This window comes from Mus caroli, unplaced genomic scaffold (genome assembly GCF_978045245.1).
Source record: "Mus caroli unplaced genomic scaffold, Mus_caroli_1 scaffold_12, whole genome shotgun sequence".
NCBI classification, from domain to species: domain Eukaryota; kingdom Metazoa; phylum Chordata; class Mammalia; order Rodentia; family Muridae; genus Mus; species Mus caroli.
The window spans coordinates 46,701,842-46,773,930 of NW_028227267.1; the positions used below are offsets into that span (position 1 = coordinate 46,701,842).

A 72,089-nucleotide genomic window follows, 5' to 3' on the forward strand; every position below is an offset into this window, starting at 1 on the left:
TGTGATCTGCCGTGTTTCCTTCCATAACAAGCATGTGGCTTGGCAGGAACAATAAGAAAAACCCCAAGTCTGGTGATGGTGGCCCACACCTTTAATCTCAGCACTGGGGTGGTAGAGGCAGGCAGATCTCTGAGTTTGAGGCCAGTCTGGTCTACAAAGCATGTTCCAGGACAGCCAGGGCTACCCAGAGAAAGCCTGTCTCCAAAACGAAAAGGAAACCCCAAACCATGAAGTGCTTTCAGCAGTACTTTCTCCTAGATTCTTTCCTTTAAAAAAATATGGATTCTCTTTAAAAAACAAAGTGGAACATGAACCAAGATCATAAGATGGCAGGTTGAGGGAAGAAAGGAGGAAAGAGGAGGAGGAAGACCAGGCATCAGGTGTTGCATCAGGCTGGACTGTTGAGAGGATACACAGAGAATACACAAAGTAGCAAGAGTGTACCTAGGAAAAGGGTGTTTATCACATTGCACCCCTGCTGCAGGTAGTTTGCTACATGTCTAGGCTACAAAGCACTGCCAACCCAGAGAAACAGAGGAGGTTGATTCCTGTGAGCGCTACTGGGATAAGAATGGGTAAACTGAGTCTGCACAAGAGTTGGAACTATTCCAGTGCAGAAATATGAAAGACAGTCACTGTTGTGTATGTGACTAAGGTTCAGCACCTCTGGCCATGGCAGATTTACACCTGCACTCCCTAACAATACCACTCTCGATTGTTTTCTCACAATTATACCTTGCCTGGCTTTGAGGGGAGTTTCAGAGTTAAATACACAGTGAGACAGTTTCAAGGGGGTGGACAGGAGGCACTGGTGGTTGAGGTGTTCAGCTGGAAGTTACTCCCTGGGTGTTTTAGAGAAACCATAATGAGAGACTGCATTGGGTGAGTTGGTAAAGATAAATGTGGAATTTCTACAAATTAGAAACAAGTAACCCCTTTCCTGGCCACATAGGCCTGAGAGCTTTCAAAGTCTAAATATCAAGTGCCTTTTTAGGATCAAAACCTGCCGTGTAGTGTTCATGGTACACAGGCCTGACTTACACAGAGATCCTTCAGGGAAGATGTATTTCGGTGAGACTGGACCAAGGTCACCCATCACCGATTTCTTCCAGTTGTTACCTTGTACCATCAACTAAGGTGTCTTAGTCAGGGTTTCTATTCCTGCACAAACATCATGACCAAGAAGCAGTTGGGGAGGAAAGGATTTATTCAGATTACACTTCCATACTGCTGTTCATCACCAAGGAAGTCAGGACTGGAACTCAAGCAGGTCAGAAAGCAGGAGCTGATGCAGAGGCCATGGAGGGATGTTCTTTACTGCCTTGCTTCCCCTGGCTTGCTCAGCCTGCTCTCTTATAGAACCAAGACTACCAGCCCAGAGATGGCACCACCCATAAGGGGACCTCCCCCCTTTATCACTAATTGAGAAAATGCCTTACAGCTGGATCTTGTGGAGGCATTTCCTTGAACTGAAGCTCCTTTTTCTGTGATAACTCCAGCCTGTGTCAAGTTGACACAAAACTACCCAGTACATAAGGTTATATACATTTGCCACTGCAATTCCAGTGTTGCTAAATTTGGCTCCTGAAACCAGTAAAGAATCCATTCATTAGCTTAGTAAGAGCCACAGACTTTCAAAGCTGTAACCCCTCTCATTTATGGATGGTAAAGCATAGGCCTAAAGAGAAACAGGAAGGTAATTACCAGAGAGATATTGAGAGCCTGCTGTGAAGCCAGCACTATGATTCAAGTAAAGAGTACAGACCCCTCTCAGCTGTAGATTATAGAGCAGCAGGAAATATGGACAGGTAAATGGTTGTTTCCCTAAGATCACATGATGTGTTTGGAAACAGCAGCCATGAAATCTGATAGCTGGTAACTGTTTGCTTTATGATAGCATTAGCATTAGGATCCTCCACATTATGGCTTTTGCTTTGGTGTCCTAAATACCCAGAGCCTGGCAAGTTGAGGCACTCTGAGTGAGCCTCATAGTTCCCATTCCCCACAACCTTGGTTTTAAGTATAGGTTGGCATCTTCACAACAGTCCTGCTATTGAATGGCAACATCCCTATCCACTGCTGCCACCTGCTGAGCATTTTGAGTATTACCAGCTCTTGTTATTTTGTTTGTTTATGTTGGAGGTAGCCAGGCTAGTCCCTAAACCTGCCCCAGTTCTCCTTGCCTGCTCTGAGATTGCAGCCATGCATGCAGCATCACATTCAGATCTTCCTCATTTTAAAAGAGAAATCACATCCAGGGAAGAGCATCCCAAAACAATCGTAAAAGCTCAGCAAGTGGATGTCACGCAGCCCAGTAGTTCTGGTGAAGCAGACGCCACACGTAAATGCTGGTAAATCTTTAGGGATGGCTGTGCCTTCTGCACTTGTGCACCATCTCTTCCCAATAAACAAAACACACACACACACACACACACACACACACATTTGATTCTGTTATAGGTCATAATCTTCTATGCTTTATGGATGTTTGTTATTTCAGTGCTGTAAAATGACCAAGAATTTGGTGTTTTTATAGCCTTATACTGAGTCTGTGGTTATCATGAAATAGAAACGGTGGGCTAGAGTCAGATGCTAATTAGAAGGGCAGTTCACTTCCCACTCTATCACCCATCTTACACATGCTCAGTAGGGCCTTAGACCCCTGACCTCCTAGATTCCAAGCTATACTCCTGACTCTGCACTACTGAATAGGTTATAGGCTGAGGGCCAGGACCTCAGCCTTCTACACACACACACACACACACACACACACACACACACACACACGAGTGTTCAGACTTACACAGGAGGAAAACATAAAATAAAATTAATGGTTAACTTAATGCAGCTGAGAAACAAAATGCAGGGTAAAAACAAAACAAAACTTACTTGGGGCTGGTTTTCTCTTTAACTAACATTCCCTTAGGCTGGCTGAAAGATGCAACATTCCTTGCATTTATTTATTTACAGATAAGGTCTCCTGTATCCCAGGCCGTCCTTGAACTGGCTATAGAGCCCAAGATGATCTTGACTTCCAATTCTCCTGCCTCCACCTCCCTAGAACCACATAAACTAGGTGTGGTAGTTCTTAAAGAAGATCAAGAGTATGGGCCCAGCCTAGGCTACATAGCAAGACCCTGTCTCAATGTAAAACAAAACAAAAAATCAAAACATAAAAGTTGATTTTTCTTGCTAAATGTGGGAGCACTCATGGTCATCTGATATGATGAGGTTTTGTGTGGAGGAGCAAGTTTGTGTGTATGTGTTTCTCAGAAGCCATGTGCCATGCTTTCTGGGACCTGAACCTCACCAATTACAATGCTGGCTGGTAGGGAGCCTCGTGTTTCTACCTCCAGAGCACCAGGAGTACAAGTGCTTGTCATGGAGCCCGACTTTTTACTTACTTGGCCATTTCCTCCCTGTGGTGACCTTTTTTAAGTTTTATTTTTATTATTTTAAGTTAAGTGTATGCGCGTGTGTCTGTGGGCAGGTATGTGTAAGAGAGTTCCTGGTGTCCACAGAGGCCAGAGCATTGGATCCCTTGGAGCCTGAGTTGCCAGTGGATGTGAGCAGCTTAGTGTGGGGGTGCAGGGACTGGAACTCAGGCTCTCAGAAGAGTAATATACACTTTTAACTGCTGAGCCATCTCTGTAGCCCCTCCATGAGGAGGGTTTTATATCTCAGGATGATCTTTTTATATTTTCTTCAAAGAACTAAGGATGTGATCAGGAAATGCTCAATATCTCCCTATGATCTCCCAGTTCTCAAAATTTCAAATTTCCTAAGAAATAACATTTTATTTATTTACTTATTTTTTAAATATACTTTTTATTAGGTATTTATTTCATTTACATTTCCAATGCTAACCCAAAAGTCCCCCACCCACTCCTCAACCCACCCACTCCCACTTCTTGTCCCTGGCGTCCTCTGTACTGAGGCATATAAAGTTTGCATGACCAATGGGCCACTCTTTCCACTGATGGCCGACTAGGCTATCTTCTGATTCATATGCAGCTAGAGACACAAGCTTGGGGGGGGGGTACTGGTTAGTTCATATTGTTGTTCCACCTATAAGGTTGCAGATCCCCCCAGCTCCTTGGGTACTTTCTCTAGCTCCTCCATTGGGGGCCTTGGGATCCATCCAATAGCTGACTGTGAGCATCCACTTCTGTGTTTGCTAGGCCCCGGAATAGCCTCACAAGAGACAGCTATATCTGGGTCCTTTCAGCAAAATCTTGCTAGTGTATGCAATGGTGTCAGTGTTTGGAGGCTGATTATGGGATGGATCCCCATGGTATGGCAGTCTCTAGATGATCCATCCTTTTGTCTCAGCTCCAAACTGTGTCTCTGTAACTCCTTCCATGGGTGCTTTGTTCCCAATTCTAAGAAGGGGCAAAGTATCCACACTTTGGTCTCCGTTCTTCTTGAGTTTCATGTGTTTCGCAATTTGTATCTTATACCTTGGGTATTCTAAATTTCGGGGTTAATATCCACTTATCAGTGAGTACATATCATGTGAATTCTTTTGTGATTGGGTTACCTCACTCAGGATGATGTCCTCCAGGTCCATCTGTTTGCCTAGGAATTTCATAAATTCATTCTTTTTAATAGCTGAGTAGTACTCCATTGTGTAAATGTACCACATTTTCTGTATCCATTCCTCTGTTGAGGGGCATCTGGGTTCTTTCCAGCTTCTGGCTATTATAAATAAGGCTGCTATGAACATAGTGGAGCATGTGTCCTTCTTACCGGTTGGAACATCTTCTGGATATATGTCCAGGAGAGGTATTTCGGGATCCTTTGGTAGTATTATGTCCAATTTTCTGAGGAACCGCCAGACTGATTTCCAGAGTTGGTTGTACAAGCTTTCAATCCCACCAACAATGGAGGAGTATTCCTCTTTCTCCACATCCTCGCCAGCATCTGCTGTCACCTGAATTTTTGATCTTAGCCATTCTGCCTGGTGTGAGATGGAATCTCAGGGTTGTTTTGATTTGCGTTTCCCTGATGATTTAGGATGCTGAACATTTTTTCAGGTGCTTCTCAGCCATTCGGTATTCCTCAGGTGAGAATTCTTTGTTCAGCTCTGAGCCCCATTTTTTAATGGGGTTATTTGATTTTCTGGAGTCCACCTTCTTGAGTTCTTTATATATATTGGATATTAGTCCCCTATCTGATTTAGGATAGGTAAAGATCCTTTCCCAATATGTTGGTGGCCTTTTTGTCTTATTGACAATTTCTTTTGCCCTACAGAAGCTTTACAATTTTATGAGGTCCCATTTGTTGATTCTTGACCTTACAGCACAAGCAATTGCTGTTCTGTTCTTCCTTACAAGCCACCATTCCATGAAATCTGGGAGATTTTCTTGTCTTTCCCTTGCACAGTTAGCAATCACAGATGGCTTTGTCTTCAACTTCTCATATGGTTTATTCCTGAGGCACAAGGCTTTAAGTGTAATTTGTTGTTTCACTCTAAACAGCTTTGTGTTATGACAGAGCAAAAAGACACGGTACAGAAAATACCAGGACTGAATTCAAACTGCTGCCCCATCCACTTATGTGATTGATTGATTGATTGATTGATCTATTGATGACTGATTGATGGCTGATGTGTAGGAGTAAGTTGTCTCCTTCTTCCATGTGAGTCCCCAGATAAAACTTGGGTCATTGGTCTTGGTGGCAAGCATCTTAGGGAAACTTTTCTAATGAGGGGCATTTGAAAACCTCTACCTGTTTTCTGAAGTAAAGATGGCTCTTCCTGTGCTGAGCACAGACCCGCAGCCCACTTCTCAATCCCTTCCTAAATCTGAATACTCAGGAAGGCCAGGCTCACTCAGGTACTGGCTATGGATTGAGCTCAGAGAAAGCACGATTTTGGTGGTTTTGCATCTAGCAATTGTTTTCTAAATAAAATACCTAGGCATGTGTTCATAAACCTTTGCTAATGGGGCGTTCCCTACTGAGCCTGTGCACCTGACAGAACTCAGCAAGCTAGGCTTATACAGAGCATTTATACTTGAAACAAATCTGGATGCAGAATGGAAAGAAAATAATCTTACTATAACCTTCTTAAACCACACAGTTGTCAAATAGCACTCGATAAACTAAAAGATTAATGAGAGAATTACATAAAATAGACAAGTTTTAATTTTTAAATAAAATAGCTATGACAAATGAATGACTTGGGAGTATCCCATGAGAACTATTCCTTGCTTAAGACCAGAGAGAGACACTCAATGGATAAAAAGGGAAATTTGATGACCTATGAGAAGGGGAAGAAACCCCTTACTTGGCAATCTGGAAAGGAAATATTCCATCATAATGAACAACTGTTTAAGGCCTTCACCTCTTGCCAGTAGTAAGCCTGCTTTTTTCAAGAATGAGGAAGAAACCTTCTTTGCAAAAAGATGTGTACTAAACCCCTTATACAACCCTGGTGGTCCTTGATTCTACCTTTGTAAATTATAATTCCACCCAAGGCACTCCCTGAGCCACCCTATGATCCCACCTATCAAAAGATAAAAAGGGGTCATGAGGTGGCTCAGCACTTAGGAACACTTGCTGTTCTTGTAGAGGACCTAGGTTTGGACCCCAGTATTCACCATGACCATCTGTAACTCTAGTTCCAGGGAACCCAACACCTCTTCTGACATCCCTGGGCCCCAGGTACACATGTAGTGCCCATACATGCATGCAGACAAAACACATATAATAATAGATAATGCACATAAAATAAAATAAGTAATATTTTGGACAAAGAGTAAGAAAAAAGGAGGGATATGCTTATGACCTTTTAATGTGTGGCTTGAGTGGCATTGTGCATATGACCACTATTAAGACAATTATATATGATTCTCTGTTGGGGAACCCATACCCACATTTGGGTATGCCTTGTTTACAAACTTTTTGTTGACAACCCATGTCAGAATTATCACTGATAAAAGTCTCCAACTCTGCTTCATGAAGGCTGGTCTTGAAATTTTATTCTGTGAAACTATGAATCAGGTTTGGCCAGAGTTTAGGTCCTTAAAAAAATTAAGAGGGTGCATTAGGTTGCTGAGGATGACAGCAACAGTAGAGGAGTAGAAGGCAGGGGATACCCTTGGTGTGCTGGCTCTTGATCCTAAACTTTCCAAAGGGCTTCTTTAGTGACCTATTACCTAATAGACAACTTGGCTCCTTTGAAAATTCTCTGTCCTGTCTGAAAATCAATTTAGCATCCACAGCACCATAAAAAGATGAAATCTACCTTCCCATTGACTAGCAGGTAACGAAGAATATCTCTCTGTGTTCCAGCCCCTTTCCCCTGGGGTACAGCAAGGAGAGAAAACAGGAAAAGCTAAAGTTACTGGGAACTAGTGATCTTCCAGACTGAGTCTTAGTGGTTTTTGAGATATCTTTATTTCTGTACATTATAAACCAGGAGAAGTATATTTCAGATAATTCATTTTCTGGCCCGTGACAGTGAATGCTGAACCAGTGATCATGGCTGTGAGGGGAGATAAAAAGAAAACAGAGCTAGGTCTGTGCCAGGGCCCTGCTCTCTATGGACTGATAAAAGACTCATCGAAGTGGACAGGCCAGCCATCTACACAGGCAATAACAATAGATCTGAAATCTTTAAAGGCTCGGTACCGGCATGGAGGCCTGGGAGACCTTCCTGAGTGCCTGCAAGTGGTGATCTGGAAGCGAGAATTGCTTATTCTGAAGTTTTCTCCATAAGGGCTTCCTTTCTTTTCACAGATGGCCTTGATGTTGTTCTTGGTGTCATGGATAAAGGTGTTGACATCTTTGCAAGGCGAGGTTAGCTCTCTTTCCCTCATCATACTTTCGCAGTATCTGTGATCCCGGCCCTTTGGCTTGGCATCATAGTGCTGAGTCAGGAATTTTATGTACCTTTCGTTCTGAGCCAGAATTGGAGGAATCACAACCAGACCCAGCATGAAGACCAACAACAAAGGACGTGGGCTCATTGCCATCTCTTCCAACAGTGATTCCTGCCAAGGGCAAAAAAGCAGGAGTGGTCAGGCCATATTATATTCTAACTGAGACTAAGTGGGTAGAGACTTTTCTCTCTGAAAGAACATGAAAAAACCGAGTCTTCAGCTACCTAATTCCATCTTGGCCTTGGCCTTCCTAACTGACTCAATGCCACAGCCATATATATTCCTCTATACCGTAGGTTCAACATCATCCATAGTATAACAGAACCTATTTATATTTTTAATTCACCTATTACTTAACTTGATAACAAATATTACCCAAGTCCCTATTGGGCCCAGAAACTGTGCTAGATCCTAAGGCACAAAGACCTTTAATATATACCAAGGGCAGGTGCAGTATATGTCAGCAAGGCCCAGTAACTTAGGAAACAGAGACAGGAGGATTGCTTCAATCCTGGAGTTCCACCCTAGCTTGATAATGTAAAAGACACTTTTTTCTTTGTTTTTTGTTTGTTTGTTTGTTTGTTTGTTTGTTTTCGGGGGGGAGGGAGTGTAGGGGGAGGGGAGTGGTAAAGGAAGAAGAAAGAAAAACAGAAATGCACAAAACAGAAATGTGTATCAATCGGGGAGTCATGGGTGTTCCTGAGGCAAGATGGATGATAACACAGGAGCTGAGAGTCATGAAGAATGACTTGTGGGGATTGAGAACACAGGACAGCCCATGCCCTAAGGCTACTGAGATGGGATTCCAGGCAGTCACTCAGTTCCACATCAATGAGGAAAGCTGTAAAGAAGATCACCTTGGGATGAAGGGTGCAGGTCTACTTCTCCCAGAGGGCAGAGTTGCTATGCAGTTCATAGGAAGAATGGAACACATTGTGTGGTACCTGATGTGGGTCTACAAGAGGCTCTTACAGAGCAAAATGGAGAACTCAAGCTTCATCTTCAGATAGGTCTATCTCAGGGGCTCTTTGGATGATCTGAGATAATATTTTCTAGTGTCTCCTACATTTGTAATACTGCTAGCATAGGCAAATGATCTTACAGCGCGGTAAAACAAAACACAAAACAAAACAAAACTGAGATCTCTTTATGAAGGCAGGGGACTTAAAACTCCCTGTAAGATCTTTCTGAAGAGGGGAAGAGAGAAGATTCCTACCATCACCTCCCCAGAGTTCTCAGCTTACCCTGTGCCACACACATCTGCCAATCATAAGCCATAGGGCCAAGGTGTCTTCTTCTGGAATTTGACTTTCTTATAGACTTTTTACTATTATTATTTTTTATTAGACATTTTCTTTATTTACATTTCAAATGTTATCCCTTTTCCTAGTTTCCTCTCTGAAAATCCCCTATCCCCTCCCACCTCCCCCTGCTCCCCAACTCACCCACTTCCTGCCCCTGGACTTCCCCTATACTGGGGCATTGAACCTTCACAAGACCACGGGCCTCTTTTCCCATTGATGACCAACTAGGCCTCTCAAGAGACAGCTATATCAGGCTTCTGTCAGCAAAATCTTGTTGCCATCTGCAATAGTTCGGGTTTGGTGGTTGTATATGGAATGGATCTCCAGATGGGGCAGTCTCTAGATGATCATTCCTTCAGTCTCTGCTCTGAACTTTGTCTCTATAACTCCTTCGATGGGTATTTTGTTCCCCCTTTTAAGAAGGATGGAAGTATCCACATTTTGGTCTTCCTTCTTCTTGAGTTTCATGTGTTTGGCAAATTTTATCTTGGGTATTTTGAGTTTCTGGGCTAATATCCAATTATCACTGAGTGCCAATCATATGTGTACTTTTGTGATTGGGTTATCTCACTCAAGATGATATCCTCCAGATCCCTCCATTTGTCTAAGAATTTCATAAATTCATTGTTTTTAATAGCTAAGTAGTACTACATTGTATAAATGTACCACGTTTTCTGTATTCATTCCTCTGTTGAGGGACATCTGGGTTCTTTCCGGATTCTGACTACTATAAATAAGGCTGCTATGAACACAGTGGGGCATTATAAGTGTCCTTATTACAAGATGGAGCATCTTCTCGGTATATGCCCAGAAGTGGTATTGCTGGATCTTTTCTTATGGACTTTTAAAATGTTATTTCTTAGGAAGTTTGAAATTTTGAGAACTGGGAGATATTGAGCAATTTCTTTTTCTTTTTTTTCTTTCTTTCTTTCTTTTTTTTTTTTTACCATTTTTTCTATTTTTCTATTTTATATAATTAATAAAACAGTGCTTGTATAAAAATTCACACAAAGTTGCTAGATAGCATACAAGTTCCAAATCTGTCCTGGGTCTGTGGTACATTCAGTTTTCTAAGGGTGCACTCAGATCTGTGTAACAGGCAGACATGATGTGGTATCGCATTCTCTTTGGTAAACCTATGCTTCTTACTTACTCCTTACACTATCGCTCTGATATCCACTTTGTGCAGGGTCTGCACTTCCTGAGATGTCAGACATCCTTAGATCTTTGGAGAAAAATATAAAAAGATCATCCTGAGACATAAAAGCCTCCTCATGGTGGGGCTGCAGAGATGGCTCAGCAGTTAAAAGTGTATATTACTCTTCTGAGAGCCTGAGTTCCAGTCCCTGCACCCCCACACTAAGCTGCTCACATCCACTGGCAACTCGGGCTCCAAGGGATCCAATGCTCTGGCCTCTGTGGACACCAGGAACTCTCTTACACATACCTGCCCACAGACACACGCGCATACACTTAACTTAAAATAATAAAAATAAAACTTAAAAAAGGTCACTACAAGGAGGAAATGGCCAAGTAAGTAAAAAGTTGGACTCCATGACAAGCACTTGTACTCCTGGTGCTCTGGAGGTAGAAACACGAGGCTCCCTACCAGCCAGCATTATAATTGGTGAGGTTCAGGTCCCAGAAAGCATGGCACATGGTACACGGCGTCTGAGAAACCTGCACCTCCACACAGAACCCAATCATATCAGATGACCATGAGTGCCCCCACATTTAACAGGAAAAATCAACTTTTATGTTTTGATTTTTTTTTTGTTTTATTTTGAGACAGGGTTTTGCTATGTAGCCCGGGCTAGGCCCAAACTCTTGATCTTCCTTAAGAACTACCACACCTAGTTTATGTGGTTCTAGGGAGGTAGAGCCAGAAGAATTGGAAGTTCAAGGTCATCTTGCGCTCTATAGCCAGTTCAAGGACAGCCTGGGATACAGGAGACCTTGTCTGTAAATAAATAAATACAAAGAATGTTGCATCTTTCAGCCAGCCTAAGGAAATATTAGTTAAAGAGAAAATAAGTTTTCTTAAGTTTTTTGTTTTTACCCTGCATTTTGTTTCTCAGCTGCATTAAGTTAACCATTAATTTTATTTTGTGTTTCCCTCATCCATAGGTCTGAACACTTTTACTTTTACCTTGTGTGTATGAGCATGTGCACGTATGTGCATGTGCAGATGTGCATGTATGTGCATGTGGGGGTGTGCATGTATGTGCATGTGCGGGTGTACACGTGCATACGTGTTTGTGTGTATGTGTATGTTCGAGTGTGTGTGTGTGTGTGTGTGTATGTGTTTATGTGTGTGATGTGTATAGAAGGTTGAGGTCCTGGCCCTCAGCCTATAATCCGCTCAGTAGTTCAGGGTCAGTATAGCTTGGATTCTAGGAGGTCGGGGGTCTAAGGCTCTACTGAGCATGTATAAGATGGGTGATGGTGTGGGAAGTGAACTGTTCTTCTAATTAGAATCTGACACTAGCCCACCATTTCTGTTTCATGATAACCACAGACTCAGTATAAAGCTATAAAGAATACCAAATTCTCAGTCATTTTACAGCACATAAATAACAAATATCCATAAAGCATAGAAGATTATGACATGTAACAGAATCAAATGTGAGTGAGTGTGTGTGTTTCGTTTATTGGGAAGAGATGGTGCACAAGTGCAAAAGGCACTGCCACCCCTAAAGAGTTACCAGGATTTACGTGTGGCGACTGCTTCACCAGAGCTGCCGGGCTGCATGACACCCAGTTGCTGAGCTCTTTATGTTTGTCTTGGGATGCTCTTTCCTGGATGTGATTTCTCTTTTAAAATGAGGAAGATCTGGGTGTGATGCTGCATGCATGCCTGCAATCTCAGAGTGGTCAAGGAGAACTGGGGCAGGTTTAGGGACTAGCCTGGCTACCTCCAACATAAACAAACAAAATAACAAGAGCTGGTAATACTCAAAATGCTCAGCAGGTGGCAGCAGTGGATAGGGATGTTGCCATTCAATAGCAGGACTGTTGGCTCTTGTGAAGATGCCAACCTATACTTAAAACCAAGGTTGTGGGGAATGGGAACTATGAGGCTCACTCAGAGTGCCTCAACTTGCCAGGCTCTGGGTATTTAGGACACCAAAGCAAAAGCCATAATGTGGAGGATCCTAATGCTAATGCTATCATAAAGCAAACAGTTACCAGCTATCGAGTTTCATGGTTGCTGTTTCCAAGCACACCATGTGATCTTAGGGAAACAACCATTTACCTGTCCATATTTCCTGCTGCTCTATAATCTACAGCTGAGAGGGATCTGTATTCTTTACTTGAATCATAGTGCTGGCTTCACAGCAGACTCTCAATATCTCAATATTTTACCTTCCTTTCACTCTTTAGGTCTATGCTTTACCATCCATAAATGAGAGGGGTTCCAGCTTTGAAAGTCTATGGTTCTTACTAAGCTAATGGATTCTTTACCGGTTTCAGGAGCCAAATTTAGCAACACTGGAATTGCAGCGGCAAATTTATATAACCTTAGTTGATAGTAGAAGGTAGCAACTGATAGATATAAGTGATGGGGTGACCTTGGTCCAGTTTCACTGAAACACATCTTCCCTGAGGAACTCTGTGTAAGCCAAGGCTCTGTACCATGAACACTACATAGGGGGGTCTTCATCCTAAAAAGATACTTGCTATTTAGGCTTTGGAAACTCTCAGGCCTATGTGGCCAGGAAAGGGGTTACTTGTTTCTAATTTGCAGAAATTCCACATTAATTTTTATCAATTCACCCAATGCAGTCTCTCATTATGGTTTCTCTAAAACACCCAGGAAGCAACTTCCAGCAGAACACCTCAACCACCAGTGTCTCCTGTCCACCCCCTTGAAACTGTCTCACTGTGTATTTAACTCTGAAACTCCCCTCAAAGCCAGACAAGGTATAATTGTGAGAAAACAGGCGAGAGTGGTATTGTTAGGGAGTGCAGGTGTAAATCTGCCATGGCCAGAGGTGCTGAACCTTAGTCACATACACAACAGTGACTGTCTTTCGGGTTTCTGCAGTGGAATAGTTCTAACTCTTGTGCAGACTCAGTTTACCCATTCTTAACCCAATAGAGCTCACAGGAATCAACCTCCTCTGCTTCTCTGGGTTGGCAGTGCTTTGTAGCCTAGACATGTAGCAAACTACCTGCAGCAGGGGTGCGATGTGATAAACACCCTTTTCCTAGGTACACTCTTGCTACTTTGTGTATTCTCTGTGTATCCTCTCAATAGTCCAGCCTGATGCAACACCTGATGCCTGGTCTTCCTCCTCCTCTTTCCTCCTTTCTTCCCTCAACCTACCATCTTATGATCTTGGTTTGTGTTCCACTTTGTTTTTAAAGACCATCCATAATGTTTTTTAAAGGAAAGAAGCAAGGAGAAAGTACTGCTGAAAACACTTCCTGGAGTGGGGTTTTCTTTTTCTTTTTGGAGACAGGCTTTCTCTGTGTAGTCCTGGATGTACTGGAACTCACTCTGTAGACCAGGCTTGCCTTGAACTCAGAGATCTGCCTGCCTCTGCCACCCCAGTGCTGAGATTAAAGGTCTGGGCCACCATCACCAGACTTGGGGTTTTTCTTATTATTCCTGCCAAGCCACATGCTTGTTATGGAAGGAAACACGGCAGATCACATGCCCTTCTGCCAATGGCTTCCTAAGCCTCTGGGGGCTTTTAATCACAATTTAAGAAATGCTCCTATATCTCCATCTCCTTGCTCAAATCCCATTAATTACTTCCCAGATACAAACCACACCAAAGAAACCTGTTTTCATTTTAAATTTTGACTCTCACTTTTTTTTCTTTTTAATGCCAGAATTTGGGTCCAGAAAGTGTAAAGGGGGGTTAATTGGTTTCACTAAAATAGATGAATTGCTAGAAAGAGCACAGAGGAAAAGAAGCAGAGAGTTGAGAACCCACAGGGAAGAATCTTACCAAAGCTGGCTAGCTTTCCTCCAACTGGGGATGAGTCTAGCTGTGTGCTCCTGGAGACAGGGTCCTGCGGTGTCAAGCTAGAGGCTCCTCACAGGCTGGTAATATATAGTGCTCATGTGACAGGGTAGGGAAAACTTATGTAAACATCTCTACTTTGGCAGAGACTTGTAAACCAAGGACATGAATCATGGACATACAATGAGTCATTTCCCCTGAGCATGCCTGGGTCAAATAGTAACCACGTGGTGGACCACATTTTTTTTTTTTTTTTTTTAGGGAAAAGAATGAGTACTTCCTGTGTTCCTCTTCCCTCCATCCATCTGCAGGAAACAAAATATGGCTACTCAACCTCCTGTTCTTTAAAGCACAGTTGTAAAAACAGCTGTCTACATCTAAGCATTATGGGTACCATGTACAGAAGGACTTATGCATGTCTGCTCTGCTCATGAGGAAACACCAAGATCGAACAGTAGACAAGTCAGACTTTGAATACCCAGACAGGACACAGCAGGGTAGTGAAGAAGTCTATGAGAAATGTTCTGACATATACATCTTCAGGGCTGGACAGATAGCTCAGTGGTTTCAGGCACTTACTCAGGCTCAGTTCTCAGACCCACATGGCAGTTCCCAACCACCTGTAGTGATGCCGTGGTCTGGCCTCCCCAGGCATTGCATATGTGTGGTACACAGACATACATGCATATATATATATATATATATATATGCAATTTAAAATTATTATACATTTATCATATATCTAGGGCATGATCGCATTATTTTAGCTCTTTGTCAATTTCTAGATTTTCCTTCATCATTGTGTTGATATTTGCATGTGATTAAAGCTGTTCTAATTTCTAAAAGCAAAAGTAGAAGGAAAAAAAAAAGACCTACAGGTTGTTAGAGGAGTAGAGGTGGAGGCAGGGGCAAAGCATCTCTCTGTGTGTGGGAACCATCCTGGGGATGTTTGAGGTGAGTCTGGGCACAAGAACTAGAGCATCAACTGACTTGCTGTAGCAGGAGGAAGAATACAGCACTCGAGCATCTTCAGACTCCCTCAGCAAGGCTGGTCCTCTGTGTGGCAGGAACAGGGCTCCCTTAGAAACCAGGAAAGATGCAAGCAGGCAGCTTTGGGACACTGACTTGCAGGCATGCTCACACCTGGAGTTGGGAACACTTGGGGAAGACTACACTGATATAAAGGACCCAAAATATAGATGGGATAGATCTGGATTTACTTCTGGTTGGTGTAACTGAATAAATGGGCTCTCAACATTCCTTTGAGTTCATTAACCTTGCTGTCTCTACATTGGGTAGATCCTTTCCAGAGAAGAATATTTGCTTACTCATTTCTATATTCTCAGTTACTGACACATAAGTCCTCATTTACTGATCTAGAGCCTCTAATCACAAAAAAATCATAAGAAAACAAACAAACAAACAACAAACAAAAAACATTCTGGGCTTCTCTTTAAAGGTTCAGAGATGCAAAATTTGGTAGCAGTTATTAAATAAACTTGATTACTAAGCCAAGCAATCTCTGGCTATGGGAGCTGGCTGATACTTCCCCTGGTGTCTGATGAGGTCATTGGAGTGTTGCAACGGACCTGCAAGTGTTCTACTCTTGCCTGCAAAAAGTTCTGAAATCAGCTAATTTGCTTTCACCAATGAGCTTTTTTTGCTTCTGACCACAGAGTAGACTCTAGGAATGCAACATCTTAAAAAAAAAAAACAATCCCTTAATTCCAAAACTTGAGAGGCAGAGGCAGGTGGATCTCTGTGAGTCTGTGGTCGGCCTGGTCTACAGAGCTAGTTCTAGAACAGCCAGGGCTGTGCAGACAAATCTTGTCTCAAAAAACCAAGCCAACAAGCAAGCAAGCAAATAAGCAAAAGCTGCCCAGAATGTGCACATCCCGATGGATACACTTCCTAAGAATGGGGCCTGACAGATTGAGCAGGAAGAGTGGGTGGCATGAAGACTTGGAAAGGTCCCAAACCTCAACACTTTCCAGCTTTGTTGAGGCACAGCCCAGCTTGAAGGTCCCCTTTGTCCTTGTCTGCTCCCTCTCCATCCTGCACTCAACCCAAACTGTGGGCTGAGAGGAAATGAGGCTGGGGATGTGATAAGATGACTCAGCTGTTGTAGCCTGACTTGGGGTACTAGAGTCTCTTGAAAGGGAGACCTAGTCACATATGACCAGGCATCCATTAGACAGGTGCCAAACTTTGTTTTGACAACTGCCAGCATTTAAACTGTTTCAGAAGTGCAGAGAAGGATAGCACTCAGGGTCTTTAGGGTGAGGCCACTCTACTGGTATCCAACCTGGCACCGAAAAGTTCAGTGTGCAAGCACACAGATGTGGAAGGACTGAGTTCTAGAGTCACAACCTCTCATTGTTAGGAGAGTAGGCAGTCCATTGCAAACCCAGATGGCCTCATCAATCCCCAGGGGGATACCAGACAACTCCCATAGCCAGAGGAGACACATCAATGTGGCCCTGTTTTGATAAACCACCACAAAACAGAGGTACTTCAACCTCACCCACAGCACACACACAGACACAAAATCCCCTAGTCTGACACACTAACTTAAACACAGCAGATTCCTTTTTTAGAGCAACGTCAGAGTGCCGGGGAACAGACAGAGACTCTCAGCAGTCAGGACTCTTCCCGGAAGTCGCTGGACCTTCACCCAACAACTCAGGGGACTTAGAACCTGTTCACATCTCTGACAAAAAAACAAAAAACAAAAAACAAAAAACCAAGGTTCTTTTAAAATATATTTTCCCAACTTGGCACATATTGAAACAGAATTGAGTATTTTTTTTAAAATTTTGTAGTTTATGAAGTTGCCAGGAAAAACAATGTGTGTGTGTGTGTGTGTGTGTGTGTGTGTGTGTGTATTTTCCAGGGCTCAGACCCAGGACCTCACTTATAATACATAGACTACCATTGAGCCACATCCCCAGGCATGAATATTGTATCTTTGTCAGAAATTTTAATTCATATAAAACAACTACCAATTTTTAAAAAGTATTTATTAAAATGTTTAACATCCTGAAAGCCATCCCCCTTTCCTGCAATTTTGTCTGTCTTTTCTCCAAGTCAGTAATATCCATGACACATGAGGCATGAAATTCTTCTAATATTTCTAGCGTTGGCATATTCCCCCTTTATACAGAGTGTGTGTGTTTGATTCTGTCCTTAGGGCTCAGTATAGAGTAGAAGGCATGGGGACACTGTGAGATTCCTTTACAGTGCTAACATACTACTCAACCAGTAACAGAAGTCACAACTCGAAAAGGAAAGCTCACAGGAGGACCCCCTGAGGAGTGGGGGCTTCCTTGGGTCAGGGAGAATGGGAACAAAGACCTGGTGACATCTTACATTTCCAAACAGGATACAAATTAAACATTTACTTCCCAACATACTGGGCTCTGCTTGCAGCCACTCTGAGAGTAACTGCTTACAGATACTGCTTTATACTCAAATGTGCACACAATGGAAGATCTCAAGACATGCTTTACCACCTGCATGGGTACACTTTTTAATCCATGCTTGGAGTCACACTAAGAATGCCTCCAGTGGACAACTCTATGGCGTTTTGTGGGGTGCAGAAAGAACAAGGGTGAGGGGGAAACACACAACCCGACAAGCTAAGCCATTGTTGAACTGATGACTCCCCCAGGCCTGATCTCAGATTGTAGCTAGTTCACTTTTTTTTTATCACCCCTGTTAAACTAAGCTAATCGAAATGAGACGATCTCTCAACCTTCACTTTAAGGAAGAGGGAACTGAAGAACAAAGAAAGGAACATTAACTGACCAAGGAGCAGTTGTTGTCCCTGTGAATGGAAGCTTTCCAATGCACCACATAACCTTTATGTCCCATTGGAATGATTTGATTTTCTAAAAAAATCAAAACTCATGTTAAAAGCAGTATTGAAAAATTACCTAACACTGATTATTTTCATAAATCTCCAAAACATCTGACCTCTCCCTTTTATCATCATATTTTTTCCTGAACTGAAACTGCTGTGACCAGCAACACTAAGTGGCTCAGAGCTGGGTGGTGCTCGCTCTTTGAATAGCTGAGGCAGCGTTTTGGAGTTTGCCAGAGGCTATTCAGACTTGTATGCTGAGGTTTCTAACAAATCCATGTATGGACCAGCTATGACATTACTGCCATCACAGACGGAAGAACTGGCCCACTGGAGATGTCCCAATATAAGAACAAGGTTTTTATCTATCCTGCATCTGAAACAAAGATGCTCTATCACTGAGCAGGCATGGTTTGATATGCTGTCTCAGACACAGCAAATCCCAAATGTAAGAAGGCACAGAGGATGCTGTTGAAACGCCAAAAGTTTCAGAACATACTTAAAGATGAGTTAAGGGGGGGAGGGGGACAGGAAATAGAAAATGAAAACACCACTTATGCTTGCACAACTTTGACAGATTTGCATCACAAATCTGATATCAACCCAAGAACCCTCAAAATTTCCTTATCTGAGCAAACGTGGGCTTCTTAAAATTCCTCCCTTCGCAGATTCCGTGGTCTCCTATGAGCTCTGGTCTCCAATGGCCATCCATGCTGGACTCTGGCAAGACGCGAAAAGCTAACTGTGGAAACAGTGTTGATCCCACCACACCTCAGCCGCGCAGTCAGACCAGAGAAGTGAAATCTCCCAGGAGCCCCGCAACTGTCCTTAGTAGGAAGGGACTTCCATAGCCAAACCATAGAGGGACAGGAATAGAAACCCACCTGGACCCGGAACTGGAGGCGGCGGCTTTGTTTCTCACTCCTTCCTTCCTGGTGGAATGGCGAATAGGAGAATGAAATTTCCTTTGGAATTTCATTCCCCAATATGGGTGAGGTCAGCGTTGCCTGGCCACGCAAACAGACTGGGACATGCGGTGCAGAGGAGTGGAGGGTGGACGTTCTAGCCTCAGTGGCTGGGACCGCACCCCATTCTTTCAAGGATGCCCCTCCACCTTGGGTAGTTTAATCCCGATCTCCAAGCAGACAATGCTTTCTGCCCATCTGACTGGTAGATGTCTCGAAGAGCTCCATGAGGAACGTCAGCCACAGATGCACCAAGCCTGCCAGTGGGGTCCTGGAAGGTTCCTCCCTGAGGGGCTCCAGGAACCTAGGAATTGGATGCTACCCTTCCTTTGTATAATCATATGATGCCGCATCTTAGGCATGATTGACAATGCACCAGAAAGTCTGTGGAGTAGTGAACATTTTGTCCAACAGGGGGAAGATTTTGAGACTCTTCTTTCACAATGACTTACAGAGTCAATTTAATTCCAATTAAAATCCCAACCAAAGGAGCTGACTTCCACACTGAGGCCAGAGTATCACACTATCCATTCTATATGCAACCAGTACGTGGGGTGTGACACTCACCCCTCAGTGAGTACCTCAAGAACATATTCAGTGGTGTCAATCATAGTTCCAGGAATTAAGACATGCTGTACCAGACCATAGGCAACAACGTGGTTCCAATCACACACAGCAAGTATGGAGTGGCAGGGAGGTAGAGTTCCACAGTGTCCCCCTGAAGTTACATACACGAGTCACTCTGCAGAATCCTGAGTGCAAAAAGGACCTGCAGGACCCTTCAAGACACAACCAACCCAGAGCCCTGTCTGCATGGGAGGTCTCTCTGCAGTCCCTATGTACTTGCAGAAATCTGATCATAAGGTTCTAGATCAGGTTTGTTCAATAAATAGTCTTCCAAAGAGATATATAGAAGGTCATATAACATAAAGGAGAAAGCCTTAGAGCCCCTGTACCAAATATACCTTGAGCTATTGTATATAAATCAGTTAAATTAACTTTCATCCTGCATAGATCAACTTTCCAGTGCTTGAATAAGACCTGAAACAAATAGATAATTTGAAAGAAACAGACATTCATTTAATTTTAGTGTCAGGGATAACATCCCGTCAGTTGGCTTTCTTGTTTGGGAGTCTGTGGTAGAGAAACGCCCATGATGGGAGGCATGTGCTAGAGCAAAGCTGCTCAAGGTCAAGGCAGAAGAAAGGAGGACAGGAAAGGGCACTGTGTCCCACAACATCCTTCAAGGGCAAGCCCACGGCATCCTAGCTTCTTCCTGCTGAGTCTTACTTCCTAAAACTGAGCATCCACTCACAGCAGCACAAGCTGCTTACAACCTGGCTCATAAGCTGGGTCTGGAAGTGCAAGCCTGGGACCCTAGAACTTCCAGCCTGAGGCAGAAGGACAGAAAATTACAATCCAATCTGGGTTTCTAAGCAAGTTCAAACCAAGCCCAGGCTCTAGAGTGACACCCTGTCTCAACACTTCTTGGCACTCCCAAAAGATTAGTCCCTATAAAACGGATTACTGTAACAATTTTATAAATACTGACTACTGTCATTTCCATAGACAACTGGAGCACTTGGCAGAGCTGTGTCAAATACTACACTGAAACTGGACATCTGACAGTCAGTAGGTCAAGAGTAGTCATGGCAAGAGGATCCCAGGGTTGAAAACATTTCAAGTTTTGGACACAATCTATCACCACTGGAATCTGCACAAAAAAAAAAAATCTATCATTTGGGACAGCAAAATACTCACTGTAGTTATAGGTCAAGTGAGGAAGTATTTCTTTTGTTTGTTTGCTTGGTTGGTTTTTCGAGACAAGATTTCTCTGTGTAGCCCTGGCTGTCCTGGAACTCACTTTGTAGACCAGGCTGGCCTCGAACTCAGAAATCCACCTGCCTCTGCCTCCCAAGTGCTGGGATTAAAGACATCAGCCACCATGCCCGGCTTGCAGAAGTATTTCTTGAGAAAATACCTTATGATATTTATCAAGTTTGGAAAGAAAAACCCAAGGACTTACTACAGGGATATAACCCTGGCTGTACTTCACAACAGAATTGTGAGCAGGTCTGGAGATGCTTCAGTGGATTGGAATGCAAGGGAGGTTTTCATAACAAAAAACTTAGAGAAGCATTTAATCTGTTGAAGCCAAAACTCTTCATCTATCTGATGCTGTGAATGTAGCAATGTGACAGTGTGCACAAGGCTCCAGGTTCAAACCCCAGCACAAAGGAAAACAAATAAAAGATCTATTACATTTAGTGTAACTTTTTTGACATTGTCCTACAGGACTCCGAAATCTTAGATAAAGTAGTATTTTCTTGAGGGTCCATGATGTAAAACTAGACCATTAGTACTAGCTCTGGAGCAAATTGAGCTAGATGGAAATGTATTAAGGAATCTGTTGCAAAAATCAACCAGAAAAATACTATGCCATATGCTCTGAGAACAGTTTTTTGTTATTGTTTGTAAACAATTTTTTTTATTTTAATTAGGTATTTTCTTCATTTACATTTCCAATGCTACCCCAAAAGTCCTCAATACCCTCCCCAACGTCCTTAGCCCCCACTCCCACTTCTTGGCCCTGGCATTCCCCTGTACTGGGGCATATCAAGTTTGCGTGTCCAATGGGCCTCTCTTTCCAGTGATGGCCTACTACGCCATCTTTTGATTCATATGCAGCTAGAGTCAAGAACTCTGTGGTACTGGTTAGTTCATAATGTTGTTGCACCTACAGGGTTGCAGATCTCTTTAGCTCCTTGGATACTTTCTCTAGCTCCTCCATTGAGGGCCCTGTGATCCATCCAATAGCTGACTGTGAGCATCCACTTATATGTTTGCTAGGCCCCGGCCTAGTCTCACAAGAGACAGCTATATCAGGGTCCTTTCAGCAAACGCTTGCGAATGTATGCAATGGTGTCATCGTTTGGAGGCTAATTATGGGATGGATCCCTGGATATGGCAGTCTCTATATGGTCCATCCTTTTGTCTCAGCTCCAAACTGTGTCTCTGTAACTCCTTCCATGGGTGATTGTTTCCAATTCTAAAAAGGGGTAAAGTGTCCACACTTTGGTCTTCGTTCTTCTTCAGTTTCATGTGTTTTACAAATTGTCTCTTATATCTTGGGTATACTAAGTTTCTGGGCTAATATACACTTATCAGTGAGTACATGTCATTTGAGTTCTTTTGTGATTGTGTTACCTCATTCAGGATGAGGCCCTCCAGGTCCAACCATTTGCCTAGGAATTTCATAAATTCATTCTTTTTAATAGCTGAGTAGTACTCCATTGTGTAAATGTACCACATATTTTTTAATCCATTCCTCTGTTGAGGGGCATCTGGGTTCTTTCCAGCTTCTGGCTATTATAAATAAGGCTGCTATGAACATAGTGGAGCATGTGTCCTTCTTACTGGTTGGGACATCTTCTGGATATATGCCCAGGAGAGGTATTGCTGGATCCTCCGGTAGTACTATGTCCAATTTTCAAAGGAACCGCCAGACTGATTTCCAAAGTGGTTGTACAAGCTTGCAATCCCACCAACAATGGAGGAGTGTTCCTCTTTCTCCACATCCACGCCAGCATCTGCTGTCACCTGAATTTTTGATCTTAGCCATTCTGACTGGTGTGAGATGGAATCTCAGGGTTGTTTTGATTTGCATTTCTCTGATGATTAAGGATGCTGAGCATTTTTTGAGGTGCTTCTCAGCCATTCAGTATTCCTCAGGTGAGAATTCTTTGTTTAGCTCTGAGCCTCATTTTTTAATGGGGTTATTTGATTTTCTGGAGTCCACCTTCTTGAGTTCTTTATATATATTGGATATTAGTCCCCTATCTGATTTAGGAGAGGTAAAGATCCTTTCCCAATCTGTTGGTTGACTTTTTGTCTTATTAACGGTGTCTTTTGCCTTGCAGAAGCTTTGCAGTTTCATGAGGTCCCATTTGTCAATTCTTGATCTTACAGCACAAGCCATTGCTGTTCTATTCAGGAATTTTTCCCCTGTGCCCACATCTTCGAGGCGTTTCCCCACTTTCTCCTCTATAAGTTTCAGTTTCTCTGTTTTTACGTGAAGTTCCTTGATCCACTTAGATTTGACCTTAGTACAAGGAGATAGGAATGGATCGATTCGCATTCTTCTACATGATAACCACCAGTTTTGCCAGCACTATTTGTTGAAAATGCTGTCTTTCTTCCACTGGATGGTTTTAGCTCCCTTGTCAAAGATCAAGTGACCATAGGTGTTCGGGTTCATTTCTGGGTCTTCAATTATATTCCATTGGTCTACTTGTCTGTCATTATACCAGTACCATGCAGTTTTTATCACAATTGCTCTGTAGTACAGCATTAGGTCAGGCATGGTGATTCCACCAGAGGTTCTTTTATCCTTGAGAAGAGTTTTTGCTATCCTAGGTTTTTTGTTATTCCAGATGAATTTGCAGATTGCTCTTTCTAATTCGTGGAAAAATTGAGTCGGAATTTTGATGGGGATTGCATTGAATCTGTAGATTGCTTTTGGCAAGATAGCCATTTTTACAATGTTGATCCTGCCAATCCATGAGCATGGGAGATCTTTCCATCTTCTGAGATCTTCTTTAATTTCTTTCTTCAGAGACTTGAAGTTCTTATCATACAGATCTTTCACTTCCTTAGTTAGAGTCACGCCAAGATATTTTATATTATTTGTGGCTATTGAGAAGGGTGTTGTTTCCCTAATTTCTTTCTCAGCCTGTTTATCCTTTGTGTAGAGAAAGGCCACTGACTTGTTTGAGTTAATTTTATATCCAGCTACTTCACCGAAACTGTTTATCAGGTTTAGGAGTTCTCTGGTGGAATTTTTAGGGTCACTTATATATAATATCATATCATCCGCAAAAGTGATATTTTGACTTCATCTTTTCCAACTTGTATCCCCTTGATCTCCTTTTGTTGTCGAATTGCTCTGGCTAGGACTTCAAGTACTATGTTGAATAGGTAGGGAGAAAGTGGGCAGCCTTTTCTAGTCCCTGATTTTAGTGGGATTGCTTCCAGCTTCTCATGGTTTACTTTGATGATGGCTACTGGTTTGCTGTAGATTGCTTTTATCATTTTTAGGTATGTGCCTTGAATTCTTGATCTTTCCAAGGCTTTTATCATGAATGGGTGTTGGATCTTGTCAAATGTTTTCTCCGAATCTAACGAGATGATCATGTGGTTTTTGTCTTTGAGTTTGTTTATATAATGGATTATGTTGATGGATTTCCGTATATTAAACCATCCCTGCATCCCTGGAATAAAACCTACTTGGTCAGGATGGATGATTGCTTTAATGTGTTCTTGGCTTCGGTTAGCGAGAATTTTATTGAGTATTTTTGCATCGATATTCATAAGGGAAATTGGTCTGAAGTTCGCTATCTTTGTCGGATCTTTCTGTGGTTTAGGTATCAGAGTAATTGTAGCTTCATAGAATGAATTGGGTTGAGTAACTTCTGCTTCTATTTTGTGGAATACTTTGTGCAGAACTGGAATTAGATCTTCTTTGAAGGTCTGATAGAACTGTGCCCTAAACCCATTTGGTCCTAGGCTATTTTTGGTTGGGAGCCAATTAATAACTGCTTCTATTTCTTTAGGGGATATGGGACTGTTTAGATCATTAACCTGATCCTGATTTAACTTTGGTACCTGGTATCTGTTTAGAAATTTGTCCATTTCATCCATGTTTTCCAGTTTTGTTGAGTATAGCCTTATGTAAAAGAACCTGATGGTTTTGGATTTCTTCAGGATCTGTTGTTATGTCTCCCTTTTCATTTCTGATTTTGTTAATTAGGATGCCATCCCTGTGGACTCTAGTAAGTCTGGCTCAGGGTTTATCCATCTTGTTTATCTCCTCAAAGAACCAGCTCCTCTTTGGTTGATTCTTTGAATAGGTCTTCTTGTTTCCACTTGGTTGATTTTGCCCCTGAGTTTGAATATTTCCTGCTGTCTACTCCTCTCGGGTGAATTTGCTTCCTTTTGTTCTAGAGCTTTTAGGTGTGTTATCTAGCTGCTAGTGTGTGCTCTCTCCAGTTTCTTTTTGAAGCACTCAGAGCTATGAGTTTTCCTCTTAAAAATGCTTTCATTGTGTCCCATAAGTTTGGGTATGTTGTGGCTTCATTTTCATTAAACTCTAAAGTCTTTAATTTCTTTCTTTATTCCGTCCTTGACCAAGGTATCATTGGGAAGAGTGTTGTTCAGTTTCCATGTGAATGTTGGCTTTCTATTATTTATGTTGTTATTGAAGATCAGCCTTTGTCCATGGTGATCTGATAGGATGCATGGGACAATTTCAATATTTTTGTATCTGTTGAGGCCTCTTTTGTGACCAATTATATGGTCAATTTTGGAGAAGGTCCCATCAGGTGCTGAGAAGAAGGTATATCTTTTTGTTTTAGGATAAAATGATCTGTAGATATTTGTTAAATCCATTTGTTTCATAACTTCTGTTAGTTTCACTGTGTTCCTGTTTAGTTTCTCTTTCCATGATCTGTCCATTGATGAAAGTTGTGAGCTGGGCGGTGGTGGCGCATGCCTTTAATCCCAGCACTTGGGAGGCAGAGGCAGGCGGATTTCTGAGTTCGAGGCCAGCCTGGTCTACAAAGTGAGTTCCAGGACAGCCAGGGCTATACAGAGAAACCCTGTCTCGAAAAACCAAAAAAAAAAAAAAAAAAAAAGAAAGTTGTGTGTTGAAGTCTCCCACTATTATTGTGTGAGGTGCAATGTGTGCTTTGAGCTGTTTGGTTTTTTTTTTTTTTTTTTTTTTTTTTTTGCAAGCCTACATACTTTATTTATTTATTTATTATATGTAAGTACACTGTAGAAGAGGGAGTCAGATATCGTTACAGATGGTCGTGAGCCACCATGTCGCTGCTTTGATTTGAATGTCAGGAGGTCAGTACTCTTACCTGCCCCACTGAGCCATCATCTCCCCAGGCCCTAACAATTCCTTAATTAGCAACTAAGAGGCCTACAGACTACAGCAGTGGCTCAGGACCAGTCTCAGCACTTTGGAAAGTGACTCAGCAAGATTGCCTAGTTCCAGACCAGCCTGTGCTACACAGTGAATTCCAGAGTAGCCAGAGTAAGACTAAAACATCTCCATATATGACATAATCCATGCTATATGTATAGAAAGGAACAGAAAGTGTTCTAGAAAGAAGGAACACTTGTTTTCTCTGCCCACCCCCATTTTTCCTAAGAGCGCCAGGTGTGATCAGTGTACATCTTTATTCACAGCAAGCAGATCTGAGATTTTCTGTAGTTTTGAAGGACTGTAGCAAGGGCCAAGGAAGATAAAGAAATTCATCACTTCATGTTCTTGCTTGCTTCCCTAAAGGTTAGGATTGAGGCCCAAACACAAATGCACCCAAAGCCTGACTGAATGAGGTAGGCATCTTGGAAGATAGTAACTTAGTGTCAGCCAGCTGCTGTGAATCAGCAGGTACCTTCATCCTGGGCACTGGGGATGACAGGCTGAGAGTCTGGTTGTGACAAGGTGGCAGATGCTGCGTTCAATTTCATCTTACAGACAGATTTGCAAGCAGCAGTTGTGTGAACCCCTAATGATTTCTGGCTAGGCAGCCTTCTCTGGTAGCTCCAGTAGGAATCTGGCCCAGCACAGACTTGCAGGCTGGAGTGCTTAGGCAATGAAAAGGACAGGAACCTTGTTCTTGGAGATCCATTTCTTGGTTGCTGAGATGGTCTTTATACAAAATGGACAATACAAATCTTGAGGCTCCTGCTGTTCCCAGTCCGGTGGGATCCTCTCATGAAGACTTCTTGCCATATCACAATATTTGTGCTTATAAAAGACTAAGCTTGACCTAACAGCTCTGTGTGGCAGCCTCTTGGGCTTAGCAGCTCCTTGGGGCCACAGGACTTCAGGCTCATCAGCAACTTGAGATGAAGAGACTTCGGGCTCAGCAGCTCCTTGAGCGGACGGTGGTTCTTCGGGCTTAGCAGCTCCTTGAGTTGACGGGACTTCCGGCTCAGCAGATCCTTGAGGTGAAGAGAAGTCTTTGTTATCCAGGAAGCTCTGCAGCGCCTTGTTCTCATCAGAGATTTGGTCTTTTAGTCTGTCCTGCAAAAAAATCTTGGAGCTGCTGAGCTGTTCCGACAGGATAGAGTTCTCCTTCTTTAGCTCCTGCTGCTTCCTCAATGCTACAGCTTCCTTCTTCTACCACATTTTGACTGTCTGCTCCAGCATCTTGCAGTGCTGCTTCTGAAGCTCTTCTACTCTGATCTCCAAGGCCTTCTTTTCTGAGATCATCTTCTGGTTGCATTCTTTCAGCCGGCACAGCTCGCTCTCCCAAGAGGCCTTCTCTTCCTCCCAAGAGGCCTTCTCTTCCTCCCAAGAGGCCTTCTCTTCCTCCCAAGAGGTCTTCTCTTCCTCCCAAGAGGCCTTCTCTTCCTCCCAAGAGGTCTTCTCTTCCTCCCAAGAGGCATTCTCTTCCTCCCAAGAGGTCTTCTCTTCCTCCCAAGAGGCCTTCTCTTCCTCCCAAGAGGTCTTCTCTTCCTCCCAGGAGGCCTTCTCTTCCACTTCCTGTTCTAAGGTCTTATTGATCCTCTGTGTTGCTTCTAGTGCCACCTGCTTCCTCTGTAGTTGCTCATGGAGGTCAGCATACTTATTTTTCAGTTCCTGGTTTTCTTGGTAAAGCTCCTCACTGAGCTGTTCTACCTTTTCCTTATTGATAACAACCATTATGTCCTCATCAGGGTCTGGACAGAACTGGAAAGGGACACTTGTTCCCCAGACCAAACCATCTTCATCCACATAACAGAACTGGTAGCGCTCCACATCCTTGGGAAGGTAATAAGCTTTGAATTGGATTTCCTGCTGTGTGGCTGAATCCTTGTTTTGGTCTTTTGGCAAGAGTGCCCACATGAAGGTATAATACTCCTGAGTGGTCTTCCACCCTACTATAAAGATGCTGATCCAGTCCTTGGGTCGAGGGATGAACTTTTCAGCGAGGGTCTAATAGCATATGATACCTCCTCTAGGAACATAGAACTTATCCACATTGTTAAACAGGACCTGAGAGAAGTTGCCATGTTCCAGCAAGGTAGGTTTGGGGCACTGTTCCATGGTGGAGTCCAGGCACAGGAGCCAGCAGAAGCGCAACAGCAGCAGTGCTTTGATCTTTACTAAAATTTCTTTAATGAATGTGGCTGCATTTGCATTTGGAGCATAGATATTCAGAATTGAGAGTTCCTCTTGGAAGATTTTACCTTTGATGAGTATGAAGTGCCCCTCCTTGTCTATTTTTGATAACTTTGGTTTGGAAATCAATTTTATTCGATATTAGAATGGCTACTCCAGCTTGTTTCTTCAGACCATTTGCTTGGAAAATTGTTTTCCAGCCTTTCACCCTGAGGTAGTGTCTATCTTTTTCCCTGAGATGGGTTTCCTGTAAGCAGCAAAATGTTGGGTCCTGTTGGTGTAGCCAGTCTGTTAGTCTATGCCTTTTTATTGGGGAATTGAGTCCATTGATATTAAGAGATATTAAGGAAAAGTAATTGTTGCTTCCTATTATTTCTGTTGTTAGAGTTGGCATTCTGTTCTTGCGGCTGTCTTCTTTTAGGTGTGTTGAAGGATTACTTTCTTGCTTTTTTCTAGGGCGTGGTTTCCGTCCTTGTATTGTTTTTTGTTTTTTTTTTTTGTTTGTTTGTTTTTTTCTGTTATTATCCTTTGAAGGGCTGGATTCATGGAAAGATAATGTGTGAATTTGGATTTGTCGTGGAATACTTTGATTTCTCCATCTATGGTCATTGAAAGTTTGGCTTAGTATAGTAGCCTGGGCTGGCATTTGTGTTCTCTTAGTGTCTGTACAACATCTGTCCAGGCTCTTCTGGTTTTCATAGTCACTGGTGAAATGTCTGGTGTAATTCTGATAGGCCTGCCTTTATATGGTACTTGACCTTTTCCCTTACTGCTTTAATATTCTATCTTTATTTAGTGCCTTTGTTGTTCTGATTATTATGTGTCAGGAGGAATTTCTTTTCTGGTCCTGTCTATTTGGAGTTCTGTAGGATTCGTTCAGGGGCATCTTTTTTAGGTTTGGGAAGTTTTCTTCTATAATTTTGTTGTAGATATTTGCTGGCCCGTTAAGTTGAAAATCTTCATTCTCATCTACTCCTATTATCCATAGGTTTGGTCTTCTCATTGTGTCCTGGATTTCCTGGATGTTTTGAGTTAGGATCTTTTTGCATTTTCCATTTTCTTTGATTGTTGTGCTGATGTTCTCTATGGAATCTTCTGCACCTGAGATTCTCTCTTCCATCTCTTGTATTCTGTTGCTGATGCTTGCATCTATGGTTCCAGATTTCTTTCCTAGGGTTTCTATCTCCAGTGTTGCCTCACTTTGGGTTTTCTTTATTGTGTCTACTTCCCTTTTTAGTTCTAGTATGGTTTTGTTCATTTCCATCACCTGTTTGGATGTGTTTTCCTGTTTTTCTTTAAGGACTTGTAACTGTTTAGCATTGTTCTCCTGTATTCATTTAAGTGAGTTATTAAAGTCCTTTTCAATGTCCTCTACCATCATCATGAGATATGCTTTTAAATCCAGGTCTAGCTTTTCGGGTGTGTTGGGGTGCCCAGGACTGGGCAAGGTGGGAGTGCTGGGTTCTGATGATTGTGAGTGGTCTTGGTTTATGTTAGTAAGATTCTTACATTTGCCTTTTGCCATCTGGTAATCTCTGGAGTTAGATGTTACAGTTGTCTCTGGTTAGAGCTTATTCCTCTCATGATTCCGTTAGCCTCTATCAGTAGACCTGGAAGACTAGATCTCTCCTGAGTTTCAGTGGTTAGAGCACTCTCTGCAGGCAAGCTCTCCTCTTGCAGGGGAGGTGAACAGACATCTGGTGTTTGGACCTGCCTCCTGGCAGAATATGAAGGCCAGAAACCGTGCTTGTCCCAGAATCTGTGTAGCTTCTGTAGTTCATACTCTCACCTGCACAGACTAGTCTAGGCGGGATCAGCATACCATGATGGCTCCCCCAGATGCTGTGGTAAAGTCCTCCCAGGTGGGGAGGACACCTCTCCTCTGGCAGGGAAGGTGCCCGGATGTCTGGAGCCTGAAACGTGGTCTGCCCCCAATAAATACAGTTTTTAAGGTCTGTCTTTTAATTTTCACATGTGTCTGCACTTACATGTGCCATGTAAGTACAGATCCTAAAAAAACCAAACACATGTCTGATTCCCATGGAGCTGGAGTTATCTGCATTTGTGACCTCTGAATGTCAAACTGGAGTCCTCTGGAAGGGAAGAAATCTGAAAGAGGGGAAGCTCTCTTAAGCACAGACATTTCACCCATCCTTAAGTATTATTTTTACTTATGTGTCTCTGTGTGTCTGTGGACATGTGTATGAACATGCCAACAGATGCTATTAGAGCACATCACATGTCCTGGAATGGAGCTACAGGCAATGGTAAGCCCCCCAGCATAGGTGCTGAAACCAACCTTGCATCCTCTGGAAGAGCAGCAACTACTCTTAAGCAGTGAGCCATCTCTGCACACACCAACATCGTATGATTTTAAAAATGAAAGACAGAAATATAAGTGTCTCTTATGATTCTGGCTTTCTAAGACTTTGTTTCTAAGTGTGTAGCCAAGCTAAAAGAAAACTTGATCTGTCCATTATTCAAACACAGTCACGAAGCCTGCAGCAAATCAAATGGATTTCTATGTAGAGTTCAGATTCAGACTTTAAACTACCTGCACAAGAGGACTGGGAATTTCATTCCTTACAATGGAGCGAGCAGCACCATGGCTTGGCTTAGTGAAGAAACAAACAGAATGCTGTTTGTACAAGTAGGCAATGTACCAATCTGTGGGTTCTGCATGTTGAAGACTCTGAGCCACATGTTCCACCCAAAGAGCCTGCTCTATATCTGTGGGATACATCAAGTGGAGCTCACCCATTATCCCTGAGTTCCAGGATGACCAGCACTCAGTACCACAGGATCCACAACACAGACTAGGTAAGACACTGACTGTCTAAGCCTGGGACAGGAGGGGCAGTGATGGGGCAGTGTCCAGTCAAAGTGTCACTGTGGACCCACTTCTCTTTTGTTTTCACAGGAATTGTTGGTCTGAAGTTGCCTGAGTCCAGTCTTTGTCTCTTGCTGCTTTTTGGACTTGTCCTAATGCTTGCCTCATGCCAGCAACCAACCCCTTCCCAGAAGTTTTACACCGAGCCTATCTATAATAGCACCTACCCCCCGATGTGATCATGCAATGCTGGTTGTTAATAGGTATAGACCAAGATGTAAGGACACAAATACTTTTCTTCACAGAAGTTTTGCTGATGTTGTTGGTGTGTGTGGCCATCCAACTATCACCTACACCAACTTGACAAGAAAAAATTGTCATGCTACTTCATTGCAGGTATCTATAACTTTTTGTAACCTCACTACTCCAACAACAATATATATATATATATATATATATATATATATATATATATATATATATGCACACACAATGCAGATACCAAACAACAGGTTCAGTGAAGTACTACAGAGTAGCCTGTGAGAACAGGACTCCACATGACACTCCCATCTATCGAGTGGTTCCAGTTCACTTGGATGGGACATTTTATCCCCAGTGCCAGCACTTTGTATTTTCCCTCATCTGCTACTGCCAAGATCATAGTAGTGAAGAACCAATTCCGATGTCTGTGCTGCATTTCAGCACCTGTCCTCATGAAACCTGTCGCTGACTCCCTTTAATTCAGTTGAACAGATCTTTTCTAACCAATAAACACCTTTGCATGCTCATCTAGATTTCTGGTATCTCTGTGTCTGATAGGGGCATGGAAAGTGGAAGGGGAAGACACATACACACAGTGTGTTTGTGTGTGGGGGGGGAGAGAGAGAGACAGACAGACAGACAGACAGACAAGAAACAGAGAGACAGAGACAGAGAGACAGAGAGAGAAAGATAGGGCCTCTTACCAAATGAGGCACCTTCGCAGTCCCTGGAAGCAAAAGTATCAGAGAAGAGAAGGACATCCTTTCAGAACATCTTCCCTGAAGTTTCTCTGTGGAAATGAAGTGGCTGGCAGAGGAAACCCAGGAACTGGGGTCTCTCGGTGAGGCTATCCCTTGCCCTCTCCCTGCAGAGCTGTCCTTAGACATCAATTGTGAGATCATTCAACACAAACCAGAGAGGACAGGTTTCAAGATAGAGGAACTGGAATCCACACAGAAAAGAGATGAATAATGAGAGGTCCTGTCCTGAATCCTGAGGACTGAACTGTAGTCAGGAATCAGTTTCAGACAGAGAGGTGACATCCCTTTAAGGACATGGGTGAGCCTGGCATCACCAGATGTGGCAGTGAGCCTTCCTGGAGTGTCAGATGCAGAATGGATCAGAGGGGTGATATCATCAGGTCCATACCTCTAACTTTCAGTCTGGATCCCCAGCTTCCATTTTGCTGTTACTTTCTGTGCTCCCGGATGCAATACTTTGCCTATCCTCCCTTCTGGGCAGTGGTGGTTCTTCCTGCTCTCAATGGACCTCAGACAGGTCTTCGCAGAAGCCACTACTCTGGAACAGCAAATGGATTTCTTGTGGAATCTGCCTTCCTGGGTTGGTGTGGAATCTTGCTGAGTCTGTTTGGCCTTGGTGGAGACAGAGTGACAGGGTTTCTGCTCTTGGGACAGGACCAGCAGATGTGGACCGCCATGGCATAAGGCTTGTTTGTATAATTCTGTACATATTTTCGTGTTCCTTCAAGCAATGTCCTCTCTATTAACCTTAATGACTCCATAAGGATCTGAGGTAGCATGAGTCCGATGGCAAAGATTTGGTTAATGTCTTAGCAGAAAGGTCCAGTCTGGTATCTTCAGTACAGCCTTACAGTTTGTGGAAAAGAATTCTAAAAAAAAATGCTTTGGAGAATATATAATTTCTCAACTATGTGAAAATTAAGGATGTAATATGAATTATACAAGGGGCTTCATGAATGTGAAGGAACAAAGGCAGCTGTACTATAAGCCAGGTTTGTCATAAAGACACAAAGGCAGGCACATTCCTGAGTTGAAGGTCAGCCTGGGACACAGTAAGACTATTCCCAGGTAGGGTAGAAATGGTAATTTTAGGACTAGAAATTTCAGTTCCCACCCAGCTAATTTGCCATCTCAGCTCAAGAAAGGCAGGCAGATCTCTGAGTCTTTTGCAATGTTAAAAGAAAATATGTTCTTCCTGTTTCCTAAGAATTAAGGGGTTGGGGTTATCAGATGCTGAGTCAAAGTATAACCAAAAGGAAACCTCAAGAGTTATCTAGAGATTTCCAGAGAAATCAGATCTGCCGGGGGGAAGTGGGGGGAGGGAATCAGAATGGAGAGAAACCAGGCTGGAAAACTGTCTCCAACAGAACACAGGCTGCCAGCTTAGACCCACGATTTGGCTTCGAGTGGTTTGTTTTTGCTGCTCTCAGACACCCCTTCTCTCAGAAAATACTCACACCCCTTGGCAGGGGTTGACATAATCTCCTGACTTCAGATGAAATTTGGTACATCCTGAGGGTCTCACTCTGTAGCTCTTGCTTGTTTTTTCCTACATGATATATTCACAATATACGTGGCTGGAGTCAGCAGATAGCAGAGGAGAGATTTGGTTCCCTGGACCTGGAATTACAGATGGTTGTTAGCTACAGTGGTGCTAGAAATCCATGGTGCTAGGTCCTCTTGGAAGAGCAGTCAGTGTCCTTAACTGCTGAGACATCTCTCTAGCTCAGTGGATTTTTAAAATGATGTGTGTGTGTGTGTGTGTGTGTGTGTGTGTGTGCCCGTGCAAGTGCATGTGTCTGTGTGTGTATGTGTGTGTGTGTCCATGCAAGTGCATGTGTCTGTGTGTGTGTGTGTGCCTGCTCAAGTGCATGTGTCTGTGTGTGTGTGTGTGCCTGTGCAAGTGCATGTGTCTGTGTGTGTGTGTGTGTGCCTGTGCAAGTGCATGTGTCTCTCTGTGTGTCTGTGCCTGTGCAAGTGCAAGTGCATGTGCGTGTGCGTGTGTGTGTGTGTGTGTGTGTGTGTGTGTGTGTGTGTGTGTGTGTGTGTTTGCCCCTGTGTAGGAAGTCATCAGGTACCCTTTGCTATCACTCTACCTATTTCTCTGAGGCAAGGTCTCTTGAACCTGAGACTCATGGTCTCTTGACTCGGCTGGAAGCCAGCAAACTGGAAGGACCTCCTGTCTCCTTGATGCTTAGAGCAGAGATGACAGGTGTGGGAGAGATATCTGACTTGTTATGTGTGATGGGATCTGAACTTTGATCCTCAAGATTATGCAACAAGTGCTTTTAAATGCTGACCAATTCCTCCTGCCCACTAATTCTTTAGCAATTTCCATCTGCAGGTTTTTATTCCTCATTTCTGTACAAGGCAGCTGCAGCCACTACAAAGAATGGGAGTCTCAGTCTGAGGAGATGTAGTTCAGCACTGCCCTTTAGAGGGATGTTCCAGGCCCGAGTTCACTGATGGTACAGATACCCAGGATTTTCTGCTCAAACTCTGGCTAGGAATTGTGGTCACTACAGTGGCCTGTTCTTCTTAACCAGTTCTTCTGTACTTCCTATCAGAGCTCACCAAAACGGCATGGTTATTATGCTCAATGTTCACTTTAAGGATATCATCTCAAAAACTATTGTGTAAGAAACACACTCTTTGTGTGGTTACAAAACTTAAGGCCAGAATGCTCTTGGAGAAATGATCAACAAACTCAAGTGAAAACTGCAGGATTAAATTCACTTCTGTGGGGAGTGAGAGCTTTACAAACAGACACATCACATACATCATGTACAATGACCCCCCCCCACACACACTTTCCTTTTCTCATTGTGTCTTAATGCTGCAGGCAATACCCTATTTTTAAATAAGTCTTTCTGCCCAGTGGGGAGCACAGCTCCTAGTGACCAGCTTACAGGAAATACAGGAGAAGAATTTTGATGGCTTACAGTCATGCATCCTGTGCCTTGCTAATGGAGAAACTGAGCAGTGAACATTCCTTTACCAGGGGCATTTCCTACAAAGAAAGGCATGGTGGCATTTTTGGAAGCTGGAAGGAAATAAGATGATGGTATTTCTGTAAAGGAGGTAAAAGATTCAAAAAAGATGTGTCTCTTTTATTTTAGGCTTAGCTTGAAACTATATTTAGAACAAAGTTTGCTCATCATGTGGTGGTGCACGCCTTTAATCCCAGCCCTCAGGAAGCAATGATGGGAAGACATTTATGAGTTTAAGGCCAGCCTGGTCGACACAGCCAGTTCCAGGACTGCCAGGAGCTGTGAGCTTCTACACAGAGAAACCCTATGTTGAATAACAGACAAACAAATTAAAGTGTGATTTCTTTTCTGATTTTTCAAAGTATCTATACTGAATGTATATTGTTTCTATAATTAAAAAATTTAATACTCTCTTAACTGTCAACTTCTTAAGTCAGTCACCGTGTGGTCATTTGTAGCCCCTGGAGCCACTTCTTCCAGGAACAACATCACCTTGTACATTGTTCTAGGTTCTTCCAAGATCTGTAGCTCCAAGTTTTTCTCAGAGAATGTCTGCTTATTTAATTAAAGAAATCAGCTTCTTTTTACAAGGCACTACCTTTGGGTAGCTGAAAAATTCTCTTTATTGTTTTAGATGACTGCTTGGTAAAACACAACATCCAGGGACCCTCTATTTTGGATTCAGTATTTTCTACAAGAGTTTATGTCATTGACTCCTCCTTTGGTTTCTAGTATTCCTTCTTAGGGAGGAAAGTGGGGCTGGAAGATGGATCAATAGTTAGGTGCACTTGGCTGCTCTTCTAGAGAATTCAAACTCCACTCCAAGCATCCACATGACAGCTCACAATCACTTGTTGCCTTGTTCTAGCCCCTGAGGGCACTGCACACACATGGTTCACACACATACATGAGGGCACAATATCTATACACATAAAATAATACCTTAAAAAGAACAGACCCAGGCTGACATTACTAGCACAAGCCTTGGTGTGTGAAAGCAGTGGTAATCTCCCTTGTAAGCTGTGAGCTTCTATCCTGAACCATCCAGGGGAAACTCAATTCAAGTAGGGACACAGCAGGAGGGAGGGCTGGAAACAAATTCCTAAGTGGATGAGGATAATCCTGTGATGCTGAGGCATGACAGAGCATTAGATGCCAATCCACATGCAGTTACTACAGTCAGGAAGGCTTTACAACAGCAATTTCAAAAGCTTTGAGGACCATTTAGAAAGCCAGGGAACCATCTGTCTCCATCTGGTTTGGATTGTACATCCTCCTTTTAAATAGAAATTTCTAAGTTCTTTACATTTTTTATTTCAATTATTTTCTGAGATAAGGTCTTACATAAACAGGTATCTAGGCTTAAGATAGCCATAAACTCCTCTTGGTCCTCCTGTCTCTACCTCCCAAATGCAGGCTTATAGCTTCATCCACTACATTCTCAATGTTCTTCAATCCCCTTTATCTTAGAATATCAATATTACAGGACCCTTGTTCCTACCAGATGTTCTAGAGCAGTGCTTCTCAACCTCTGTGTCACTCTCCCTTTAGGGGTCACATATCAGATATCCTGCATACCAGAGATTTACATTACAAATCATAATACTAGCAAAATTACATTTCTAAAGTAACACTGAAATTATTTTATTCTTATAGGTCACCGTAACATGGGGAACTGTATGTATTAAAGGGTCACAGCATCAGCAAGGCTGAGACCCACTGTTCTAGAAGAAGAGAAAGAGATTAGTCAAAAGTTAGTACTTTTTAGAAGGATTAAAAAAGTAAGAAAAAGAAAGAAACAAAGAAAGGGAGAGAGAGAGACAAAGAGAGAGGAAGAGGGAAGAGGGAGGGAGGGAAGGAGGAAGGAAGGAAGGAAGGAAGGAAGGAAGGAAGGAAGGAAGGAAGGAAGGAAGCAAGGAAGCAAGGAAGCAAGGAAGCAAGGAAGCAAGGAAGCAAGGAAGCAAGGAAGCAAGGAAGCAAGGAAGCAAGGAAGCAAGGGAGGAAGGAAGGAAGGACAAATTGCTTTTGTTGAATCTGGTCAAAGGAGGTGAGGTTGGTTGTCTCCTCTTTCTTACCAGTTATTTCTTTTCCTTTAAGTGACTTTTGAAGATCACTTAAGAGCTCTGTCCCTCTGGTATCTGAGAGCTTTAGTACATTGAGAACAGGATCCTCTGAGGTGCCATAGTGAGAAGAAAGAACGGTTTCTATGAGTCAAGTGTTAGGAAATCTGTCTGCCACATTGCTCTAAGACATTTGCAATGTATGTTAGACCATGCAAACCCTGCAGTAAATTCTGCTTGTTCCACTTCAGTCTTTATTCCAGATGTTTGGGCCTTGGGACTGTTTTTCCCATAATACCTCACAAACTTTGAAAAATGCTCTTGAACCATTTATACATTGTTCTGAGAGTGAACATCCTGTGTCTTTTTGTATTTCTCTTGGTGTCAATGTAATCTTTGTGTCACACTAGGTGGGGCACACATTTCTGAGTGTGTGAGAATTGTGACCTGATTCTTAAGGTCACAAACAAACACCTTGCTAGATGTCAAGTAAGCCATGGACACCTTGCTAGATGTCAAGTAAGCCATGTGGACATGGAACCGTTTACCTCCATGGCACAATGAGCTGGAGAAACTTCTTCCAACTCTGTTTCCCCAGGCTAAGCATGAAAACTTAGTTTCTCTTCTTTGGATAAAAGCCTTTGTGTTTCTTTTGAAATGGAGGTTGTTGGAGTGATGGAAAGGGTCTGTGTTAAACCATCCCATCATTTACCATGATCAACTCGAGTTGATTAGAGGGCACATAACCCACAATCAGTGTCTGAGAACCTTGGATGACCCTCCGACAGTATGCTCCCCTCTCAGACCATACACATACCCCTGACTATATCAAAACATTTTTCTTCATTATCTGATCTTGGCAAACTCTGCAACTGACCCTGCTCTACTGTAGCTTCCTCTCTTTCAGGAGAGGCTTGACTCTCCTGAGCTCACCCTTCGCTGCCTTTCTTCCAGCTGTAGGAGTAAGGTATGGTAAGGAGAATGGCTTTCATACACAAGACCCAGAAGAGCTAATCTTGTCTGTGTAATCCACTCTCTCAGATGTGTAGCAGAGTGAGTCTTTGTCCAAATCTTACAGGATTCAATTTAAAACCAGGGGTGCAGTCTACTTTGGAATGGGTCCTGTGCCTTTGTATTTTTGGACATTTAAAATCTTGCAACCAGGTTTCTTACAAGAGAACCATAAGCCTCCTAAAGGCAGAAGGCATTTGTGAGGAGAGGGTGTGGCTGCGGTCCCAAGATGGTGCCCAGGACTGCTGCCAAGTCTTATGACTGGTACCTGACTTCCTCATATCCCTCAAGATAGCCATGTACCTTGAGCTGCATTGTGCAAATGCACCAAGACTTAAGATTGGATGATGTGACGAATGTAGTCCTGAGCCAATGAACTGTGCCTATGTGGACTGGGGTGATGGGGAGTGGACTAGAGGGTATAAAGGGGGATGGCTGAGAGAGGTCAGGGCATTCTTTTCCTACACATTTGTGAAGTACCTGAATAAACTGCCTTGAGAAGGACATCTGTATCGTCTCTTCTTTTCTGCTAGTCAGAGATGGTAGCAACAAGCCATATTTTCTGTATTTTCATGTATTAATAGTACAGTGTAACTGATCAATGAAGATTCATTAGACACACCAATCATCATGAAGACCTTTTAGAAGCCAGACGTCTATGACATGTGATACATTATACAGAGAGCCCTGGGAGTGCAGAGCTAGGAAAGCAGACATCCGGATATCTGGAAGCAGCAGGATCGGACAGCTCAGTGGAGGTCATGAGTCTGAAATGCCTGCACAGCTTTCCTGGAAGGTTCTGAGTGTGTTTGTTAAGCCTGGAGGAGGTCAGGGCTTGGATGGAGGGACAAGATACTCTGTGCTGTGAGGAAAAGTCACTCAAAAGAAAACTTTAGCAAGCAGAACACAGAAAAATTGGGCTGGTATAGCAAGATTGACACTGATGCAATATTGTTCTGAACATGTTGTTTTGTTATAACTTGACAACTGACCAAGCAATGGTATATTATGGCACATTTCCTCTGTAGTTGGGCGAGTCAAATGCCCAGCACTGCATTTGGCTACAGGATCTCTTCAACTGCCTTTAACCTGGAACATGTCCCCAACTTTTAGGTGAAAAATGTCTCTGTTTGTTTGTTTTTTAAGGATTTATTTTTATTAGTGTGTGTGTCTGTCTGTCTGTGTGTGTGTGTGTGTGTGTGTGTGTATGTATGTATGTTTAGGCATTTTGGCTGTGAAGCAAGTGCATACACATCCCCAGCAAGGTCAGAAGAAGGTGTCAGATCCTCTGGAACTGGAGTTAAAGACAATTGTGAACCATCATGAGGGATCTGGGTTTGGAACCAGGATCCTCTGGAAGAGCAGCAAGTGCTCTTACCTGATGAGCCATGTTTATAGACTCTCAGTAAAGAAATTGTAAAAAGGGAGACTTAGCTATGCTTGGATAAACCTGTAACCTTAGCACATGGAAGGCAGAGTCAGGGGGATTGCTGTGAGTTTGTCTCCAGCCTTAGATAGCAAGTCCTAGGTAACCCAGGACTACACAGTTGACTCAAAAGAAAATAAAAAGGGAATCACATAAACCTTCCAGCCCTAAGTGAGGCATCTATATCTTCCCTCCAATGCCCATGGGCAAGCACAGAAGACCTGGTGGAAAGATCATAAGAGCTGGAAGTAGGAAGGGGACCAATTGGGAATTAGGAAGGGGTTAGAGGAGTGGGAAGACAGGACAGAGGTAGTAGAAATGCGCATGGTCACAGTGAATCACAGACACATAAAACTGTAAATGTGTATAGAGTAACAAAAATGAAATTGTAAAGCTACACAGCCCACCTGCACCATCAAAAGAAACATTCCTCCTTTAAGTAGCTCTTAAAAAAGATTTATTATCTATATTTTATGCTTATGGATATTTCACCTGTATGTCCTTATGGATGCCTGGTATCCACACAGGCCAGAAGAGGGAACTGGTTGTAAGCTGCTATATAGATGCTGGGAACCAAACCTGGGTCATCTCTGACAGCAGCCATTGCTCTTAAACTCTGAGTCATTTCTCCAGCTTGAGGTTAGTATTTTCTTAAATGGCAGTTTTAGGTTCTGAGCTAAATTCAGTAGAAAGTGCAGATGGCCTGCACTGTGCAGTCTTCCCCATTACCACTGTATCCCAGCAGCATGGTATGTGTGCTCGCATGGTGGAGCCTTGGTCACCTTTGCGATCTATGGCTTGCTCTCAGTGTCACATGTGATTTTGGTGGATGTGTGATGCTCTATTACTGTGTGCTTGAAACCATCCCATGGCTTTAAATCCTCCTCTCTGCTTCTTAACTTCTTCCCCACAAACTCATCGACAACCACTAATGTATTTATTATCGCCTTTATTTTGCCCTTTCCCAGAGTGTCATAGAGTTGGAAGCATACAGGAGTTTTGTAGTGAAAATTTTGGTTTCTTTAGAAACACAGAAGTGTTGTGTAAGTATGTTTTGGTTTTAATTCCAGGTGTGGGGTATGGGGTTGCTTTACATTGTCCACAGCAGTTGACTAGGATTTGTCTTGTGCTCTGGCAGTGGCCTGATTTTGGAAGATAGTTTGCCTTTGGAATTCTGTGGACTCTTGAGAAGGTATAAAAACGTCAGAGCCTAGAGAGGGGATGGCGATGATGCTCCCTTTGATGCTGCTGCTGTCTTGTGTTGCTGGGTGATGACTGCTGATTGCTGGTTGGAGATATCCTGACTTGGGGAAAGATTGGACTTGCCCCCAAGGAACTGGATGCCGCTAATCAGCAGGAAGTAGTCTAAGGATATCAATGTCCTCTTTCCCCTCTAACCTTCTCCCTTTCCTACCTAGTGTTAGGGGGTTGGAAGGGATAAGAGTAGAGAAAGGTGGTAGGGAAAAGAATCCAATAAGTATCCAAAAGTACAGTTACACACTTTCCTCCTTCACATTGTTTTTTATTTTCACTCTGTGAGTGTGCATTTAAGATTTCCCTGGGTTTTTCATAACTTGGTGGCTCATTTATTTTTGTGTTGATGTACCATAGTTAATTTCTCAAGACTGTCTTGATTTCCTTCTGATGTTGACAGTTACAACAAAGCAGCTTGTGATGGCTAAGATTGAAGAATACCTCAGAGATTAGTAAAAAGATACTTCAGGGGGGTCTGTGAGGGCATTTCTAGAGACTCTTAGATTCTGAGGTTCTGACCTACTGAATGGATTAAAGCTTTTGATGGATTCATAATCTGGTGGTGAAAAGGAGGGCGTGGCGCATACCTAGTTAGAAGAGTAGGTTACAGAAGGTGTTTCCATGGGAACCAGTCCCTGGGCCTATTCTGGTGTGCTGTGCTTCCTGTCAACTATGAGGTCATAGCCACATCATCTACCTGCTTTCACCACTGTCTTCTACTGCCTATGGGCACAGAAACAACAGAGACAAGTACTGTGACCAGAATCTCAAACAACTGTGGAAAAAATAATGCTTCCTCCCTTAGGCAGGCATCTTAACATTGGGCAAGAAAAGGGGTGCCAAGAAGCCATGTAGTTTTTAATTGATAATCTCAGTGATAGTATTGGGTTAACTCCTTATGAATTGTTGATCAGAGATGTACCAGATGCCCCCCAAACAATAAAAACTATTGCTGATACAGTTGGATAGCAGAACTAGTGGTAGGGGTCCTTATTCCTGAAGGTACCACATACTTTGGTTATAGGACATGGAAAAAAAATGGGACTGAGCTAGAAGCTCCTTCCCTCTTGACTGATATTCATAGCACTAGAGATGCTATCTCTTCTGGCTGCTGGAGGAGAATTGTTGCCAGCAGTCCTGCTTGGCTGTGGAACCTGTGCACTACACTATTGACCTATTGGGTAAGATGTGCCAACTGAGCCAGGCAGTGATGGTGCATGCCTTTAATTCCAGCACTTGGGAGGCAGAAACAGGCAGATTTCTGAGATTGAGGCCTACCTGGTCCACAGACTGAGTTCTAGGACAGCCAGGTCTATAGAGAAAAACTCTGTCTCAAAAAACCGAGAGTGGGGAGACAGGAGGGGGAAGGGGAGGGGGAGGGAGAGGGAGAGAGAGGAAGAGAGAGGGAGAGAGAAGGGGAGAGAGGGGGAGAGAGGGAGAGAGAGGGATAAAGAGGGAAAGGGAGAGAGAGGGAGAGGGAGGGAGAGGGAGGGAGAGGGGGAGAGAGAGAGAATAAGATGTGTCAGCTGATACAATAGTGTCATGGACTATTAGAGGAACAGTCAGTACCTTCACAATTGGATTTAAGGTCCTCTCCATAGGAGAGAAATCATATCTGGTCTCTACTGGCTAGTAGAAAAACCTCTAGCTAGGAGGCTCACAGGGACCGACTAGGTAAACAACTGTGGTTGTCTATTTCAGTGGATGACATCAGCTTGGATGGATGACCCCTTCCTTGTAGCTACAACTCCAAAACTACTCCTCCTCCTGCTTCTCTTTTCCCTCCTGGTCCTTGTTCTCCTTCCTTCCTTCCTTCCTTCCTTCCTTCCTTCCTTCCTTCCTTCCTTCCTTCCTTCCTTCCTTCCTTTCTTTCTTTCTTTCTTTCTTTCTTTCTTTCTTTCTTTCTTTCTTTCTCTCTCTTTCTCACTCTCTCTTCTTCTTCTTCTTCTTCTTCTTCTTCTTCTTCTTCTTCTTCTTCTTCTTTCTCCTTCTCCTTTTCTCCTTCTCCTCTTTCTCCTCCTCCTCCTCCTCCTCCTCCTCCTCCTCCTCCTCCTCCTCCTCCTCCTTCTTCTTCTTCTTCTTCTTCTTCTTCTTCTTCTTCTTCTTCTTCTTCTTCTTCTTCTTCTTCTTCTTCTTTTCTCTCTCCCTCTCCCTCTCCCTCTCCCTCTCCCTCTCCCTCTCCCTCTCCCTCTCCCTCTCTATTTCTTCCTCCACCCATCCCTCCCTCACTCCCTCCTTCCCCTAGAAGGGAGAAGTCCAGCCCTATTCTCTCTTTTGTCCAGCCATTGGATGATCAGCATTTATTGAGAAGACATAGAATAAAGGGTAAGCATTGTTTATACAAACTTGAGACTGGACATTCTTGCTGCAAGCATTGCAAGGCCCTGTTGAGGTTGAAACAAGATACTAAGGCAGAGAAATCGGCATTTGAATAACATAAGGATAACCTTTACACCATGCACAAAATACCATGCCTACAAGTGGTACAGTGTTTTACATTCATATGGCAAATGTTACACTTTAATGGCAAAAGCTTTAATCACTGAACCACCCCCAGTCATTTGTCACTGGAGTTTTAGAGCCAAAGGTCTATCTTTTGGATTCCAACAGAAGAGTTTCTCACTACCTTTCCCAAAAGAGGCAATTACTTGGTGATGAAAAGGAGAAAGACTTGAGCAGTGTGCCACATGAGGTCAAGGCCTGGATGCAGGGTCCCATCACCTCCACTCTGTCTTCAGAGCATGACTGTGAGCTTTAGGTCTCAACAGAGGAACAATTGGAGTAGGGAACAAGAAGTATAAATAATCAATAATCAAACATTTCTGGTCCTTCATGGTGGCCCAAAGAAGTTTCATAGACAGTTATCCTTTAAAGGAGACAGTCTAGTTTCCAAAAGACAATTATCTCACTTCCTGCTTCAGGCTGTAGCCTCTCCATTGCAGCCTCAGCCCTTGTTCAGAGTGGAGGCTTGGTGGTCCTGAGGTGGCTGTTGATTGGAGAGAATGATTTCAGCCTTGAAGAATAAGTGGAGCAGTTTGCTACTCCCCATGAGAGACAGGCCCTAGGTCATGCCTCTGTGCAGAGGACAGTGGTGACTGAGTGACAGAAGAAGTACACAATGAGGACAGAGAACACCAGGCCCTCACTTCTGCTTTGAGATCTGCTGCAAGCCCAGGCAGTGTGCTTCCTAGGAACCTGTTTCTCATCATGCAGCAGGTGCTCCTGTGTTCTCTGTGCAAATGAGTCAGCAGGATCACTGCTTCCAAAGGCTTCTCCCCTTCCTAGGCTGTGAGCACTACCTAAGAACATAGGGAGCACTACAAGCCATTTTACTCTCCCATGTTTTCTTTGCCCTGTGATTCAAATGTCAACATGTTTGGATGTGTGTGAACTTCTATCTACAGACTCAGAACTTGGAAAACAGCATAGTCTTATACTTCTAAGTAAGATTTGATTTCTTTCCTGGAACTCATGATGTAGATCAGACTTGAGTCCAAACTCACAAAATTCTGGAATTACAGCATGCACCACCACATCTGGCCTTGATATCTTAAGATGTGTATGTCTCATAATTTCCACAGGATATTTTAATACCTAATATTGATGTGTGAAAATAAATATCCAATCCATTCTCTTTAGATGACCTAGGTTTAATATCAAATAGATTACTATCTAGCATGAGCTCTGACACATTATTTAACTTTTCTGAATCTGTTCATCTGTACAGCACACATGACCTCACACACATCTCAGTGTTGTTGAGAGTAGTAAATGAAACAGAGTTGCTGCATGAGAGTCAAACTCTATTCTGCTAGATTCCTCATCTTCTGCTGCTGTCCTGAACCAGTCAGGCAGGTTCTGGAGTCTGCTTCTCTTCCAGTTTTGGCTTTCTGCTGCTATTCCGCCCAGGTTGTATTTCACAGGGTTATAATTCCCCCCAGTTTTCTTACTACAATTGTGTCTCATATACTCTCCCTGCTCTCAGGTTAACCCACCCTTAGTCGATCTCTTGCCTTACTGACTGAGTGATCTGACCCTGTAATTAAAAGGCTTTAATCCTCCAGAGTAAACCCAAGCTGCTTCTTGATCTGGTCTCCTTGCTCCTCTCTTCTCTGACTTCTCCAGTGATCTGCTCATGGCAGGTGGTCCTCTGGGGCTCCCAGGGCTGGTCAGCTGTTCCTACTCTCATGGATGAGTCACTGAAAGATGCAGCACTACTGTGTTTCCTTGGAGAGCTCTTTCTCTCAATTTTATTTATTCAATACTCACTCTTCTTTTAGGTCTCCACTAAGTTGTGACTTGTTCTGAATTCCAATATGGAGACACGTTCCTCATGTCAGATCACAATCTGATATCTTGCTTACTGGTTTGTCCTCACTGGACTTTGAAGTCCTGAATGAAGGAACTCTCTCGCTCTTGAATACCCAATGTCTAACCAAGTTAGCACTCAAGGCCAAGGAAGGTACTTCTGCTGAGGTACTCATTATCACCCAATAGTGATCTTAAACTTGGGTGTTGTTTTCTGTCCCCAAGGGGAAAACCTTTGTCCCTGTGAAATTTTGTCTTTTCACTTAATGGATGTAATCTACTGCTTCAGTCTGGTAGGGACTCTTTAGATCTTGACTCACACTTATTTATGCTATTGACTGTATGAACCCTTTGCTCCCTCAGCAGCTATCAACTGCTCTTAGCCACTTAGATAGAGGTGGGACCTTGGAGGTCCCTCCCATACTCATGATGGAATGTTGACTGGCCTGATTTTTGTGAATGTAATCCTATCTGTTGTGAGATGATGTCTACTACAGCTGTTATATCTAGAATTCAGCTCTTCTCTGTACCTACCAGCTTCTTGATTGGGCTCTTTCTTCCAAGATGTTCTCTGATTCATGGATGACTCACCCACAGCTGAGAACTCAGACTTATTCATACATGGCCCTTTGACCAGGTATGAGTCTCACCATTAGCCAGCATTCTCTCAACAGGGTTATGGGCATACATTGTTCTGCCAAAGAGCAGGAACAAGTAGCCTCAGACATAGCCATAGCACCTGCATCCTGGTCCTGGAGAAGTTATAGCAAGGCATGATCCCTGGAGAGACAAAGCTGACTGTTGTTTCAAAGCCTGTCTTGGAATGAGTGACCCTGAAGTATTGGGTTTTTAGCTAGTGTTTCTAAGCCTGGGCAGTTTGCACCTGGTTTACCAGGGACAAGAACTGGAGAGAGACCTCATGGGGTGATGCTGAGAGATCTACACTGAGGCCACAGGGCTGCTTCCTCCACTCCAAGCTTCCCATTCCCATCTCTTCCTTAGGATTCTTTTCAATTCCCATGGGTAACCAACTACACAAGGATTGGAATTAATTTGATGCTGATAGTCTAAAGGAAAATGAATGACAGAGTGTGGTGGTATACACCTCTAATCCCAGCACTCAGGAGGCTAAAGTGTGTGGAACTCTGAGTTCAAGGCTAGTCAGGGCTACATAGTGAGATTCTGTCTTTTAAAAAAAAATTTGACTACAACACTAGCCAACAAGAGAAGGATGCTGGAAGCTCAGCCAAGGGATAGAAGGACCTGTCCTTGGTTGTATCCTAAAGAGAAATAGAGGATCTTTGAGGAAACCAGGAAACATGCAAATGAACTGTTTACTCAAAATCCCTCTGACTATCTGCCCAGAGTATAGACCCACCGGATCAGGAGCCAATTTCTTGGGGTTATCATAGCTCAACAGGGACCCACAAATATAGTAACAGAGAGCCTTCCTCTATCAGTGAAATGTGTGTTAAGAAACCTTCAACTGTGCTAAAATCCATTAAGGAAAGAGATAAAAATCCTGTCTTTTGTCAACAAGATAGTTGGGGCCTTCAGCACATTTTCAAATGTGGATCACTTTCCCTGAGGACAAACTCTTCTGACACAACAGACTCCATAAACACAGCCTTTGATAGTTACCATCTTATTGGTGTTCAACAACTCTGTCTGGAGGAAGACTCCCCTGAGCAGAGGAAGGTAGATAAACAGGTCAGACCCCTGGTACCATGACCAATTACAGGGCTGAGGGAACCTGATAACTCCCTACCTCTAAATCTCATCCAGGGAAGCCTGGGTCCCTTTGAAGGTGAGGGTAATACAAACAATCTGCTTATAGGTCCTGAGCCTCTCACTTAAGCCTTCTTGCCTCTATTTTCAGAAATCTTTCCTCTTGATCCAAAAGTACAATGGGAGGTGATATGTCACTTCTGAAGCCATCTGTAAATCTGAGAAGCAGTTTGTTTGCTTGCTTACTTTTGCTTGCTACACTGGCCTAGAACATACTTTTGTTGACCAAGTCTGGCCTTGAACTCAAGGATCTACCTGCTTTAGCCGCCTGAGTTCTATGATTAAATGTTTGAGCCCAGTGAGGAATAGGTTTTTAATCAGATATTCTCTCATGTCCTTTCTGTTGTTGGGAAGAGACTCATTGAGCTGCATATTAATCTTAAAAAGATGCTACTTCTGTTTCTGCTTCCAGCACTTTCCTTTCTGCTTCTCAAACACAGGACCAAATGCCTGTCCTTCTAGTTTCCTCTATAGCTAGCCTTGGAATCTCCGCTGATGCTCTGCTAGAACAGAAGAAATCATTAGCTCCTCAATAGTCTCCTATGCCAATCCCATTAACAGAGAGCCCAGATTCCCCAGCCAAGGCTGTAACTGGCATAGGATAACAGTTTATTTAGTAGCAATTGCTTTTCAAAACACAAGGGCATTAAATATGCAGCTCAAAGGGGAATCTGCTTGATGCCCACAGGGAGATATTGGCTGTGGGTCAACATATCAGGACAAGTTCAAAGTTATTTAAAAATAATATTTAGTTAATAGTCTTATGTCAAAAGCTATCTATATATGGTACTGGCTCTCTTGGGATCCATCGTCATGGCTTTTCTGTGCTTTGCCCTGTCTGGGGCCATCGGTTGGTGAAATGATTACTCGTGTTTGGATCTTGTTTTTGTTTGGGTTTGGTTTGCTTTGGTTTGTTCTGTTTTTGCCTCCTGGTAGGATTTATATCTTAGAGACTATAGCAATTTTATACTGAAGTTTGATGCCAGTATCGCAGACAGTTCTGAACACAGGGCATCCAGACCCTCTTCAACAAGCAATAGACAGAACAGGAGGAGAGTTTCCCTGTCCTCTGACTGAAAGTCTTAGAATCCTTACTATTGCTCTTCAATTTCCTTGAATGATTTCTATGACCACAGATCTCAGGAAGCAGTTGAGGCAGGAGAGTAGGGAGGAGAGTGAAGCCCAGAAGCCCTTATCTAAAGCCTTCCACAGTGTGTATGGGGAAAAAAACTGATTTAGTGAAAAGGAAAACTGGAAACTCCCCATTATGGCTAAAACTGGTGCACATTCCAGAGCAGGTTCTTAGGAACTGTAGAGTGTATCTAGGGTAACTCACAGCTCATTATAGTACACACTCTCCTGGGTGTCTATCTGTAAAGATCTATCTGGAAAGATTATAACCAAACCAGTCCTGAGAAGGAAACTGTCAGCACATCATAAAATCTAGAGTTCCTATTTGGTTTAGATTTTTTGAGACTGGGTCTCTCATACAGCTTGGGCTGGCCTTGAAATTGCTGTCAGAGGATGACATCAACTTTTCATTCCCTGACTTTACCTGCCAAATACTGTGATTGCAGGCAAGTGGTACTAGGTACTTCAAAGTCATGGCGGCCATCGTCCCTCTTGATTACGCCAATGGAGTAAGACTCCCCACCTTTTCTCTCACCCCTCTCCAACTCTACATCAACTCTGAGAAGAGATGGTTCAAACATCCAAGCCCTGGGTTGAGGTCAAGCAGACACGCAGTCCCCTTTTCCAGATGGTTGCCCTGACTGTCAAGTCCAGCAGGTGCAGTCACAGCCCTGTCTCCAGGACACACAGGCCTTATCTCCTACCTCACCTCTGACTACTGACACTATCTGTGTTCTTCAGTTCTGAGGAAAGAGGCTCAATCCCCAGATCCCCTTTCCCACTTTATCGGTTCTGAGTTTCACTAAATGGATCAGATGTTTCCCAGTGTGCCAGAAGAAAGACATGTGACACTATCCCTTTCTCTTTGTGTGTATGGTGATGGTGGTGGTGGTGGTGTTTTAGCAGACCAAACTATCTTTCAACATAGTTCTTCCCAGGTCTCTTTCAGTCACTTCAGGGAAATTTTACCCATCTCTTGTAACATTTCCCTCCAGAGTGGGCACCACTGTCCCCAACCCAAAGCTGAGGGGCTACTAACTTGTCCATCCCAGCTCATTCTCTGCAGCTCACCTCCCAGGATTTCTCTGTGAAATGACCCCTTGTTATGAAAAAGCAGGAGGAGGTAGGATGCTGGCAGTTGCAACAGCTCTTAAAAAGCAGAAGGAGAGTGAGTGAAAGGGGAAATTTTAGAGCAAATTGTGTTGAGGAGAATTTCACGGGAAAAAACCCACACCCATACACTTAAAATAAAATTTAGTGAAAAGACCAGAAAATGTCGACAGAAAAAAGTTAGAAGGAGAAGCACCCACACTGGGCACTGTACACTTACCACATATCAAGTGTCTATATGTGACCAGGATGAATGTTAATGACAAAGGAAAAAGGAAATTTAGTTTAGTGAAGGAATGTCTTGACTTCCTTAAAGAAAACAACTTCAGTGTGAAAAAGACAAACAAATGCTGACCTCTGATCTCAAGCTACAAAATGTCTTCCCACACAAGGGCCAAACAGGCTTGGCAAGAGAAGCAGAAACCAGCCTTCGCTACTCAGCTTTGGGGACCCACAGGTTGTCACAACACTGGGCACCTTGTCGCTGGAACTGAAGAAAATGGATAGAGTTATTAGTCTGAGGTGGGGTAGGAGATAAGGTCTGTGTGTTCTGGAGCCAGGGCTGTTGACTGCACCTGCTGAACTCACAGGATAGTCAGGTCGACCATCTAGAAAAGGAGACTGTGTGCCTGCTTGACCTCAACCCAGGGCTTGGATGTTTGAACCATCTCTTCTCAGAGTTGATGTAGGGGTGAAGAGGGGCAAGAGGAGAGGTGGGGAGTCTTACCCGATGGGCATGATCAAGAGGGACGATGGCCTCCATGACTTTGAAGTAGGTTTTTTGCTCTTTTCAGGCCCACTGAGTTCCATCTCCTGGCTTCTCACCTGCCCACAGCATGTAGTCCCCTTCATCCCCCTGCCTCACTCAGACTCATCAAGTCTCCCCAGGGAGTTTTTAAGGTTCAGAAATGCTTCTCACACTTCCACAGAAAATGGCCCATCTCTATTCTTCTTAGTGACTCAAAGTCAAAGCTCTTGTATCTTCCCCAGATTCTATTACTGTTGAGGCCAGCAGTGGTAGGAAGAGGGGCATCAATTCTCAGAAGGTGGGATGTTAAGATGGAGATGCCCACACATCTCCTTCCCTTTGTTCTTCTGCAGATGTGTTATTGCTCAGAAATTGTTCAGTCCTCTTTATGGTGAGCTGTAGTGAAAGATCTTCACCTTTCTATTGTATTGTTATAATCATTAGATAGTGTTTACATAGGACTGTTTGGATTGCCTAGTCCAGAAACTTCAGTTAGAGTGGTGTTCCCTTTATTGTGACCTCAAACTTATTTTTTTAGCAGGGTAGAGGGAAGAGAGAGATCTGGAGACTCTTCTCAGAAAGAAGCAGTAAGCCACAGAGCAGCTAAGGACTGGCTTTTCTGGACAAGTGAAAGTCATCCTCAGGAGACAGCCTGGCTACACACTTAGAAGCAAAGCCTTGGAAAGCCAGAGTCATAAGAGATATTTATATTTCTGTGTTTCATTTTTAAAATTATATGGTGCTGGGCTCTGCAGAGATGGCTCTGTGGTTAAAAGCACGTGGTACTCTTCCAGAGGACGCAAGTTTGGTTTCAGTACCTATGCTGGGTGGCTTATCACTTTCTGTAACTCCCTTTCAGGGCACCTGATGTTGTATAATAGCATCTGTTGGCATGATCATCCACATGTGCACAGACACAGAGACGCATGAGCCTCAGGGATCAGTGAGATGTTAGTGGTTAAGAGAACATCCACTCTTCCAGATTCTTTCCCTTGCACAGGACCCCAATTTGTCACCGGGAGGCCACAACTGCAGATAACTCCAGCTCAAGGAGAATCAGACACGTGTTTGGCTTTTGTGAGTACCTGTACATGCATGGCACATGTGAGTGCACTCACATGTGAAAGTTAAAAGATAAACTTTAAACATTGCATTTAGAAACAATAACAAAAAACTATACTCATGGCATAGTTCATAATATTTTTCTGATTGGTTCCTGTAAAAGATTCCTTTCTATATTTCTATCTAGCTCAATTTGCTCCAAAGATAGTACTAATGATCTACATTTTACAACATGGACACTCAAGAGAACACCACTTTATTTTTTTAATAATTTTATTAGGTATTTTCCTCATTTACATTTCCAATGCTATCCCAAAAGTCCCCCATACCCTCCCTCCCCCCCCCTGCTCCCCTAGAAACCCACTCCCACTTTTTGGCCCTGGAGTTCCCCTGTATTGGGGCATATAAAGTTTGCAAGTCCAATGAGTTTCTCTTTCCAGTGATGGCCGACTAGGCCGTCTTTTGATACATATGCAGCTAGAATCAAGAGCTCTGGGGTACTGGTTAGTTCATATTGTTGTTCCACCTATAGGGTTGCAGACCCCTTTAGCTCCTTGGGTACTTTCTCTAGCTCCTCCATTGGGGGCCCTGTGATCCATCCAATAGCTGACTGTGAGCATCCACTTCTGTGTTTGCTAGGCCCCGGCATAGTCTCACAAGAGACAGCTATATCTGGGTCCTTTCAGCAAAATCTTGCTAGTGTATGCAATAGTGTCAGCGTTTGGAAGCTGATTATGGGATGGATTCCCGGATATGGCAGTCTCTAGATGGTCCATCCTTTTGTCACTAAATGTAATATAATTTTTATTTGTTTTTCTTTGTGCTGGGGTTTAAACCTAGAGCCTTGTGCACTCTGTCAATGAGCTACATTCACAGCATCAGATAGATAAAGAGTTTTGGCAATAGTTTAAATGCATCTGTAAGATTTTTGTTATACAAACCTCCCTTGCATTCCCAACCACTGACGCATCTCCAGACCTGCTCACAATTCTGTTGTGAAGTACAGCCAGAGTAATATCCTAGTAGTAAGTCCTCAGGTTTTACTTTCCAAACTCGATGAATATCATAAGGTTATGTCTCAAGAAAAATTTCCTCACTTGAGCTATAAGCGACAGTATTTTGCTTTCCAAATTTATAGATGTATTTGTGCAGATTCCATTGGTCCAAAACCTGGAATTTCTTCAATCCTGGGATCCTCTTGCAATGATAACTCTTGACCTACTGACTGATGCCCAGTGCCAACAGTGTTCTTAACTGCTAAGAAGTCTCTCCACCTCAACAGATTTTTAAAAATCATGTGTGTGTGTGTGTGTGTGTGTGTGTGTGTGTGTGTGTAAAACTGTAAGTGGAATTAGAGGAAAAGCAAAGAAGAAATCTAAAGGACAGTATAAAATAGGGGAGTAGAACACATGGAATAGGAAAGCAGAAGTTAGGACTGTCTGAAACAAGAGAACTAAGCACAGGGCAAGGAAGTGCAAGAAAGGTCAGAGAGGCAGAGAAATGAAGGAGAAATTATGATTACACAAGTGAGTGAAATGTTCATGATAAATACCACTACTTTGTATCTACCCTTTATACAGACAAAAACCAGGAAGTGGATCTTCAAACTGTACTTTCTGGAGTGCCCCATCCATCTGAGAAGACTGAGGCTTAGCATCCTGATTCCGTGTCTTCCTCTCGAATTTAGCTAGCAGATTCCATAGGAAATGGAGACAGAGACATTCCATCTCATGTTTATCCATGTGGCCATTCTAATCTCTGAGACAGGTGTTGGCACTTTTCTCCCTATATTCTCTTCCTTCTATGTAGCTAGGGTGGCTTACACTCTCCCACACTATAATCTCTCTGAGAAGCAGATGTTACAGGCAATGATCTGAATCTGGATAGCAGCTCATGGTGTTTCAGGGGGGTTGTGAGATTCTTTATTTATTTTCCATGTTTGGAGTTTGCTCATTTGCTTTATTATAATTGTTTACATTTATTGTGTTGGTGGGTGCACACATACTGCAGCACATTGTTTGCGGTCATGTATGTGAAGGTCAATGGAAAACTTACAGGAGTTGGTTCTCACCATTCTGCAGTTCAAATTCAGATCATTATCAGTGCCTTTTATCACTGCTGTGATAAAATAGGGCAAAACCAACTTGTATAAAAATGAGTTGCTTTTGGCTTACAGCTCCAGATAGACACTGGGACACAGTCCAGCTCCCAGTGTAGCATTCTGCCAAAGTTATGACAGCAGGCATGGAAGTCATACTAGTAGGAAAAGAGCTAATCACATTATATCCACATTCAGAAAGCAGACAATGAGCCAGACATGAGGCTAGGCTATGGAGCCTCAAGACTTGGCCTCAAAGACCTCCTTCTCCGCAACTTTCTGAAAAAAACTGGGGACAGGGGCCCTCAATTTTGAACACACAGATTCCTGTGTGATTTGGGGAACCTAATTAAGACAAAGCATTAGACCCAATTCCCAACAGAAAGGATGAGAAGACATGGATTAAGAAAGTGTCAACTCAGGAATAACAGAGGGAGTGTGTGTTAGCCCCAGAGAGGTTTGGAAGTGCCCAATCACTGGGCTAGTAAAGCATATCAAAAATCAGCCGGCATGTGTGTGTCTTTCATTCATGAATCCAGGACACTTGAGCGACTATAGAGCTATGGAGCTCAGAGCAGATTAACAATTTACCACTACCCTTAACCACTGAGTCCTCTCTCCAATCACTCTTAAATTGCTGTTTAGTGTTATGGGGGGATGTGGAAGTCAGAGTTCAGCTTTGAGGAATCTATTTTCTTTTTCCACGGTTACATAGGTTCTAGGAATCACACTCAGGTAGCAAGACATGAATAGCAAAGGGCCTTTGCTGGTTGGTCCACCACCTCACTCCACCCTCACCCTTATCTCCATATTCCTTAGTAGGAGGATTCACATTATTAAGACCTAGGTAAAATAGCAATGCCAAGATGGAAGGTTAAGGCCTAAGTAAAAATGATAAGGCCTAGGTAACTGTTTCCTGGATAGCCTGTCATTTTGTGCAGTTACTAATTTTATAAGGAAACTTTCTCATGTGTTGCTTCTGCTGCTACTAGGAAACTTTCCAATGCCAAGTTGATTACATATGCTTTTATGTTCTATGCCTTTGGAAATCATGATAAAATTCAATAGAACTGTTTTATATAATTACCCACAATAATCTTGGACTGAACCAACAACTCAGCAGCACTTCCAGCACCTGCAAAAACCCTTATGGTATTTGCTTTTATCAGTTGCCCCTGGATGGATCCCAACATAAGACACCTGCATCGAAATCAAGAAGGAGGAAGACCAACGTGTGGATACTTCATTCCTCCTTAGAATAGGGAATAAAATACCCATGGAAGGAGTTACAGAGACAAAGTTTGGAGCTAGCACAAAAAGGATGGAACATCCAGAGACTGCCCCACCTGGGGATCCATCTCATAATCAGCCATCAAACGCAGACACTATTGAACATGTCAGCAAGATTTTGCTGAAAGGACCCTGATATAGCTGCCTTATGTAAGGTTATGCCAGTGCCTGGCAAATAGAGAAGTGGATGTTCACAGTCAGCTATTGGGTGGATCACAGGGCCCCCAATGGAGGAGCTAGAGAAAGTACCCAAGGAGCTGGGGGGATCTGTAACCCTATAGGTGGAACAACAATATGAACTAACCAGTACCCCAGAGCTCTTGACTCTAGCTGCATATGTATCAAAAGATGGCTTAGTTGGCCATCACTGGTAAGAGAGGCCCATTGGACATGGAAACTTTATATGCCCCAGTATAGGGGAACACCAGGGCCAAGAAGTAGGAGTGGGTGGGTAGGGGAGCAGGGGTGGGGGAGGGTATAGGGGACTTTCAGGATAGCATTTGAAATGTAAATGAAGAAAATATCTAATTAAAAATTGAAAAAACCAAGACTTCCATTTTGAGTAAGGGTCAAGTAAAGTTTAAGTTGCCAGGACCTATGCTTCCCTGCTCTCTCCCTCTCTCTGCCTTCCTACAATCAATGCCTTAAAACCATGAACTGCCTACTCTCATCGGACCTGCTGAGCTGGGGCAATGGAGCAGGTCTTCCTGTAAGGAGGTGCTTACTCAGAACCTCCCACCAGGAAATTTCTCTGTGTTCCCAGCAGCTTCCACCACCACCAACCTGCCCACTGAGGAAGCCACCTGAGCTGGCCAGCCACTCTCCTCCCCATGGAAACTGAGCCAGCGCTCCCTCCTCCTGGACATTTCCCTTCAGGCCCCAGACCAGAGTCTGCCTGAGCGTCCCCCATCCTAGTCACCCCCACTTTGGTCTCAGCTCTTCAGGGACATCCAGTGGCATCTGCAGTGTCCCAGCCTGAGAACCTGACGTCCCTGGACTCTGTGTGGACCAGGGAACCCAGAATGATCTCTTCCACAGCGCGCAGAGCTGTCTGCAGTGCCCAACAGTCTGAACACAACTCTGCCAGGTCTGCAGGAACATGTGTCACCAGATCTGGCTAGTAAACACATCCTTTTCAAAACAAAAAGATAATAAGAGAAATTGATGCTGGATTATATTTTCAAAATCTCTTTAGAGGCTGACATCTTGATTCCAAATCTGATTTTTAACTGTACTGTTCTACATCATTATTCTGTTGAATTATATAAAGTTGGCTTCATACACATAAGCAGTGGAAAGAGAAGAGCTGACACACAGCTACCACAGAAGAGTTGATGGACCACCAGGGTTATTGGTGCACACATGATGTAATCAGCGACAGCCTCTTGCTCCTGGGATCCACTGTTCTATCACTGGGAGAACCTTGACACTCAGAAACATTGTCTTGAGAGTGTTGAGGGATAAAGATGGAGACCTTTCCCACTTCTCTCATTCTTGAGACAGTAGGGTTTGGCCCTGCTGCCACTGGAGTAGAATATGCTAGAAAAGACCAGTTACTAGATATAGACTTATTGGTTTATTTTGTTATTTACTTGATTTACTGATACTGTTTGTACTGCCAGTTTGTCAACCGTGACTTCACCTGCTACCTGAAACAGAATGGCCTGGAGAAATGACAAGGGTCTGAGACGTTTAACCTGCTGACTACCAGGGATGCTTCTGTAATCTCTTGCTTGCTTATCTGCCCAACCTTGTGGTCCTAGAGTATAAAATGAGAATAAAAGCCAACCCCACCCTGGGATCCCTTCCAGGAGTTATCCTAGCTTCAGTCCACAGGTGACACCACCTCTCTTGTGGTCTCACTGGTATCAGTGGGCTGATTCCAGAAAGATTGCCACAAAACCAATGTCTTACCAATGCCTGTGGGACTTCTGCCTGAAGATAGACCAAGACAGAAGAGATAGGAGGGTGGTGAAGTAACGGATTCTGCTTCCACCATCTGAGTTCTGATAAGTGGCTTGTTAACCCATAACAACACCTTATTGCTTAGTGCCTTTTATCTGAGATGTTCTGCGGACATCAGAATGACAACTTTTTTTTTTGGAAGGAGGATGAAGTTTCAAGGCATAAGAGGGGATAATTTTATAATGAACTTTGAACTAGAACTCATGTTGTATGGTTTTGTTATTATCACATGAACATTCATGATTACAGTAAGTTATTTAAGGACTGCTCATGCAAGTATATAATGTTTCAGGCATAGGCTGCCCTTACTCCACTGAGATCTCATTCCTTACCCACCCCTCTTCTCAGTGCTTTCCAAGCTGAGCCATCTCACCATCCCTTAACACTTGATACCACTGCAAATCAGCAAGAGAGCTCAAGTAGACCAATGCAAAGTCCATTTGGGTCAACGGCTCCTGCCATGATTCCAATACTTTGGGAGGAAAAAGCCAGAAGACTCAGGCTAGCCTTAAGGACATGCTGAGAAAACAAGAAACCTTAAAGAACCACAACTCCAAAGAAAAGAGATGGAGGTAGAGAGAAAATAGAAGATGAATGGGTGAAGCCTGAACAGGCAACCAGTGCTAGTATGCTAAGCACGTTTGTCCCTCCTGCACCCTGAGTGAACTAGCTGCTTCTCCTTTAACACAAAATTCTAACTATCAGGTCCTATTTGCTGGAACAGACATCTTCTTCAAATGTGTTGTCCATAGCAATGTTGTGATAGGCTTACCTAATTTCCACTAGCTGACTTGTTGGTGTGCCTAGCTCTATACTGTTCTTCCTGCAAGTTCTCATTCACAGTAAAGCAAAGGATAAGGTCACAAAATAGGAGCTGAGACCTGTGCCTTTATCTGTGTTCTGGCTGACCTACACTGTGCCTTTTAAGTTTTGAAATTAACTGCAAATATATAGATTTACTGTTTTCGGGAGAGGTGGCTAATTGGCTAAGGGCACAGACTGCTCTTCCAGAGGTCCTGAGTTTGATTCCCAGACACCACATGGTGGCTCACAACTACCTATAATGGAATCTGATGCCCACTTTTGTCTGTCTGAAGAAAGTGACAGTGTACTTACATATATTAAATAGATAGATAGATAGATAGATAGATAGATAGATAGATAGATAGATAGATAGATATTTTCAGTTTTCAACCTAAAAGTAATCTTTATTTCTACCTTCTGAGAATCAGAAGTTTGGACAGTGTGAATATAAACTTCCTGGATGCCACACCCAACAGAAGCTGAAGTGATATCAGACAAGACGGCACAAGCTTTACCCCAGCACTTGAGAGGCACAGTCAAGTGGCTCTGAGTGTGTCTGAGCCTAGCCTGATCTACACAGCAAATATAAAGCTAACCAGGGCTAAATAGTGAAACCTGTTTCTCAGAAAACAAACAAATTAAACAAAACAAAAACAGTTCTCGGCCCCTGAGAAGGTGAGAGGTAGTTTATTCAGCACTGGGGAGACAATGCCAAGACTAGTACTGGTTCAATAATAGTGAGCTGGCTGAAGGCAAATCAGACAGAAGTTGGACAGTTGGTGGTACCTACAGACTCACTCTAGATAAGTGCCATACACTGAACAGGACCAGAGCTGCTGAGCCCTGGAGTCCCTGAAAACACCATGAAACTAAAGAGAGTGTTCTTATGGATAAGACTGAGATATAAAAGCCTTGTAGGTTAGGGAAGGAGGCAAGAGCTAATGGTGCCCTAGAGACCAACATGCAGCCTCTAAATGACTGTCCCCAGGGCTTATCCTAACTGCTTCTAGTTTGTTCCAAGCAGCCATTTCCCAGGGCAGTGTCATCAAAGAGGAAGGCTGCTGAACATTGAAGCACAACCCCACTGGGATGATCTCTCATTTCAGAGTGAAGCAGGACCCCCATCTCATACCAGTTTCCCTATCAACAGGCTGAGGAGGCTGGGCAGTTCATTGAGAGTTACAAAATTCTTAGTCTAGTAAAGACACTATAGTTGAGAAGATTCCAGTGGGAAGATCATCCACATCTGTGATTTCTGTGTTACAGAAGAAAATGAGGCCATCTCTATGCCAGGTCCTCCTTTCCCAAGCCCTGTACCAGCACAGGAATGCATAGCCCGCTCCTGCCCTCTGCTGACCACAAAGAGCTCTTACAGACCTCACTCCTCTGGGGTAGCTCACAGCCCAACTTTTCTTAGCCTCCTGTAGGCGCCCAGCTTCATCCTCTTCTTCTCTTTCTAAGACTGCACACTCTGCAGGAGATCTCCACCTCAACTCTGAAGTTGTCAGAGTGTTGTGTGGCCCTCAGATCGGAGAGTCACCAGTCCCATTCTGTGTCAGCCTGGACCATCACACCAGATTCTGGTCTTTGGTTGTGAAATGAAGGATCTGTAATAAAAGATCTCATAGATTCCTTCCATCTAGGAATCTCTCTAGTGCTTTGAGTCACTGAATAAATGTGGGTGCACGTGCATATGTGTGCATGTGTGTGCATGTGTGCATGTGTGTACGGGAACAACTATGAAGGGAAACAGATATTCATTTAATTTTAGTGTCAGGGATATCATCCTGTCAGTTGGCTTTCTTGTTTGGGGGTCTGTGGTAGAGAAAAGCCCACGATGGGAGGCATGTGCAAGAGCAAAGCTGCTCAAGGTCAAGGCAGAAGAAAGGAGGACAGGAAAGGGCACTGTGTCCCACAACATCCTTCAAGGGCAAGCCCACGGCATCCTAGCTTCTTCCTGCTGAGTCTTACTTCCTAAAGCTGAGCATCCATTCACAGTAGCACAGGCTGCTTACAACCTGGCTCATAAGCTATGTCTGGAAGTGCAAGCCTGGGACCCTAGAACTTCCAGCCTGAGGCAGGAGGACAGAAAATTACAATCTAATCTAGGTTTCTAAGCAAGTTCAAACCAAACCCAAGCTCTAGAGTGACACCCTACTCAACATTCCTTAGCACCCCCAAAAGATTAGCCCCCAAAACAGGTTACTGTGACAATTTTATAAATGTTGTCCACTGTCATTTCCATAGACAGCTGGAGCACTTGGCAGAACTGTGTCAAATACTCCACTGAAACTGGACATCTGACAGTCAGTCAGTAGGTCAAGAGTAGTCATGGCAAGAGGATCCCAGGGTTGAAGAAATTCCAAGTTTTGGACACAACCTCTCACCAATGGAATCTGCACAAAAGACATATATCAATTGGGACAGCAAAATATTCACTGTAGCTTATAGGTCAAGTACAGAAGTATTTCTTGAGACAATACCTTATGATATTCATCAAGATTGGAAAGAAAAACCCAAGGACCTACTACTAGGATATAACTCTGGTTGTACTTCTCAACAGAACTGGGAGCAGGTCTGGAGATGCGTCAGTGGATGGGAATGCACGGGAGGTTTGGATACGAAAAACTTAGAGAGTCATTTAAACTATGGAAGCCAAAACTCTCTATCTATGTGGTACTAGGGATGTAGCTCAGTGACAGGTCATATCTCTACATTGCAAAAGGTCCCAGGTTCAAACATCAGCACAAAGAAAAACAAAAATAAAAATTCTGTTAGGGTTATTGCATCTTTTTAAACCTTGGCTTGTGGTAACTCTGGCATCTTAGATAAAGAGGTGTTCTTCTGAGTGTCCATGGTGTAAGACTAGACCATCAGTACTAGGTCTGGAGCAAATGCGGGTAGATGGAAATGTAGAAAGGAATCTTATACTGGAAACAATCAGAAAAATACTATGAACTATGCCGTGACTACAGTGTTTTGTTATTGTTTCTATATGCAATATTTAAAATTTATCTTTTAGCTTTCACATGTGCCATGCGTGTGCAGGTACTAACAAAAGCCAAACACGTGTCCAATTCCCATGGGCCTAGAGTTATCATTAGTTGTGGCCTCTGGGTGACAAACTGGGGTCTTCTGGAAGGGGAGGAATCTGGAAGAGTGGACGTTCTCTTAACCACTATCATCTCATTGATCTCTAAGACCTATTTTTACTTACGAGTCTCTGTGTGTCTGTGCACATGTGTATGAACATGCCAAAAGACGCTATTAGAAGACATGAGATGTGCTGGAATGGAGTTAAAAGCAATTGTAAGCCATCCAGCATACGTGCTGAAACCAACCTTGGGTCCTCTGGAGAGCATCAAGTACTCTTAACAACTGAGCCATCTCTGCAGACCTCACCATCATATAATTTTAAAGATGCAAGACAGAAAGGTAAATGTCTCTTATGATTCAGGCTTCCCAAGGCTTTCTAAAAGTGTGTAGTCAGGCTAATAGAAAACTTGTCTGTCCCTTACTGAAAACAGTCGTAAAGCCTGCAGCCAATCAACAGGCAATACAGAGACTTCTATGTAGAGTTCAAATTCAGAGTTCCAACTGCCCTGCACAAGAGGGCTTGAAATTTATTCTTTACAATGGAGCCAGCAGCACCATGGCTTGGCCAAGTGAAGAGACAGAAGGCTGGTTGCACAAGCAGGCAATGTACTAATCCGTGGGTTCTGCACCAGCTCCACCCCCAGAGCCTGCTGTATATCTATGGGCCCAAGTGGAGCTCACCCATTATCCCTGATTTCCAGGACAACCAGCGCTCAGTTCCACGGGAGCCACAACACAGACTAGGTAAGACACTGACTGTCTTGGCCTGGGACAGGAGAGGTGAGTGATGGGACAGAGCCCACGAAAAGTGACACCAGAGGGCCTTGAAGAAAACATAGGGGAAACTGAGAGAAGGTGGGAGCAGTCACTTCTCTTCTGTCCTCACAGGAAATATGGATCCGAAGCTGCTTGAGTCCCAACTTTGTCTCCAGGTGCTGCTAGGACTTGTCCTAATGCTTGCGTCATGCCAGCGACCAACCCCTTCTCAGTGGTTTGCCACCCAGCATATCACTAATAAGTCCAACCTCCAATGTAATGTTAAATGTTGCCGATTAACTGGAATAGAAGATGCAAGAACATAAATACTTTTCTTCATACAAGTTTTGCTAATGTTGGTGTGTGTGTGGCAATCCAAGTGGCTTGTGCAGCGACATTATAAGTACAAACTGTCATAACAGTTTATCTCAGGTACCTATAACTGTCTGTAACCTCACAAGTCATCAGCAGTGCTTTTATTTGCTGAGCCAATTCACTGGTCCGTTAGGAGAAGTTTGAGAGCCTTCCTTGGATCACAGGTGGGGGTTTATTCCTCTTTGTCCTCAGGTGGAATCTCTGCTTTGAGGCTGCTGAATTCAGCTTGAAAATATAACCCAGCTGTTAAGATCAAGCAATGTGACATTCATTGGGGTTCTCAGAACCACCTGGGAAGGTCCTTTCCACAGAGGATCCAACTGTTCTGTGGATTTTACCAGAAGAAGCCAGATCCATTCAGACTGAGTGTGTACAACTTTGTTTCCATACTCCTGTAGGGTTATTGGACTTGCCCCAAGTTCATAGTGTATTGTACTGAATCATCTGATTGACCTCAGAGTCTAACCCAGGACTCACGTGAGGAAAAGCTATACAACGACCAAGGACTATACTTGGTGTCAGTTTGTGGAGTTATTCTAACACTCCTGGGGCAGCAAGAACAGATTCACCCATTTATCAGGTTTCTTGGCAAAGTTTTCCTAGGATCTACTTAAGAGCTTGGTTAATGCTTTAATACAACCTGAGCTTTGGGGCTTCCAATCAGAGTTCAGGTAATAGTTTATCCCTAGAGCTGTGGATATAGATTGAGTCACATGTGGTGTATATAAAGATTAATCTGTGAGTCTTAAATGATCAGGAGAGACCAAACCTTGGGACAGTGTCCTTTAGGGACACATATTTGACTCCTCTGTAATCGTTTCAACTCCAGTTGCTAAAGATTTTACTCAGTACAAGAAGGTGTGTAAAACCACTAACACATATCTGAAGCTGCCTCAAGGAGACAGAAGAATAGTCTACCTCCCAGTCCTCACTGGGATAGGAGCCCCTCCTCTGCATTGCTCCAAGATGTGTAAAGAATGAGGGCAGCAGCACTGTGAAGACCATAGCCCTGCTATTCTTGCTTTACTGTAGGTAACTCTCTACCCAAGAACAGTCAAGTTAACATTTACAGAGTGACATCCCTCCCTGGATGGAATGAGTCATGTATTCCCTGATTTTTCTTAATTGCAGGACCTAGAGAGTAAAGTTGTTTTCCACATTGATCCAAGGCCAGTTTCTGTTGCCCCTTTTTCATGGCAGAGTGTTGCACATATAGGTTTTATATCATCTGTCTTTAGAAGGATCAGTACTCTCATGCGGATCTATCTGCAATGCTGTATTCTTTGCTTTTCTCTGGGCTGGAATATTTCCTTGGGACACATGAGACATGCATGCCCTTCTGATGGCCCTCCAAGTAGATAACTGACCTTTGCCAAAATCTTTGACACTGTCCAATAGGTTTAAAATCTTTTTGCTTATGTTTGCTTACGTTTTATAGGTCAGATATTGGCTGATAACCATTACATAGGTCCTAGGAATCAAACTCATATTGCCAGACATGAATAGCAAGAAACTTTGCTGGCTGATCCACCACCTCACTCCACCCTCATTCTTATCCCCATATTCTTTGGTGGCAGTATTCAAATTGTTAAGACCTAGGTAAAATAGCAAGGCCAAGATGGAATGTTAAGACCTAAGTAAAAATATTAAGGCCTAGGTAACTGTTTCTTGGATAGTCTGTCATTTTGTGAGGTTACTAATATTATAATGAAACTTTCACATGTGTTGCTTCTGCTGTAACTAGGAAACTTGCTAATGCCAAGTTGATTACATATTCTTTTCTGTTCTGTGCCCTTGGAAATCATGATAAAATTCAATAGAACTGCTTTGTCTAGGTATCCACAATAAACTTGAACCCGAAACAACCAGGCAACAGCACTGTCTGCACATATGTATAAGTCCTTATGGTATTTGCTTTTGTAAGTTGCCCCTGGGATGGACCCAATCATGAGAGAGACACACCTGCATCAATTTAGATTAAAGCTTCCATTTTGAGTAAGGGTCAAGTAAAGTTTAAGTTCCCAGGACCTCGGTAGGACTTCACATCCAACTTGGTACAAAGAGACGTGTATATGGGTAACTGTCATCCTGGCTGACAAGTTAAGACATGAAAGTTAGACAAATCCCATCCTCGTTGACAAGTTACGACATGAATGTTAGACAAGGCAAGTCCTTTGCCACAGTTGAACAGGACAAGTGTACAACAAAGACATGTTCCTAAGGAAACCCCCATCCCTAAATCCTGATTGGTGAAAATCTTGGCACAGATATTTGTAATCTCAGGCTTAAAAAGCCCTACTGGATCTTGACTCAATGTCACAGTCTGCTCCCGAGTCTGATCTGAGTCCCTTATTTATCAGCCTTGGGGTGTGGTGTTCAATAAACCATTCCTGTTTGGTGAGATCCACCAGTGTCTGAGTGGTGTGTGTAATGATTCCCAGACCCCAACACAAACATTTGAGTCCTGTTGTCATTTTATACTCTAAAACTTGCCATGACTTGTGGGGCAGTGAGCTGTGCACAGACAGGCTGGTCCCCAGTAGAGCACAGGCCTTGAACCCTGGTGACCTGGTAGGTGGTGACCTCTCCCTGCATGGGATGGCAGGTGTTCAGCCACACCTCCTGGGCCCCTGGCTCCTACCACAGCCACAACCTTCCACAGCCCCCCTGCAGGGAGGTGTGTGCCCATCAGCCACACAGGCAATGCCTCAAGCTCCTAGTATTCTGTATGGACTCCACCCTGACAGTTACCTGGCCACAGCGAGGTATGCTCCTCTCCACAATTACTTGGCAACAGCCAGGTCAACCTGCCCACTCTAAAAGGGGATATTTGCCCCCTTCTCCCTCTCTTACCATCTTACTCTCATGTCTCTCTTACTCTTGTGTCTCTCTTACTCTTGCTTCCTGCTTGCTCCTCTTCTCCCCATCGTCTTCTGCTTTCTCTCCATGTGGCCATAGCCAGCATCCCTGCTTCCTTGCTCTCTCTCTCTCTCTCTCTCTCTCTCTCTCTCTCTCTCTCTCTCTCTCTCTCCCTCCCTTTCTAAAATAAATGCCTTAAACCATGGACTGCCTCTTCTCATTGGGACCTACCTTGCTGGGGCAATGGAGTAGGGGAATACCCTCATAGAAGCATGATAAAGGGGAATGGCATCGGAGTTTGCAGAGGAGAAACCTGGAAAGGGGATTCTATTTGAAAATCAAATAAATAAAATATCCAATTAAAAAATAAGAGTAAATTGGGGAAAGGGAAAAAAAGAATTTGGAGTCATCTTAATAAGGAGTCAACAGCACCTTAAGAGCACACCTAAAATCTCTAGGATGAAAAGAAGCAAACACATTTAAGAGGAATAAATGGCATAAAATACTCAAACTCAGGGCTGAAGTCAACCAAATAGAAACAAAGAGCAAGATACAAAGAATCCTAGAGCTGGTTCTTTGAGAAAATCAACAAGATAGATAAACAGCCAAACTAACTAAAGGGCACAAAGACAGTAAAATAAGAAAATCAGAAATGAAAAGGGAGATATAACAGAAACTGAGAAAATTAAAAACTCAGCCTATCTGACTAGAAAAGCCTATGCTCAACAAACCTGGAAAATGTAGATGAAATGGATGATATTTTACTTTATTTTAAGATTTTTTTTCGAATGTATGAGTGCTCTACTGCATATACACACACATGCCAGAAAGAGGGTATCAGGTCCCGTTATAGACATTAGTCAGCCACCCTGTGGTTGCTGGGAATTGGATTCCGGAGCTCTGGAAGAGAACCCAGAGCTCAGAACTGCTGAGCCATCTCTCCAGCCCAATACCACATACCAAACTTAAATCAAGATAAGTAAACTATATAAAATGTCCCATAAACCCTATAGAAATAGAAGTACTTATTAGAATTCTCCCAACCAAAACCAAATAAATTAAAAAAAAACAAACCCAGTAACAACAAGGGCATTGATTCTCTAATCTGGAGTAAATCTGCACAAATCATGTTTGAGACTTTAAAGACAGGTGATTTTGGCTCAAACCTCTAGAAGTTCCAGATGCCTCCAAATATTTTCATCTACAGTTCCATGAAAGAAATGTTACTGCATGTAGTGTGGAACTACATATTTTAGGTCCATGGTACCACCTTGTAGTAGCCCTATCCAAGCTACTGGATCCTGTGTCCTCTGGTTGTTCCACTTGTCTAAGAGCTATGGTGGCTACCACTATTTAAGGGAAAGAAGCAGAGAAGTTAACACTGGTTAAGCATCTTATACTTACATCACCCCATGCAGTTAAGGTTCTTCTCAAAGGAATAGCAGAACACTGGATGATCAAGGCATGGGTGAAAAAGTAGGTCTTTTTACTGGACTATCCTGGAATCTAGATTGAAAAACCCAGCTGTCATCAGTCCTACTATATCCTTGCCTGATGATGACCCACAGAAACTCATCAATAATTGTCTGAGGAAACAAACATGATGAAAGAGATCTGTCTAGAACTAAAGACACCCCCACATCCCATGAAATCTTTCAATTCTGAGGCAATGCTCTACAGGGTTGGGAACATCATCAATAACATGGATCCAGGGACACAGGGGCTTCAGCAGAAATTGCAACTGAAATTATTTGGACCCAAGACTTATAGACCAAATACATGGTGAAAAAGAAGGCCTGTTACCAGGAATGTCACAATGCTTTAGTTACTGCACATGTGAATGTTATGATCTATAGAAAAGGACTGCTGGCAGAAAGAACATTAAAAACAAAGACGAACTCATGGCTCTCCTGGAAACTCTTTGCCTTCCTCCATGAGTTTCTTGGTTTCAATGCTTAGGACATCACCTTAAAAACACCTTTGAGGCCACGAGTCACCAGGGAATTAACTTGGCTGCCCAAAAATTGGCCCAAAGACCAGTGAGGTCTACAGACATTCTCTTGACATAATATGACACACTGCTGCCTGAAAATCCATAGTATAACCAAGGGGACATAGGGGATATATAAATATCCAAAAGGTAGAATGAAGGGCTTGCCAACTCAATTGTCAACCTCAGTAGAAGAACCAAAAGAATGGTGGTGGAAGCCAGAGGGGAGGATCATTCTGCCAGAAAATATTGGCAGGGTTCTGGAAAGTACTTTCACCAGGGTACCAGACCGGGGTCCAGCATACTTTCTGAGTTTCCCAGAAAAAGGTAAGTTATAACTAGACATGACAGTCTGGCCCGATTTATCTAAGCAATATGTCAGATTTATAGGAAAATACATGTAAAGACAGATACTTCTCCCAGAACTGGGCACATATAACCTGCCAAACTATGGTCAATTGTGAGAAACTGACTTCACTGATATGTGGCCTGTAAGGGAAGGATAAGAGTCCATGCTTGTTTTTAGTGATACCTTATTTGGGTAAGTGTTTTATCTACTAGGCTAAAAAGTCTCAAAGAGTAGTTCAAAAGCTCTTTCAGGTATTGGACCAACAACTTTACTACTCACTTTGAATAGCAGACTATTGCAGAGCATTCATAGCCAAAACTTGTCAATTAACAGTGAATGATTTATGAATAGATGAGAAACTTCATTGTACATGCAGACTTCAGAGTTATGGTCACATACAAATGAAAAATACCTCACTAATGGAAACAGTACAAAACTCTCAGTAGATTTCAGGGAAGGTTAGATGGGACTTCTTCTTACTTTGGTCTTTTGTACCCAATACATGGAGGAATTCATTCCCATAGTATTTGTTCAGTGCATGGAGGAATTCATCCCTATAGTATTTGTTTAGATGCCTCCCCCATTGCTTCCCAATATCAAAGATGATTAGTTAACCAAACTATAACTATATCTTGTTCATTGTCCAGGTCCTCCTGTTCTCCAACTCTGTGAGGAACACAGTGGACTTATGACTCTTCCACCATTACCCTAGCTACCTCTGAGCCATGTCGAAGTGATACTACTTGGCTGAACAATGTAGCCAAAGACAACACAATCAATTTGAAAAAGACTTACATGAGTTTTTCACTCTTACACCTGAAAGGTTAGGTGGCATTTTACATGCATTCAGCACACCTACGTCAAAAAGCTAGAAGCCACATATGACAAGGCCAAACAGAGACCGTCTTGAAATTATGGGCCCACCCATTAAAATTCAGGTTTCACCAGATCTGATCCCTTTTCATTCCCTATCCACCATATTGAGTATTAGGTATCTTGTGAATACAGGATCATATTTCAACCCCTAACAGCCTCACACCTAGAACTGGGAATGCAAGAAGGTAGATATTGGAGAAGGGAAAGCTAATGGGACTACAGAGAAGCAATCCAAAGCCCCTGTTGACCTTTGCTCACAGATGCATACTTTGTGTGGTTGTTTTCGATAAAGGGAGAATGTGGGATTTTAGCTTTTGAAGAAGGAACATAAACTTCACAATATGATGTATGCCCTGTGTCTGAGATCCTCTATGGCCAAGTACAAGGGAGTTTTTATTGCAAAAATTTCAGATTGTAAAACAGAGATTTCATCAAAGCATATGTCTCAATATATTGAAACAATGTCTCCTCTCGAGGTATGTGCACATGAAAAAATATAACCCAACATGCATAAAATTAAAGGTGCAGGAGAATGATTTTGGCCTCTGACAAATTGGGCAACCTGGGGAATTGGACTGTATGTTATATGAATGGACCCCAGAAGTAGATTAATATTGGAGAACAATTTACCACAGGGATCTTAGAGCTTCACCTTTTAACAAGGATGAGCTACCCATGCTCAGGCCCTAAGAAACTCTCCCCATCCTAAGCACTTGACTTGTAGTGAAGCAAAGAGAAATTTCTAGCTTTGGAAGTAGAGGTGCCAAGGGGCATCCTCTGGGTCAAAATAGAGAGTCACATTTTTTTCTTTCTTTCAATGAAAACTCCCTTGTTCATGGCAATAGAGGAACTCAGGAACAAGGGGAATATCAAATTGTACAGGCACTTCAGAAACTGGTCTATATGGGGCAAGCTGGTAAGCATGTGCACCATGGTAGTTCCCAGTGACATCATGAGTAGTAACATACCTGGACTATCTCTTGTATCCAGGAGAACCTTTGAATCTTCTGTGATGTCACCATTATTGTGGTGACACCAAATGCCTGTGATATACTCCTTCAGAGCCTATTGGGTTCACAAAACAAGCATGTTGTCCATGCTGCTCACACTATTTCAGAGGGAAATACAATACACACAGTGACCAGACTTTGGCAGAATGAGGCCCGCATTCTGTAATGTTGGGAAATGGGAAGAAAGAAATGGTCCTGGGGAAGGCACAATGAGTCCTGGGCAAGGGTTGGGGAGCTACATTGAGGATGTGGGCTTGAGATGGTCTTTTCAGGAATAGGGCTTATGATTTGGACCCTCAACATTCTTCAATGGAAGACCCAGAGACAAGAATTTATCATGATTAGTTTTAACCAGAGCCTGGAATTGAGAAACCTGCACTTGTTTTGCTGAGTGATTTTAATTTCATCCTGACTGGCAAATTATACCAGGAATCTCTGTGAGGATAACAAAGTGTTACTCTCAGGATAGAGTGTTGAAACACTTCATCCTGTTAGAGTTTACAATAGGTTACATGAGGATGTGATGCCAAGAACAGAGTGGGATATTCCCCTGCTCATGACTCAAGGTCCCAGACACTTTGGAATAGAACACACAAGATGCAGACTGATTCACAACCTGGGGTTAGTATAGTAGTTTGTGAGCTCTCATCATGCCTTTTAAGAAGCATGGACAGGCTTATGGGAGATGTTAGGTGCTTGTGTTTATGGTCAATCTTTATTGTAATAAGTAGTACAGACTATATTGTCCCATAAGAGCTGACAATGCCCTCCAATTATTCTTGCATGGGAGACCTTATGCATTTCAGGTCTAGGGAAATTGCAATAGAGAGGGGGGGGGGAATGGTTAATGATGGTTATTGGGATCAGGGATCTACCTGAGGAGCCCAGCTTAAAGATAGCTTTCCTGCCCTTTCAGGGATTCTCTGTAACTCTAGATTTTCGAATTGCTCAGACTTCTGTGTGGGACAAAGCATGGTTTCACTTTCTGCATGATTATCTATACAAATTTACTAGTGTTTATCACCCTACATGGTCTGTTGGAAAGACATCACCCCAACCCTCCACCACCAATAAGCAGCAGCCGAGAATGAAGAGGATGAAGAATCTCAAAAGGGATCTCAAGAAGATCAAAAAATGAGAGAGATTAATTACAAGGAATCCTGGCAAATTACACTAACAAGGATTTGAACAACAGGTAGTCATTATGCCCAGTTCTTTGCTGACTATCTTGGTCATCTCTGTTAAGCCCAGATTCCCTCATACCAAAGGTGGCTACGACTGCAGGCTGTCTGCATATCCAAACTCATTTTGCTGATTGGATTTTCGACAGAGAAGTTCAAGTTCTTATAGTAGTGATATGGGACTCAGGCATTTTTGATTCCTCCAAAAGTAAATCAGAGCCTGTGGTATGAATGACAGTCTGCGGATAAGAGTAGTAGCCTGTGAGCCCGAATCATGCACTGAAAGAATTCTCTACAGGTGTTGTTTTGTGGGAGATGCAAAGCACTCTTTGATTATGGCCAATCATGTTTGCAATTGACCTGGAGATAATTTGGGTCCAGTTGGTTCTGTCAACAGCTGGAGGGACCTGGATCCACATACTGCCTCTCAGTATGACTGGTTTGGCATCAAAACATCACTTCTTTTCTCAAATTATATCCATTATACTCTCAAATAATTCCATATCAGTGTGTTTATTTGGCATTTTGATTATGATTATGTGGAGAGTGTGTGTGTGTGTGTGTGTGTGCATTTATGTGTGTGGGTGTGTATGTTCCACTTAGGATCTGGAGAGTCTGTGTGTATGATGGGGCCTGAGATTTTGCATGACACAATTTCCAGGCAATAATATTGATGAATCCATACAACCTCACTTTGAGCAGCTCAGCCCATGACCTCTGTGCACACCTTAGGTGCACACTGGAAACTCCTGATGTATGTAATAAAGGCTTTTCCCTGTAGGTACTGATTATGTCCTTTGGGAATTTATGTAGCAATAGAAGCAAGGATTGACAATTCCTTGCCTACAAACAGATGTGTCATCACAAGTTTAAAGTGGACCCAGGACTATGGCACAGTTTCCTGTAAAGTTTGTGGAGAGATAGTCTATTCTTTCAAGTCCTTTCAGGTATATAAATCAGGTTAGCTCCCTGCCTTTACTTCCCTGGCTCTACTGACCCCATGAGAAGAGTAGTAATTTTAATAAGCTCCAAGTGGAACCAGTAACAAGGAGATAGTCATGGCATATATGGGTTGTGATAGTCCACGATTCATCTTGAATTGACATGATACATGTATCCTTAGTTCATGGGATTATTTGCTCCTTGGGCCATTTGCTTCCACAGGATCAACTTTGAGACTTTCATAATCAAGATGCAACATGATCAGGTGATGATTGACCTGAATAGAGTGCCCCAGGACATCAGTCAGGCCTTGTACAAGTGCAAGGAGCTGACTAAAGAAAATAACTTTTACTGGTGAGTGATGAACAGGGTCATGACCCAAGCACTAGGCACAGAATGTGACTGCTTGTCCTTGTTTTTGAACCAAAGTGAGGGCTCAGGTTATATCCTGTATGCCTTGAAACAGGAAGTCTCCCTCCTAAAAGCAAAGCTCTAGGATTTTTACCTCTTAAAGTCATTTAGACCAAGTGTGAAGAGTCTGTGAACCCTTCGAGTCATTGTCTTTTCCGACAGAGTATCTTTGAGACAGAAAAGATTAACATCATGATGGAAATATCAACCAACCTTGAGCCACTTGAGCTCTGAAAGAAGATGTTTTCATGAGACACATAGAAAGACTCTGTGTTGGTTGGGTATCTTCTCTCCTATAGAATGTTTCCCCTCTTCCTACAGGTGATATTTAAAACCAGGGACATACAAGCACACATTGGCCCCAGGTCCAGTTCTAAGAGATATGTAGGTCCCCATTGGTGTCAGGGTTTTCAGAAGTGCCTTGCCTTCTGAAATATGGCTGTCCTCTGGATTTGACTTCCCTCTATGTGAAGCTCCATGGCCAATCTGGACAGTTGTCTGGGGCTGTCCTGGGACCATGGCCCTTTGTGAGGTGTATGGTCCTTGGGGGATTGGGAGGAAGATGGATGTTGACTTGATTGATTATAATTTGTTTGAGAATCAGCATCAGGCACAGCCACCTCCTGAGTGAATATAAACATCTCCATCACAAAGTCAGGATGTTCTGAAAGGAGAACAGACAGCTGCTAGGGAACTGGACTGGATTGGAAGAATGCTCCAAAAAACAAACAAACAAACAAAAAACCAAAGAGGCTGTGTAAAGAAGGCAGCCTGAAGATCAATGACCTATGTACCAAGCAGCAGCAGGTAGAATGCTTGAAGCATCAGGGGCAGGTTGCAGTAATGTCTAACCTTAAACACAGTCAAGCCTCCACAACAATCCTGCACCTTATCCAGGCTCTCTCCTATGTCCATCCAGTTCTTCACTTTTGTGATCATTTCCAAGACTTTCTGTGGAGTTATCATCTTTCATAAAAGTACATGTTTGGGATGTAAGCCATTCTACTCAACTAAAAGCTGTATTTCCTTATGATAAATACATTGAAGACACATTACACAAGTACATTACAGTATGCTAAATGTGTTTCATGTGGTTGCCTCCATTGTAGTAGCACAGAATATTGATTAATGAATTCAGAGCTTTTTTAGCTCATTTGCTTCTTAGGGATCATGTGA

The 72,089-nt window shown here is 43.1% G+C and overlaps 1 protein-coding gene and 2 pseudogenes across 1 annotated transcript; 1 reads left to right on the forward strand and 2 right to left on the reverse strand.

The window, feature by feature from the left end:
* Positions 1–7,378: 7,378 nt before the first annotated feature.
* Positions 7,379–14,272, reverse strand: LOC110288118 (angiogenin-4-like). The gene is made up of 2 exons (XM_021154557.3): positions 14,152–14,272; positions 7,379–7,997 (listed from the first exon to the last, which is right to left on the reverse strand). The coding sequence occupies exon 2, from the start codon at positions 7,977–7,979 to the stop codon at positions 7,545–7,547; it is 435 nt and encodes a 144-aa protein (XP_021010216.1). The 5' UTR covers positions 7,980–7,997; positions 14,152–14,272; the 3' UTR covers positions 7,379–7,544.
* Positions 14,273–26,650: 12,378 nt separating this feature from the next.
* On the reverse strand, positions 26,651–28,096 carry LOC110288087 (uncharacterized; annotated as a pseudogene).
* Positions 28,097–30,380: 2,284 nt separating this feature from the next.
* On the forward strand, positions 30,381–31,731 carry LOC110288086 (non-secretory ribonuclease-like; annotated as a pseudogene).
* Positions 31,732–72,089: the final 40,358 nt, after the last annotated feature.

Bases quoted from the DNA above. Each gene is read 5' to 3' on its own strand.
- LOC110288118 (XM_021154557.3), bottom strand. From the start codon at position 7,979: ATGGCAATGAGCCCACGTCCTTTGTTGTTGGTCTTCATGCTGGGTCTG.